This window comes from Cololabis saira, chromosome 2, assembly GCF_033807715.1.
Source record: "Cololabis saira isolate AMF1-May2022 chromosome 2, fColSai1.1, whole genome shotgun sequence".
NCBI lineage: Eukaryota > Metazoa > Chordata > Actinopteri > Beloniformes > Belonidae > Cololabis > Cololabis saira.
In genome coordinates, this window is record NC_084588.1 from 6428150 (window position 1) to 6500068 (window position 71919).

A 71919-nucleotide genomic window follows, 5' to 3' on the forward strand; every position below is an offset into this window, starting at 1 on the left:
TTTAAGTATTTCATTATTGTCTCTACTGTATGTTATAGCTTTGAACTATCTTGTAAATGCTCCTGATGAATTAAATTGGTGAGAAGTACGGTCTGCTGACTGGCCTATTAGAAATCAGCTTTCTTTAACTCTCTCTTTATGTCAAGGTTTGACATTTCCCCCAGCTTTGAGTTTCTGTTTTGCCCCGCCTGTGTCCCATCTGCCCTGATTGTGTCTGCACCTGTGTCTCGTCATGTCTCGTTATCCCCTGTGTATATCTGGTCTTGTCATTCCCTTGTTCCCTGTCGGACCGTACTGTTTTGCTCCTCATGTTTCCTGCCACGTTTTGCCTTCCCAAGTTTTTTGATCCTTGTTTAGTTTGTTTTTATCCTGCCATGCAGCGCTTTTAGTTTGGTCTTTTTGGTTTCATTGAACTCCTGCCTCCTGCTCTCCCTGCGTTTGGGTCCACACCTTACCCCCAGACGTGACAGAACGGTCCGACCAAATATGGAACCAGCGAGAGAGTGGGTGTCCCTCTGGATTTCCCTCTGTGACAACAGGAGGATGCTGGAGGAGAAGTCCCCCTTCTGGGGAACACACCTGGCTCGGGGTGGGCCCCGGAGCATCCAGGCTCTGGAGCGACGGCGTCGACGTCAGCCCCCGCTAGCCGCTGTTCCGGCGGTGGTCTCGGGCACGTCGTCGGTGGTGGTCCCGGACGCATCGGCCCCTGCTCCGGTGATGGTCCCAGACCCCCCGCAGCCAGCGGACCTGGGCTTCCCCGCAGCCAGCGCCTCGGACCCGGGTACCCCCTCAGCCAAGCCAAGTCCCCGAGCCAAGCCAAGTCCCCGAGACACTTTATTAAAGAATGATACATTCATAATGATAATATTACTATTATTATTATTATTATTATTATTATTATTATTAATATATAATAATAATATTGTATCGGTAGGAATTATTATTATTTTTCTGACGAAAGGAGGGCCTTTTTGCCCCCCTAAACGTGCCCCAAAAGTCACCAAATTTTGCACGCAAGCCAGGCCTGGCAAAAAATTTGATATTTAAAGGTATAGTCTGTGATCCTATTCAAAAACATTTATTGTTATACTGGGTGAAATGGTCCTTCCATCCTGAGAGTAGCCAGTGAATAATTTGTTCAGAAAAAGGAAAGAAAAAAATCCAACCTCTCTGGTCCCCCCGCCGTGACCGTCTCCCGAAGTGGCTGGATGTCGCGGCTCCGATCGACTGTAGCGGCTCGGTGCCCGCTGTGTGGGTGAGAGCAGGGGTCTGCGGGATTTGCGGGGTCTGGACACGTGCAGCCGCACTGAAGCGCCGCAGCAGTTCCGGCTCGGAACCAGTATGGGGGTCCGTGGGGATGGAGGCGTCTCCATCCCGGCGAGGGCGGAGAGCGCCGGTGGCGGTGCGTTGCGGTGCTGTGCAGGCTCTGTTGCCAAGGCTACGGCGTAGCCTACGGCGTAGCCTACTGCGTAGCCCTACGGCGTAGGGTACGCGGCGACGCACACCATTCTGCGTTGGTGTAACGCGGAACCATAAATCAGCCTTCAGTGTGTGCTCTGTGTGCTGTTCTGAACTTCTCTGCTGTGCTCATTTTGCTGGGACGTCGGATCCCTCCACCGAGACACAACTTTTGCGCTATGCGTTCATTGTTGTGTCTAAACATGATGCGCAGTGCCCACCCAATCAGAAACGGTATAAATATTCTGTGATATTTGTGTATATTTATAAAAAAATGTAATTATAAAAAAATAAAGGACATAACTTTGATTGGGTGGGCAGGACGCACGTTTGGGTGGGCACAGCCCACCCCTGCCCCCCTAAAACCAGCCTCGCTTACAGGTGAATGAGACATGGGATAGTTTCGTTGAAAATGTGCCGTCCAAAATGTCCTGGAAAAAACGACTCCTGCAAATGCGCGTTCCCCAAAGTTTGTGGGGGTGTGGCTTTGGACGGAGCGGTGACGGGAGGGGCAGGAGGGGGTGGGGCTTAGAGGAGGCGCCACTTTCAAATCTTGCTAGCTCTCAAACATCAGGGATTATACCTTTAATGGTTTGCATTAATGGGCGTGGTAAAATGGCTCCACAGCGCCCCCTAGAAAACTTTGTGCCTCAAGCCCCACAATACGGTTTGACGTACATGCACGAAAATCGGTAAACACCTGTGTCATGGCGCAACTTAAGGAAAAGTCTCTTAGCGCCATGGCCGAAACTGAACAGGAAGTCGGCCATTCTGAATTAATCGTATCGAAATTTATGCCATTCCTTCGGCAGTTAACACGGCCCGAACCGTAACGTGCCCCCAGGTGTGTTATACATCAAAATGTGCGTCTCCATCCTGCGACAACACGCATTACTTTTCTCTTTCAAAAGCGCTACCATGGCAACGCTAGACGCCAAAAAGCGCGCCCACCCTTCATCTGATTGGTTCAGACAGAAAAAACTTTGTGCCTCAGGCCCCACAATACAGTTTGACGTACATGAACGAAAATCGGTACACACCTGTATCGTGTCGCAACTTAAAGAAAAGTCTCTTGGCGCCATGGCCGAAACCGAACAGGAAGTCGGCCATTTTGAACATTTTGAATTAATTGCGTAATCCTTCGGCAGTTAATAGTTAATAGTCAGCAGCGGCGGGGCGTTAATCCCGACCGTCGCCCCCCCCGGGACGTCCAGAGCCCGGGGGAGACGCCGCTAGGGCCACGGGCCGGTCGTCGGCTGCTTTTCCCGGCAGCAGCTCAGTTACTGGGCTGCCTGCTCATCGGGCCCCGGGTGATTTCCACCCTAACCCAGGGGTACGTATTTCAGTTCCGACACTGGCCTCCTACCTCTGGCCGGGTTGAGATGACCATCATCAGAGACCCGGCGAGCATTCTGGCTCTGGCTCAGGAGTTGCCCGTCCTACTGGCCAAGAGCGCCATCGTGCCGGTGGACCCCCTGCTGCAGCCTGGGGGTTCTACTCGAGCTACTTTCTCGTCAGCAAGAGAGACGGCGGACGTCGTCCCATCTTGGACCTGAGGGGCCTCAACGGATACGTGAAGGTCCTGCCCTTCCGGAGGCTGACCACAGCGGATGCTCTGCGTATGGTCAGGGGGAAGTGGTTTACAACTGTGGACCTACAGGATGCTTGTTTCACGTGCAGGTCGCGGCACGTCGCCGGTGATTCCGGAGGTTCGCCTACCGGGGCCGCCGTTGTCGGTTCAGGGTGCTTCTGTACGGGCTATCCCTGTCACCGAGGGTTTTTCACCAGGTGCGTGGCGGCAACCCTTGCCTCTCTTGTACCTTTGGGCCTGCTGTCGCTACGCCCCCTGCAAATGTGGCTGGACAGCCCTTGCCTGGATACCGAGAGGCATAGGCGCAGACTGGTCAGGGTTTCGCGGGTGTGTGTCTATACCCTTGCACCCTGGAAGGACGGGGCATTCCTGCTGAGGGGTGTGCCCTTAGGCGCTGTTCCCCCCCTGCCGGGAGACTATCATCAGTGGTCCACCCGGGTCTGCACGCGCCACATCAACGTGCTGGAGCTCTGGGCTCTGCACTTCACACTCAAACACGTTTTGCAACACCTGTGGGGGAGGCATGTGCTGGTTCGGTCAGACAGTGTGTCCACTGTCCCTTGATTGACCACCACGGGGGCACCAGCTCTGCACAGCTGCTGCTAGTGCCCCTCCTAGCATGGACCGCTCCTCGCCTGCCTGGCCTTCGGGCGATGTACCTGCCTGGAGACAGGAACCACGCAACGCAACATGATGCCCCCCCAACCGGAGGGACCTTCTGTCCCAGCTGGGGGGTCAGGTTTGGCAACCCGACCCCGTCCTCTTCAACTCTGGGTCTGGCCACTGCAGGGCCCGACCCGTTGTTGTCAAGCTGTCCTGAACCCGTCAGGACTACCATCTCGAATGCCCATGCGCCTTCCACCCGCCTCTGGTATGAGTGCGAGTGGAAGAGATTCTCTGCCTGGTGTGCAGACGGGGCAGAGGACCCTATGCTTTGCCCTGTGGCCACGATCCTGGAGTTCCTTCAGTCCCTCCTGGATGGTGGCCGTGCTCAGTCCACTTTAAGGGTGTACGTGGCGGCCATTTCATCGCGACATGCCCTGGTCGAGAATGCCACCATGGGGTGCCACCGGCTGGTTTCTCTCTTTCTCAGGGGGGCTCTGAGGCTGCGCCCCCCGAGGACCCCAAGGGCCCCAGTGTGGGACCTGTCCATGGTGCTAGGTGCCCTCTCTTCTCCACCTTTTGAGCCCTTGGCCCAGGTGGACCTGAGGTGGCTCTCTATGGAGACAGCTTTTCTCCTCGCTATTGTTGTGCCACACAGGTAGCTAAGCTGATCAGTTATCGAAGGCTAATGATAATTCTATTAAAGAATTATTAATAATTAATAAAGTCGACTATTTATCAAATTGAATTATCAAAATGATAATAATTCTCGTAGGGGCACCACCCCAGGGCCTTACTCCGGGGACAAATGATAACTAAACAGCAGAAAATCAGTCTCATATAATTAGGATTATCCTGCAGAACAGCAAATCTTATTATCACTTACAGAATAACAGTTGAAGGAGTGATATCCGAGCACTGGTTCTGCTTAAACAAATCAATTTGTGACCAAATCTTGTATGAAATAACAACAACCACTCATTAAAAATCAATCAGGATTTATTTACATACAGGTGTCAAAAGATGATAAACGCAACACCCCAAATAAACCTGATGGCAGAACTTAAGTATTATAAAACCATTAATTAAGAAAAACAACAATCAATAAAAATGAAATGAAAGTTAAATGCATGGAATGGAAAAAAGAAATCAAAGCAATAATAAAAATGATACAGAACATCTACAGTTCAAACGTGGCTGCAGTGTTTAAAGAAGCCGGGGCTCCTGTGGTATTTTAAGGATGGTGGAACCCTCTTTAAGCCACGTGCAAATCTAGACCGGATGGTGATCCCGGGGTTTAAACCGTGATCAACTGGCGAAACGGCGCTTTAAAGCATGAATGACTAGCAGGAAGTAGTGACTACAAATTAATGACAACAGTCATGATAATGATGCTGATGTAATCTCAGCTCTGAACACAGATTTAGCTCTGTAACACTCCCAGTTAAACTCATACACCCAGGTCTCAAAACCTCACGCCTCCTCGGGTCTCCGGGTGCCGATCAGGGGTTCCTGCCGGGTCTTTGGTCGGAGTCCGATCCAAGAGTCCTCCCGCCTCTCCCGCTCCTCCTCCTGACTCTGGAATCACGAGAGGACGGGGGTACAGCGTGAAGCAGCCGGCGCTCCCCCCCCGGTCCGGAGGCTATCATGTCGTCTCGGGTGCGCGCAGGGCCGGTCCACTTCTTCAGAGTGCGGGTGCCCGTCGGTTGGTGAGCGCGTGGCCCCGGGACGGGGCGGCGGGATGCGTCTCGGTTCTGCGCGGGGCAGGCTGGCCACAGGTCCTTTCAGGTGAAGCTCAAGAGCAGAGAGAGAGGTTAGAACAGAGGAACAGGTCTCACCCTGGGCCGGGGCCGAGCTTCGAAGCGGCTTCCCCCCCCTTTCCAGCTCCCAGGGACCGGGGACACGTGAAGCAGGAGTCGGAGCTCCGGATGAAAAGTTGAGACCGAGAGTTGATGGGAGCGGCTCCGTGCACCGTGGCTTCAACGGGCTGCAGGTCCAACGGAGCGGCCCGATGGGGGCCTTACACCTCCCCCCAGCCGGGGGAGAAAGGAAGATGGGACCTTGGCCCGGAGCCAAAGGTCCTGCTGCTCAGGAAGAGAGGTTGATCGGAAGAGAGAGGATAAAGGAGAGAGAGGGATGCAGCGCCGCTGTCTGCGCCGCGGGTCCTCGCTGATCCTCCGGCCAGACCACGCTGCAGACCTCTCCTCTTATCCCCCCCTTTGGGGGGGGGGGAGGTCGTGGTCCCTTTGGCCCGGAGCCAGAAAGACGTGCTGACCCGTGCTGACGTGAAGGAAAAAGAGAAAGATGAACGAGCAGCGCGGCGTTTTGATCCTACGCGCGCTGCGGTGACGTCATCGGTGCCTCATTGCGATTGGATGCGCGCCGCTTGTAGGCGCCACCCCCCCCCACGCAAGGCATGCTGGGGGTTGTAGTTCATGGCGAGGCGGCCATTTTTGGAGGCACATTACAGCCGATTTTCAGCTGAGCAGTTTCAAAGTTGAATATACACATTCACAAAATGTTCATACATTTATAAGTTCAGAGTTCACATGAGCATATGGGTGGCGCACAACACTATGACATCGGCAAGGCGAGTCGGTGAGTTACATGCCCTGTCAGTCAGCGGGTCCTGCCTGAGGTGGAACCCAGATGGCTCAGGGGCTACATTGTGGCCTAACGTGGCGTTCCTGCCCAAGGTCCTGCCACACACTCATACTAATCGGCCTATCCAGCTTGCCCGGTTCAACCCCGAGCCTGCGGAGTGTGGGCCGAGCCCTTTGTGCCCTGTACGGGCCCTTGCTGCTTATGTTGACGCTACCGCGCCTGTGCGACGGTCGGAGCAGGTTTTTATCTGCCATGGTGGCCCCAACAAGGGGCGTGCTGTTTCTAGACAACGCCTGTCCCACTGGGTGGTGGACACCGTCGAGCACGCCTACAGGGCCAGTGGCCGCCCCTTACCAGTGAGGGTGAGGTGCCACTCGACCAGAAGCGTTTTGGCTTCTTTGGCTGCCCTGAAGGGGGTGCCTCTGGAGGACATCTGCACGTGTCCGGCTTCGTGGACGTCGCCGGACACGTTCTCCAGATTCTACAGAATCAACGTCGCCACTCCCCAACCGTTGGCGTGGTTCTACTCCCAGGTTCTTCTGCCCCTGGTCAGTTAGGTAGGTGACCAGGCTTCTGCGTGACATTGTTGGTATTTGTCATCCAGTGCTTACAGCACCGCCTGGCGGTCAGTAGGGACGGAATAGAACGAAAGTTACGCCTGTAACTACGGTTCTATGAGTCCCGGATGACCGCCAGGCCTGCCGGTCACTCCGAATCCTCGTGCTCTCACGAGAAGATTCTAGGAGTCGATCCCATGCTGACACCGGAAGTTATACCCCTTCCGGGGGTCATGCAGGGGTCGCGGGTGACGTGACATTGTTGTTATTTGTACTCGACATGCGCATGCGCGAGGGGAGATATCCAGTGCTTACAGCACCGCCTGGCGGTCATCCGGGACTCATAGAACCGTAGTTACAGTCGTAACTTTCGATTTATCCTGTTGGTTATTCACCATCTTCTCTGTGTGTGTTACTTTATTTTCAGTAGCATCAAAGTTTACCAACACATTTACTTTGGCATTATGATCATGATCACATAGATTATTTAGGCTATACTTATGAAGCTGATAGACTTTCTAAAGGCTGATATTTCCTTTTATCAAAGATGCCGTATGTTTTTCTTCAGTGTTATGCAAATATGAGTACAATAAACCCAGAGTTTATTATGTACTCCATATAAAGGTCCTATCATGTACGTTTCTTTCAATGTCGTGTTGATTTTGTGAAAAGTGAAAGTGAAACATCAGCATCTTTGACTTATCACTCCTATTGGTAGATGAAAATGACTACAATTACTTCCAAAAAATAGAAAACTGCTAAAAACGACCAAACATGGAAGTAATTTGAATGTTGTAAATAAGCTAAACAGCATGATTTGATAAAGCACTATTTGTAGAGGTTTCATACCACAAGCTGCAATAACTAACTTTCTCAACAGTTTGTAGGTCTAACCAAGAGCAACCATTTGGTTGCAAGGTTGTAGGAAATCCTTGTTCATAACATCGCTTTGTCTGTTTACCTTTTCAATTCACCATGGACGCTCTCCAATGTCACCGTTTACCTGTTGCAACAAGGCAGCAAAGGGCCTGGACCAAAATAAAGTATACCAAATATAAACCCCGGAGGTTTGCAGGCCTGCTTCCACACAGACTTACAGCTATAAACATCTATAATGACTTGTTAAGAACTATAAAAAGCTCAATTTCCCTTTGAGATAAAAGTATTTTTGAACTGAAATGAACCAAAATGTACTATCATAACATAATACATTCCAGATGTTCATTTTGAGTGAACGTTGGTAAAAAACATCCTCAGTAGACGGTCCCATTCTGTCCTTTTAAATAATCTTTTGGTGTGTCTCATTTAAATGTTTTGGTTAAATGTGCCTGTGCTGACGGACTGAATCCGTGTCATAAGGGAGCACTAGGTTAGGAAGTTATAAAGTATTAGCATGTGTTTTATTTTTTCAGAAGCCATAAGAAATTTGCATCTATCCATGTCACAGTTGGTCTGCTGCTGAAATGCCATGTCCCTTTTGTGACACATCAGTCTGCAACAGTGGAGTGCTAAAAATGAAAATTAAAGAATACAATAATAAGGATAAAAAACAACATCTGTCACTGACACGCAATATATTCTTGCTTAAATGGAGCTGGTGAATCCTGCTCTGGTGTGATCCAGGTGTATTGGAAACGGATGACCCCAGTGACCTGAGTAATCAGAAGGATGAAGGAACTTTCTTCACTTAAAAAGTGAGAAAAGGCAGGACCAACATGTATACTTTTAAAAAAGTACATCTATTTTTTGTATTTATTTGTTTGACAGGGACAATGCAGTCAAACATAGATACAAGCTTGCAGCTGATGTGACGCATGTAGAGTTTATAGCTAGTGCTAATTCTCAACTCCAGTCCCGAGTTGGGCTCTTCCACAACATTGCAGTACAATATAAAATTAATATACATCAATTAAAAAGCATTAATTAAAAAGTTGTCCTGTTGGCTTCATCAGACCGGGACCTCCAGCATGTGCTGGGGCGGTTTGCGGCCGAGTGCGATGCGGCAGGGATGAGAATCAGCACCTCCAAGACCGAGGCCATGGTTCTCGACCGGAAAAGGGTGGCATGCCTTCTCCAGGTGGGTGGAGAAGTCCTGCCTCAGGTGGAGGAGTTCAAGTATCTCGGGATCTTGTTCACGAGTGAGGGAACAATGGAGCGTGAGATTGACAGACGGATCGGTGCAGCGTCCGCAGTAATGCGGTCGATGTACTGGACCGTCGTGGTGAAGAGGTCTGAGTCGAAAGGCGAAGCTCTCGATTTACCGGTCAATCTACGCCCCTACCCTCACCTATGGTCATGAACTTTGGGTAGTGACCGAAAGGACAAGATCGCGGATACAAGCGGCCGAGATGAGTTTCCTCTGCAGGGTGGCTGGACGCTCCCTTAGAGATAGGGTGAGGAGTTCGGTCACCCGGGAGGAGCTCGGAGTCGAGCCGCTGCTCCTCCACATTGAGAGGAGTCAGCTGAGGTGGCTTGGGCATCTGTACCGGATGCCTCCTGGACGCCTCCCTAGGGAGGTGTTCCAGGCATGTCCCACCGGGAGGAGACCCCGGGGAAGACCCAGGACACGCTGGAGAGACTATGTCTCTCGGCTGGCCTGGGAACGCCTCGGACTCCCCCCGGAAGAGCTGGAGGAAGTGTCTGGGGTGAGGGAAGTCTGGGCATCCCTGCTGAGGCTGCTGCCCCCGCGACCCGGGAACGGATAAAGCGGGAGAAGATGACCTGATGATGACCTGACCCAATTAAAAAGCAGATGATTTTTTGCGGATGATGTTGTCCTGTTGGCTTCATCGGACCGAGACCTTCAGCATGTGCTGGGGTGGTTTGCGGCCGAGTGCGACGCGGCAGGGATGAGAATCAGCACCTCCAAGACCGAGGCCATGGTTCTCCACCGGGAAAGGGTGGCATGCCTTCTCCGGGTGGGTGGAGAAGTCCTGCCTCAGGTGGAGGAGTTCAAGTATCTCGGGGTCTTGTTCACGAGTGAGGGAACGATAGAGCGTGAGATTGACAGATGGATCGGTGCAGCGTCCGCAGTTATGCGGTCGGTGTACTAGACCGTCGTGGTGAAGAGGGAGCTGAGTCGAAAGGTGAAGTTCTCGATTTACCGGTCAATCTACGCCCCTACTCTCACCTATGGTCATGAACTTTGGGTAGTGACCGAAAGGACAAGATCGCGGATACAAGCGGCCGAGATGAGTTTCCTCCGCAGGGTGGCTGGACGCTCCCTTAGAGATGAGTTTCCTCCGCAGGGTGGCTGGACGCTCCCTTAGAGATAGGGTGAGGAGTTCGGTCACCCGGGAGGAGCTCGGAGTCGAGCCGCTGCTCCTTCACATTGAGAGGAGTCAGCTGAGGGGGTTTGGGCATCTGTATCGGATCCTCCCTAGGGAGGTATTCCAGGCATGTCCCTCCTCCCTAGGGAGGTGTTCCAGGCATGTCCCACCGGGAGGAGACCCCGGGGAAGACCCAGGACACGCTGGAGAGACTATGTCTCTCGGCTGCTCTGGGAACGCCTCAGACTCCCCCCGGAGGAGCTGGAGGAAGTGTCTGGGGTGAAGGAAGTCTGGGCATCCCTGCTGAGGCTGCTGCCCCCGTGGCCCGAGCACGGATAAGCGGAAGAAGATGAGTGAGTGAGTGAGTGAGTCAATTAAAAAGACCATACAATTCAATAATACAATAATGCAATATTGCATTTACACGATATAAAACCTTCCCTCACTCACTCTCCCACACAAATATACACAATATTTACAGATGAGTTACAGTTTAGATTTTTCTTTAACCAGGTTTTAGTTTTGGTGATGAACATGTTAAACTCTGAGCTGGATTTAGTTTCTGATGCCAGTGAGTTCCAGTGTTTACAGCTCTTATAGGAGAAGGCTGACTGTCCCAAAGTTGTCTTGCAGAACGGGATTTTGCAATTGTGGTTTGAGGAGGGGCTGTTGCTCTGTTGCTGTTTTGTCTCTCAACAAATTGACAAAGTGGCTCAGGTGCTAAGTTATTTATACTCTTAAAAATTAATTTAAGAAAACATAAATCACTAAAGCTTTCAAAGCTTAGTAAGTTATATTTTTTGAGGATGTGGCAGTGGAGGTACCACTCAATCAAAGAGCCAAAGCTGAGGGAATGCAGTCCATTTCAAGAAGAGCAGCTTTTCCAGTGAAATTAAGATCAATAAAATGAGGTTCCTTAAATTTAGGGGGAGAAAAGTGCTGTCCATTACAGTAGCTGTTGAAATGATGGCAGGCTTTATTTGGTCCCTCACAACAACTGTGGTCACAATCATTCTGGGGTGTCTGTATTTAAAGAAAACAAATCTAAAATGATGGTTGATCACACCTTTCTGTGGGGTTTTGGATGGACTCTAGAGTTGCCAACTCCCTGTAAAATAAATAAGGGATACCTTATCAACCCGGTTGCTTTCACCTTTCCTGGCATGGTGAATCTTTTTTGCCCCTTTTTTTGTGAGTGAAATGATTTTTTATCTATTTTACTCGAACCTGAATTGAATTAGATGCATATTTTTAGAATGCCATGAACACATGGAAAACAAATTATTATCCAGCAATTCCCTTTAATACAAAATAACCAAATGAACTGAACAAAATAAGTGTCTTTCTTAAACAGAAACTTGTCCTGCTTAACTTAAAATTGTATAAATTAATATAAAACAATAGAAAGAAAGCAGAACATCGATTATGTAATAGAGCACATTTTTAGTGCAATAACAAAAGTGCAAACAGAAAGTCTGTAGAAAACTTGTAAACATATTTGTTCCTCAAAGGCCATGACTGTAGACTGCAGTTGTACAGGGTTCCTACATTTTTCAAGGTCAAATTCAAGCACTTTTCAAGCACTTTCATGGGTCTTTTTTTTTTTAATCTTCAAGCACCTTATCGCTGGGGTAAAAAATATACAGGAATACATATACTCAATTATTTTTTCTGCTTTTTATCACAATTATGTACATTGTATCGTGCTGTAAACATCTAGTTATGTTTCATCTTACTGATTTTATTTCTCCTTGTGATAACTAAACTGTACAGTCTGATCCCAATTTTGTGAAAGACACAAGAGTTATAATTTTAAGCATTTTCAAGCACGTAAACTAAAATTCAAGCACTTTTCAGGGCTTGAAAACACAACATTGAAATTCAAGCACTTTCAAGGATTTCAAGCAGAAAAACATAACTTATGAACTCAACAGCTCAATGTCATTTTCCATTGGCATTTTATGACTATTTTTTGACTCTCACAGTAATACGGGACAAAGTGCACCGTTTTCAGCTCAATACGGGACGTACTTTAGTTTATAAATACAGGAAGATTGCGTTTTTCATGGGACGGAGGGCGACCCTAGATATGACTCTGCAGCGCTGCTTGTCCCAACAACTTCATGGACTCTAGCCTGAATTATGGTTCTGCGTTAAATCGACGGCGTAGGATACGCGGCGACGCGCCCGGACGGTGCGCGTCGCCGTGTATCCTACGCCGTAATCTGCGTCGGTGTAACGCGGAAGCATAAATCAGCCGCCGGTGCGGCGCCGGTCTTCCGCATTACTTCCGTGTTCTGCTGCGGAAGGCGAGCACCGGCGAGCACGGACGTCCCGGTTCTGGTTCTGGTTGAGAAGGTTTCCTGGACGAGCCGGGCTGAGTGTGGTTGGGTCAGCAGCTTGAACCCCAGTCCTCGCCCTTGAGGAGTTTGGCCGAGCCATGGCGGACGGCCGCGGGGCGGAGCGGGAACCGGAGGAGCCGGAGGAGGAGCGGGGGCCGCCGGGGCCACGACCCGGGGAGCGGGGCGCTGCGGGCGGGGAAGGTACGTGAGCCGCCCGGGCAGGGAAACACTCACGGAGCTGACGCAGTGTTTAAATCAATCCTGACAGCACTCTGTCTGTTTACCCTCATAAGACAACGTTGAAAAGACAACAGAAACAATGTACTTTTGGTTTTGTTTCCCGGGGAATCTGTGGATACGAGTTTAGTTTAATCCATGTTTGTCATCATCACCTCCTTCACACACTTCTGCTGTCTATCCACCCCGAACCCGGTTAGTTTTATAATGTGTGTGTGTGTGTGTGTGTGTGTGTGTGTGTGTGTGTGTGTGTGTGTGTGTGTGTGTGTGTGTGTGTGTGTGTGTGTGTGTGTGTGTGTGTGTGTGTGTGTGTGTGTGTGTGTGTGTGTGTGTGTGTGCGCCCCAGATGCACGTCCCGTCCTGCAGAGCTACAATTTTACTGTGTTTTACTCCCTAAACCACTTCCTTTCCCTCCAAGTGGTCATTGTCTCTTGCCAGGCCGTCATTGTAAATAAGAATGTTCTTAATGACCTGCCTGGTTAAATAAAGGCCAATGACTGAATGAATATCAAATAAAGCCATAGAATTGCCCCCCCCCCCCCCCCCCCCTTTATCGTATAATATTCACAAAGTGTAATAGTAATACAATTCATGTCATGGGTAGTGTATTTTGAAGGATCAAATACTCAACATCCCATATTATCAATTTTACATCGTGCAAGAAATCATGGACGTAGCAATCAAACTTTGAAATCGACTGCGCGCATGCGCAGAACCACAAAGTAGCATTTCTCAGCAGGTAGTAAGGATTGGCAGAACACCGGTGTTCTGCCCATTTCTGCTGCTTCGCCAAAAAATGCTCCCTAATGGTTTTCTACCTTTGCAGAGCTGCAATTTTACTGTGTTTTATTTACTCCATAAACCACTTCCTTTTCCCCCAAGTGGTCCTTGTCTCTTGCCAGGCCGTCATTGTAAATAAGAATGTTCTTAATGACCTGCCTGGTTAAATAAAGGCCAATCAAATAAAGCGATAGAATAGCTTTTTTTCTCTCTCTTTATCGTATAATGTTCACAAAGTGTAATGCGATTCAATGTCATGGGTAGTGTATTTTTGAAGGATCAAATATTCAACATCCCATATTATCAATTTAGTGTGGCAATCAAACTTTGAAAATCGACTGTGCGTATGCGCAGAACCACAAAGTAGCATTTTTCGGCAGGTAGCAATGATTGTCAGAACACCGGCTGCTGGGACTTTACAAGCTGAGGGCAGGGGGGGACTGGGACAGAAATTCAGCCCTGGCATTTTCTGTCCAGACCAGCCCACTACATTATCAGCGGACACCACATAGAAGTCCACAAATTTCACGGCGTCTTCTCTCATGCATACTACAAAGGAAGTCATTTTTCTTGATAGTGGTGATCAAATAAAGCACATAGCTATGAACTCAAGGACTAAAGTTGACAGCAATAGCAATCAATCAATCTTTATTCATTATAGTGTCAAATCACAACAGAAGTTATGTCATGACTAGGGTGAGACGAGACTAATGGGAAGAACCCTTAAGCCTGAATTAAGGTTCTGCGTCAAACCAACGCAGAGCACACGCCGTCACCGTGACGCCGTTGTGAACCTTCGGACTTCTCCATCACTCCATTTCTCCGCGGTGCAGTACCCCCCGTGACTGCTAATTCGCGCTCTTTTCCTGAATGGCTTATCCGACTTTTTCCGGTCACAATGAATCAAAGAGATAAGGACAACTATTGTGCAAAAAACCAAACCAAAAAAAATCACACATACACGAAGAAAAGAGCGCTGAAAGTTCACGACTGCTTCAAACCGGAAACCGGAAATGCGTTGCTACCAAGCGAACCAATCACAGCCCTCTCGGTCTGCGTCGCCTCGATGCATAGTTACAATTTTTGGGAGGTGCACGTCAATGACCGCGTCACGACGGCGTCGTTTTGACGCAGAACCATAACTCAAGCTTTAGTTAAAGCTAGGATCTACGATCTTGAGTTTAAAAAAAAAAAAAAAAGACACCTACTCCCCACACCAACTCCCTCCCCCCTGTGCTCTGCCTCACATGAAGCTCCCGCCTCCGACACCCCCCCTCTGGTACGGGAGCCAGCAGGACCAAGAACAAGCGGCGCCTTTGCCGAAGCGCCGATTCGACAAATACTCTCGCTCAATGTGTCCTTGGTGTTGCCGTACTTTGGGAGGCGGGGAGTAGGTGAGGACTGTCACATCACTGACATTCAAGCAGATTGACCAATAGGGGCCGTTCGGGCGGAATGGCGACTATTGGTCGACTTCTTTGCAGGATTACAGCAGATAGAAGAAATATTTTCTTTTGGTTCTTTTTGCTGATCATATTTCATAGGTAACACTATTGGGCCATAACAACCTTTATAAATTATTTTGATAAAAATGTACAATATGTAAAATCGTAGACCCTAGCTTTAAAACCAGACTCGGGGTGGGCGCTACCTCTACTGGTTGGGTGGAGGGGGAGAGAAAGCGAGACAGACAAAGAGACAGAGACAGGGAGATAAGGACAAATAGGGACAATAATAACAAAATATCCTGTCAAATAATCTAAATAGAAACATATTACAGACAGCAGCAGTATTAGAGCTGGAGCTAATTTGTATTAGCGGGGACTCAGTCATTATGAAACCATAAATAGTAGAGAATTGAAAAAAAAAATGATTATCTATAGCTATGTGAAAATGACATGAATTACAGGTCTGAATAGATATGCATTGTCATATATGTGTATGTGCACATTCTGCACAATTATGTATTGCCCTACTTCCTCGTCTGCAGCCAGCCAGCTCCACTCCTCACCAAATTCATGACCTGCAAGAAACAGCAAACAGAACTTGTATTCAGTATCTGTGTACTGACAAGTATATGTAGCCAAGTAGCCTTTTTGTCACGTTGTGACACCTATGAACAAATTAATCTGTCATGAAGGATGACTTAAAAGTCTCAAAAGAGCCCTAAAGCCTTCCTGCATAACTGCTTATTCACTTAAAAGATATGCAGATGTTTGAAATTAAAATAATCAATTTGAAAATCTTCAACCAGGAAATAATCAAGATAAAACCTTTTGTTTCAATCTGAGACTAAAACAAGCTGCATAATAAACTCACAAAGTCAAGACGGAAGTCTCAGATATGATGGATGACTCAAGCACCATGGAAGAACTTCCAGCAGGTCAGGAAAACCTGTTTGACAGGAGATGATGGTATTAGAGAATATAAAGATACATTTATGAATTACCAATTGTCATTTTATCACACAGATAGTATGTTTCATCACATAAACCTTTAAACATACACATACTGCATTGCTCTCACCACATGAAATAAGCTCAGGAACCCAAAAGTGGCCCAGTGAATGATGGAGGAGAGAAAGCAGGTCCTCAAAAGGGGACAGAGGGAAAACAACTCCTTAGGGTGGTCAACCTTAAAGAGACACAGAAACATTATTAAGTCTCTCATCATCACAAATCAAGTATGAATTCATACAACATTATAAGACACGTGACATACTCAACAAATCAAAGACGTCTCAGTAGCCAAAAAGTGGTGAAGTGGAGGCATTAAGAGAGCAAATCCTCAAAAATGGACGGAGGGGGAACAATTCCTCAGGCTCTCACATGTCTAGTGGTCAACTTGAGAAGGACATGGATACATTATTAAGTCTGAAAAATGTCTCTGTCCTGCACCTAGAATTCCTTTTTTTTTTTACTTTTTAGATGTGCGTTTCTTTTAAAACTTTTTCAAATTATTAATTATTATAATTATGAAGTATGAATTCATACAACATTAACAAATACATGATAAACTTGATAATGATAAACATGATAAACCCCAGGCTAAAGTTACTTACCATGTCTGCCTCCACTCGCTCCTCATGGTCGGGTCTAACTCCGGGACTCCTCACTGTCTCCTGGTGCTGCGGTGCTGACACCGGCCCCAAATAGGTCCGTCAATTTAGCACATTTACCAGCCTCCACCTCTAGATATTTGCGCTTTTTCAAATGCTGTTTCTTCTTTCTGTTCATTTTTTTCCACAAGTTAGCGAACAGTTTCAAGCTGCTCTACTCCTTAAGCCTGAATTATGGTTCCGCGTTAAATCAACGCAGAACCTACGCCGTAGGGTACGCCTTTGGCTCTGCGTTGGTGTAACATGGAACCATAAATCAGGCTTTAAGTGGCCCAGCAGCAGGCCATCCCCCACGAGGTCCCGCCCACCCTGCCTCGTGTAGTGATTGACAGAACTGTCAGGGCTGTCTGAGCCTGTCAGCCCAGGATTGATTGACAACGACAAACAATAGACCAATAATATATGTCGATGCTGGCAACACACTGCTAGCCCTCTGTAGCCAATCGGCCGGCCCAATTGGAGGGAATTTAGAAAAAAAAAAAAAAAAACGTAGCGGACCGGACCAGCCCACGTTGGGTCAACGGCCCACCGGGACGATGCCCGGTGTGTCAAATGGCCAGTCCGCCCCTGGCTGAGGGGGGTCTGGTCCAGTCAGTGTTGGGCAAGTTCCTACTACTCATAAACTAATTCAAAGTTCAGTTCACATAGTTTAAAAATGAACAGTTCACGTTCATAGTACACCATTTTCATTTTGAACTAGTTCAAATTCAGTTCATTTCAATATTTTTAGGTGAGAAGTATGAATGAAAAGCCACATTATCCTAAAACTGTTCACTGTATACCAGTGGTCTTCAACGCTGTCCTGCATGTTTGAGATGTTTCCTGCTTCAGCACCCTGATAAAGAATTACTGTGTCATTAACAGACTTGTGCAGACCTGGATGACAAGCTGATGACAACCATTAGAATCAGGTGTGATGATGCAAGGAAACATCTGAAACATGCAGGTGAACAGGCCTGTGTGCGTGCGTGCGTGCGTGCGTGCGTGCGTGCGTGCGTGCGTGCGTGCGTGCGTGCAAAGTGTAATAGTCACAATAGTCTAATCAATGCTCCACCTGAACTGTATCTATAGTGGAGGAGGGGGGGGGGGGCAGCGCGGGGGACTGGAGACGGGCCCGGAGAGAAGGAACCCCCCCAACAAGGAGACACCCGCACGGGCCCGACAACGGAGGGCCCCAGACCCAGGCATCCCATTCATCCATCCATTCACCCATCCGATTCCTATAATAATAATATAGTATAATAATAGAGGCAGACGCTCAGATTTGTTTTTCTCAGCGCAGGTGGACATAATTTACACAGAAAGGTTAGATTTTTACCTTTGGACTCTTTGGGAGACGATGTGTAAAATTCCCGCAAATAATGATAAGCGGAGGCATCATCTGACGTCTCGCTGACGCTGCGTCCACGACGTCTCTCTCTTCACTGGTCATGTAAAGACTGCGCCGGGCTCGGGCCGCCGTTGCCATGGAGCTGGTGCCCGTTGTTATGCTGGTGTGTGCACTGCATTGTGGGTAATGTAGTGTGAAGTCGTCGTCTCGTTGAATATTTTAAATGGGACCTATTATGAAAAACAGGTTTTTTCTTGCTTTAACATATATAAAGTGGTCTCCCCTCAGCCTGCCAACTCAGAGAAGGAGGAAAGCAACCAAATTCTGCAGTGTCTGTACAGCCGCCCGGATGAGCCGTCCAGTGTGATGTGGATCTACGAGCCAATAAGATTCTGCTCCCGTCGTTACGTAACCAAAATGCGATTTACATCGGTTGGCCTCTGATGCGTGAAACCACACCCACAACTAACTCCGCCGGCCGGAGCTTCCGCCATTTTTTCGTAGCGGTGTATCGCGTCATTCAGGCAGCCAATCAGCACAGTGCCTCATTATCATAGCTCCGCCCACTCAGAATCCTGCATAGATAATGAGGTTAGAGAATGGGATGCTGAAGACATGGCTCAGAGGCTGAAATTCTAATTTATTTAGCAAAATACATCTTTAAGACATTCAAGGCTTGTTTAAAATAGGTATAAAGCCTGGATTAAGGTTCTGCGTTACAGCAACGCAGAGCACACGCCGTCACCGTGACGCCGTCGTGAACCCTCCAGACTTCTCCGTCACTCCATTTGCCGCAGTGCAGTACCCCCCGCGAGCGCTAGAGGGGGTTTGTTCTTTTCCTGAATGGTTTATCCGACTTTTCCAGTCACAGTGAATCAAAGAGATAAAGAGAACTATTGTGCAAAAAAACAAAACAAAAAAAGCCACACACACACGAAGAAAAGAGCGCTGAAAGTTCACGACTGCTTCACGAACCGCAACCGGAAATGCGTTGTTACCAAGCGAACCAATCACAGCCCTCTCGGTCTGCGTTGGGTCTGCAACCTCTTGACGCGTAGTTACAATTTTTGGGAGGTGTGCGTCAGGCACGTCGTGGCGTGCGCTGTGGGGAGCTCATTGCGGCGCAACCTGCGGCGCATGCTCGGCATGGATTTAATGCAGAACCATAATCTAGCCTTTAGATGCCATAATAGCTCCCCTCTAAATGTGCGCCCCACCCGCTGGTGAAATGAGAAGGAGGATTATTCTGTAATAATTGGACCTAAACGGTGAAGCTGAAACTCACATAATGTGAACAGTTCAAATTCCAGTTAGTGATCTGCAGAATGAACAACAAGTTCTTTATTTGTAAATATGTTGCGTTCAGTTCAACATTCTCACAGAAATGAACGCGTTCATGCACAACACTGGGTCCGGTTCTGGTCCGGTGGGGAGTCTGATGCAGTTTCACGACACTCACAAACACGGGATCCATGATCCAAAACTGAAAGTGAGCAACAAGGTGTTAGGTTACTCTAAGCTTATCTATCTTAAAATAACTCGATAGAGAGAGTGACTTGCGGTTAACCGTTTACTTCAACGTCCATAGCAACAGTAGCCAACGACACATCCGGGTCCCTACATACTAACCACCAGCCCTCTGATTGGCTGAGACATAACCAGGCTTATAATGTACTGTAAGGGTTGGATTAATTTTACACAACACAAGGCCGGGCCTGAGTGGGAGGGGTTCTGTCCCGGGTTTCCCTGCTCTACACAGCCTGGTACAAAGACCTGCCATTAACGGACTTGTTCAGACCTGGAGGACAACCTGGGAGGACTGCTGATTTAAACCAGGTGTGTAGAAGCAGAGGGCCATCCAACCCGTGCATGGCAGTGGACCCGGGCCCGGAGCCGACCCTGGTCTGGTGTGAACCGGGCCGTGGGCAGTATAGTGCAGGGCCGTGACTGAAGGACCTGAAGCAGCTCTGAGGCCTTGTATCCACGTAGCAAAAACGGTGGTGTTTTCATGCGTTTTGACCGTTCATTTACACGAAAACGAAGCTCAAAGTCACCAAAAACAATAATTTCTGAAAACTCCGGCCAAAGTGGAGATTTGCAAAAACTCAGTTTTCACTTTTGCTTGTAATCAGAGGGAAACGGACATTTAGGCTTCAGAACGTCACATTATGCGAAAGAAGCATCATGTGTGCGACCTGTGTTTACAATTTGTTTGGCCACTGTAGTTACTCGTGTCATTTGTTGATGTTTTTTTCCAGGATTGTGATTGGCTAACATGGCTCTATGCTTCTCGTTACACTGCCCCCTGTAGGTTTGGCTGCTCATAGCACCTTAACAGGGTATTTATGCAGGTTTGTGTAAATGATGGTATTTTCAAAACGTAGAGGGGGAAATATCCGTTTTTGAAAACTATGTGTAAACGTGGCCTGAGACTACAGGCAGTGCAGAGGAAGACGTGAGGCCGTTTCCACCAGGTGTTCCTGAGCATCGCCTGGTTGGTTGTCATTACACTTCATGTGAAATCAAAGGCACGGACACACTGATACAGAGGATAAGCAACCAATCAACTAAAGGTTACGGTTGTACTTTCTATTTGTTCATATTTTGACAGAGGAACGGAAAGAGGAGGTGGGACATTCAGACAGACATTTAAATGTAGTCAGTGTTTAGACTTATTTGTACTAAACAAGATATTTAGGCAGGTTGGCCTGTTATTCCTCCTAAATCGGACTGGCTGCTCCTTTCTCCCGTCTCTTCATTCCTACCAGTATTTCCACATTCCCCACGGAGTTCCAGGACTGAACCACATCAAAGCATGTCCAGCCTTCGGATCAAGGATCCCTTTCCCGGACGGATCACCAGCAGCGTTAACGCCCCCCCCCACGGTGCTTGTCCTGGGACTTAGCAGCTCTGTCTCGTCGTACCTGAGACTCTAGCCCACTGCTTCTTTACCCAGAATGCTCAGCGGTGTCACCTGAGCGGTGCAGGTCTGATGTTTTCTAACAGACGACTGTCACTGATCTGCAAATACTTTTCTTCTTTCTCACGAGGAGCCAACTTTCATTGTTGTGACAGTTACCCGTCATCTTTTTTAAAACATTCTTGTATGTATATTGAGATTCAACAGCAAGTATTGGCAGCTAATGATGCTGTAAGGACCAATCATTTCCCAGAATGCTGATAGAACTGCTTTCAGAAACATCATGTGGGTCAGAATTACCAAACAGATCCAGGGAGGAAACAGAGGCGTAAGAAATCGGTTTCATTTTTTCCCATTTATGAGAATTTGGTTTTTAGCATTTTATGTAAATGTCTGGGAGGTGATTGGTCCTTACAGCATCATTAGCTGCCAATACTTGCTGTTGAATCTCAATATAATACTAATATTAAAATGTTGCATACCTACACAGTCATGTTATTCATGCAACAGCTGAAAAAACAGTTTTATTAACACTAACCCAAATCAATATCGGAATCCAATTGGATAGAATCAAAGCGTGATAATCTATTCTGAATCTTAAGAATTGGAATCAAATTGATTCTTGACATTTGAATCGATCCCCAGCCCTAGTCATACTTTTAACATTTGTTCCAAATTATAGAGATAAGAATTACTTACTGTTACGATGAGCAGTTTCTGCATCAGAAAATCCTAACGACAGCCATCTTTACTGGCGATGCAACCCTGATACTCCTAGAAGGGACTGAAGAGATTATTTCTTGTGGGTCCCGCAGTCTTTGCAGCTTAATGTTGATCTATGATATTGAGCCTACAAATATTGATGTTTCTTATCTTATACAGTATTGAGCCTATAAATATTGATGTTTCTTATCTTTTACAGTATTGAGCTTGTAAATATTGATGTTTCTTATCTTTTACAGTATTGAGCCTGTAAATATTGATGTTTCTTATCTTTTACAGTATTGAGCCTATTCTAAGGGCCAATCCCAATACACCCCCTACTTTCTACCACTAGCCCTAAAAATGAAGCCACAAAACCGTAGGGCCCTTGTAATCCTCCCTAGGGATTGGGACACCACTTGCTACGTCACTGCGTGGTTTACGTTCGGGTACGTAAGCGACTGCGTAGTTACGTTTGCACAAACGTCACACCATATCAGGAAGCCCAGAGCTAGAAGCTGTTTTAATTTCCGCTGTAGCGCTGTTAATATGCCACTTTATTACGTTTTAATATTTTAATATTTTTTCAGGCGTAAAAGTAACCGTTAAGATCCCCAACCTGGGTTCAGTTTATCCAAATAACGCCTGTTAAGAAATTTGCTCCGATGTTTTCGGGGATGAGAAGAGCCGCCGGCTCGAGAGCTGATTTATGGTTCCGTGTTAAATCGACGCAGAGCCTACGGTGTAGGGTACGGCGTACGGTGCGCGTCGCCGCGTAACCTACGCCGTAGGCTCTGCGTTGGTGTAATACGGAACCATAAGTCAGCCTTTATTCTGGCAACATCTTTGCAACAACAGGCAAGCGAGTGATTATGTACATTCACTGAGTGAATATTATGAAAGTAAAATATATATTTCTCGCTAGAAAACGCATTTTTATGCAGAAACTAACTCAAAATATTGATTTTATTCACTAAAGAATAAGAAATGTCCGCCATGTTTTTTTTTTTGTGATTCAGTCTGTAAGTCAGCATCTGAAATACCTCGCTTTTAAGGGCTAGATTCATACACACTACCCCTCGATATGGCCATTACCACTACATGAAAAGAGGAATTGGGACACCACTACCCTCACGGGAATGCGCAAAATTTAGGGGTAGGACTGAAAAGTAGGACTGGGGGGGGATTGGAACTGGGCCTAATATAGTCCTGTATTAACATCAACCATGTGAAACTTCCAGATGTCATCGATGATCCCATCTTGGAGACGGGAGCTGTTGTCCTCAGAGGGTAAGTGTGAGGAAACTAAATATGTGGCTGTATACACAGATTGCAGGAATACCAGCCATAAACGGCATGTGAATTCACCTTTGTTTTTAAGCTGTTTTGGGTAATCACGGTGTATTTCTCTATATGTTTGGTTTTTTTTTTTAAACATAGTGACGATCATGTGCCCGTCACCCTCAGTATTCATTTATCAAAAATGAAGGAAATACTAAGTACCTCAACTGTTTCAGTTACATTAGGAGGCTAAAGGCTCTTTTCCAGTAGCACCAGCTCAGCTCGACTCAACTCAGCCTGGTTTCTTTTCCACTACAATTCAGCACCTGGTGCAGAAGTAAGAGGTTGGAGTGAAGCTGCTGTGACGTATTTGATTGTGTATCTAAACAAAGTAGACAACAACACTAAAGATGTAAAACCTGGAGGAGATGATAGATGTGCTGCTGGGTCTGTGGCTTGTGTTCGATACCAAGTTAAAAAAAGAGAGTGAGAAAAGCTTCAAGTGGCGATGCTTTTTAATTTTGTTAGTTTGTCTCTGCCCTGCTGAAAAGTCAGCTGGAGCCGTGAGCAGCTATGAAGAGACAGAGCTCCTGGTAGATCTGGTCGTTCCTTATCTCCGTCTAGATCCCTTTTTAATTCTCTCCTCAGCACCAGGTTTATGAACATATGCACCTCAGAGTTGGATCAGAAACAGACTTTTGCTGCCGTTGCTGGTTGAATAAAATGAACAAGAATCCATCAGAGTCTCTTTCTCTGATTTCCTCCTCCTGACTCAGACGTCTGACTCCAACCCCCCGACCAATCGGTGGCCTGTAGTGTGATGATGTCAGATACAGCCGACTCAGCAGCTTAGAACCTCGGCAGAATAGTTACAGAAAAGTATCTACTCGGCACGTTAGACCCCTAGTGGGAAAGAACCAAACCGAGTGGAGGCGAGCCGAGCTGAGTAGGTACTAGTGGAAAAGCAGTAAAGGTCTGGAGGCTGATGCACACCTAAAAAAGACTTGGTAAAACAGGTGCGTTGGAGTAGGTAGGAGTGAACCAAGGAAAAAAAGGGGTCTCCCGCACACTGTTAAGTCAAATGCAAAAAACTTTAATAAGGTAAACAAACAAACAACGTTTCGGTCCACAGGACCTTTCTCAAGCAGAGATTTTTTTAAAAAGAACATTTCAGGTACATACAGTATATGGCCTACTGTAGCTGGGACAGCCAATCACCGGCTGGGTCAGTGGGGGGTCGCCAGAGGACCTGCAGCTGTAGTCAACTAGTGGTGATTTTTTTTGCAGCTCCGCCCAGGGTTTTTTTTTTTTTTTTTTTTCCTTTTTTTCCTTGGTTCACTAGTGGAAAAGCGCCATAAGTTGCAGTCGGTCATCAGCCGGGGATGGGGTGGGGTGGGGGTTCACAGCTCTGTAAACGTACACGCTTTGGCACTCTGCCGCTGTGAAGCATTCTGGTGAGTGTTAACACCATCAAAACAGTTGAGACTTTTCCCAGGAGGCGCATCCAGCAGATGGACCCCAAGGCCAGACACGCCAAGATTTAAGAGAGAACAAAAAGAGCTGCACCTCAGACCATAGAGGTGTCCCAGAGCATGCTGACGGTTAAACTCCATGTAGGCGCAATTAGAAGATTAAACGACTATGGTTTGTTTTGGAGGGTCATTAAGAAGAAGCCTCGTCCGTCTAATAAGTCGAGTTGATCATCTCAAGATATGCACTGTTGAGTGCAGTGGAGGACGGTTGGGGCTCAGCACGTGGCACCTTTCAGTCAGTCGGTCAACCACCAACTCCTCTGAGGACGCCAGTGTTCTCAGGGTGAATGTGACGCCATCTGTCCTCTAGAGATGCACCGATCAGGATTTTTGAGGGCCGATCACCAAAATCAGTATCTGCCGATCACCGGTCACAGCGTGAAATCCATACATTCGTCAATAGTGTTGTCTCATGTACACGACACTGACATTGTATTATTAGGTATCAAAATGAGGAGATGAGAAAGTATCATGAATTGACTGTTTTATTTCAGGCTGAGGCAATGTGCAATATTTCACCCTCTAGAGACTCTTAGAGACGACTTAGACTCATGTAGCTTATTAACTTAAGCTTTCTTGTGGTAATAAATGTGTACAACACAACGTGTGCACCAACACACAACAGTAGACATGTCAAAGTCTAGAGTTGATACAAGTTTCAAACTATAAACCTTAGTTTTTCTGTGGAAAAAGGAATTAAATCTTAAAATAAAAAATGAATTATGAATTATTAAGGTTTGCTAAAGCTTTAGCGGTAGCATCCGCCACGTGTGGGGAAACTCTTGTGAGTGAAGCAAAACTCTTCACACTAGAGCTGCTAATGTCCCTCATGAAGCGACTGACACGACTGTCCTGCATGAGGCTTTTGGACTGTATATATTCTGGTAAAACTCTGGCGGACATTCATCAGTGAAATAATTACGACACAGCAGCGCATACCGGGTTCCAAGCTGCTAAAGACGCGCCTAAACCCGACGTCTTCTACAACGACAAACGGCTAATGATCAAGGCTTATGAATCCATTACCTTACGATGTAGTTCTTTATTTTTCTTGCTGTTGCTGCTGTCGTTTATAGGTTTCTGTTACAGGTGAGTTAGCGGCATTGCTGCACGCTCCTGTTATTTATATAATCCTTAATGTGAGAAACTTTCAAATGTCCTATCAGCTTTGTTGTGTTCCTTCTCGGGGTATTTCCTTTGCACACACCTTGCAAACTGCAATTTTTTTGTCGTTTTCGGACACTGTGAAACTCCCATACCGGCGAGTCCATTTTCAGTGTTGTTGCTCTGTAGAGGTGGCCACGCCCCCTTAGGAGACCGGTCATGAGATCGGCCTGCTTTGAACTATTATTTTCAGAACGCCGATCAAAACCGCATTATCAGCTGATACCGATCGGTTGCTGATCGATCGGTGCATCTCTACTGTCCTCCAGTTAAAACTGCGTTGAAATAACAATGAGCTGAAGCTCACCAAGTCCGTAGGAAAAGGTCTCCACAAGTAAAAGCTTCGGGAGACCCAGACCTGGATAAGAATCTACACCAGCGTCTCAATATTCTTTCACTTTTTTCCCCATCAGTACTGCTGATCAGACATTTTCAGATCCTACATGTTATATTTATGCCAATAGGTGTCACTGTAATCCCACCGTAGTTTAGCATGAGGTCCATGCAGCTGCAGCCTCTTTTCCTGCAGCAGCTGCTGGACGTTTTTTTTGGTGTGAGCTCCAAGGGCCTACACAGAAAAGTGTGTTGTGTATGCATGATTATACATGATGTGTGCATGTGCACAGTACTCTGTTGGCTAACTGCTGCCACTGTCCCAGGTTCGTGATTGAGCGTATAAACACGGAGGACCCAGGTTTGCAGGTCTCGTCTGAGGACCTGGGAGGAAGGTCGGAAGAACAGCAGGATCCAAACATCAAAGGAGTGGTGGAACAGATGCTCAAGATCGCGGATGACTTGAACAGAAACGCCGAGCTCCAGCAGTAAGCACTTCACCACACAACCAAACGACTCAAACACTTACTGCAAACGTATCCACCTTATGTGACTGAGCAAAGGCAGTAATTACAGTTTTTTGAAACACAACTCTTCATCATTTATCTTGGAGACGGTTTACAGTTAGCAGTGTTGTGCTTTATTTCACTTCCCTCTGGAATCAGTTACTTCTAGTGTTATAAAAGATGTAATAAACAGGTAGCTTTTTACTATATAATTTGATTAAAAAAAAAACTCACACTATTGTGTAATTTGGATGTCTCTACTTCTTCTTGTCAGACTGATCAGCCAGGTTAGGAGTGATTGTGCTCAGGACGTGTTCATGACGGTGGCCAGGAGCATCTTTGTGGACGGCATCAACTGGGGTCGAGTGGTGGCGCTGTTCCACCTAGCCTCCAGACTCATCTACAGGGTAAGAGAGCCGCTGTGAGCCGCGTTTCACACACGTACAGGCGTCTGCATGAATGGATGTGTGTATATATATATATATATATATATATATATATATATATATATATATATAGATATATGTATATATATATATATATATATATATATATATATATATATATATATATATATATATATATATATATATATGTGTGTATATGTACATTCCTCTGACGTACCAGTCCATCCTGTCCATCCCATCCATCCATCCATCCATCCATCCATCCATCCATCGTCCACCGCTTATCTGTTCCCGGGCCGTGGGGTCAGCAGTCTCAACAGTGATGCCCAAACTTCACCTTCACCCCAGACACTTCCTCCAGCTCTTCCTCCATCTCTTCCTCCAGCTCTTCCGAGGGGAGTCCGAGGCGTTCCCAGGCCAGCTGAGAGACATAGTCTCTCCAGCGTGTCCTGGGTCTTCCCCGGGGTCTCCTCCCGGTGGGACATGCCTGGAACACCTCCCTAGGGAGGAGGGACATGCCTGGAACACCTCTCTAGGGAGGAGGGACATGCCTGGAACACCTCCCTAGGGAGGAGGGACATGCCTGGAACACCTCCCTAGGGAGGAGGGACATGCCTGGAACACCTCCCTAGGGAGGAGGGACATGCCTGGAACACCTCTCTAGGGAGGAGGGACATGCCTGGAACACCTCCCTAGGGAGGCGTCCAGGAGGATCCGGTACAGATGCCCAAGTCACCTCAGCTGACTCCTCTCAATGTGAAGGAGCAGCGGCTCGACTCCGAGCTCCTTCCGGGTGACCGAACTCCTCACCCTATCTCTAAGGGAGCGTCCAGCCACCCTGTGGAGGAAACTCATCTCGGCCGCTTGTATTCGCGATCTCGTCCTTTCGGTCACTACCCAAAGCTCATGACCATAGGTGAGGGTAGGGGCGTAGATTGACCGGTAAATCGAGAGCTTCGCCTTTCGACTCAGCTCCTTCTTCACCACGACGGTCCGGTACATCGACCGCATAACTGTGGACGCTGCACCGATCCGTCTGTCAATCTCCCGCTCCATCGTTCCCTCACTCGTGAACAAGACCCCGAGATACTTGAACTCCTCCACCTGAGACAGGACTTCTCCACCCACCCGGAGAAGGCACGCCACCCTTTCCCGATGGAGAACCATGGCCTCGGTTTTGGAGGTGCTGATTCTCATCCCTGCCGCGTTGCACTCGGCCTCAAACCGCCCCGGTACATGCTGAAGGTCCCGGTCCGATGAAGCCAACAGGACAACATCATCTGCAAAAAGCAGAGATGAAATCATGAGGTTCCCAAACCGGATCCCCTCTGGCCCCTGGCTGCGCCTAGAAATCCTGTCCATAAAAATTATGAACAGGACCGGTGACAAAGGGCAGCCCTGCCGGAGTCCAACATGCACCAGGAACAAGTCTGACTTACTGCCGGCAATGCGAACCAAACTCCTGCTCCGATCATACAGAGACCGGACAGCCCTTAATAGAGGGCCCCGGACTCCATACTCACCGAGCACCCCCCACAGAATAGAACGAGGGACACGGTCAAAGCCTTCTCCAGATCCACAAAGCACATGTAGACTGGTTGGGCAAATTCCCATGAACCCTCGAGCACCCTGCAGAGGGTGTAGAGCTGGTCCAGTGTTCCACGACCGGGACGAAAACCGCATTGTTCCTCCTGAATCCGAGGTTCAACTATCGGCCGTAATCTCCTATCCATTACCCTGGCGTAGACTTTCCCGGGGAGGCTGAGAAGTGTGATCCCCCTGTAGTTGGAACACACTCTCCGGTCCCCCTTTTTAAAAAGAGGGACCACCACCCCGCTTTGCCACCCCAACGGTACTGTCCCCTTCCTCCATGCGATGTCGCAGAGGTGTGTCAACCAAGACAGCCCTACGACATCCAGAGACTTGAGGTACTCAGGGCGAATCTCATCCACCCCCGGTGCCACTGAGGAGCTTACGAACCACCTCGGTGACCTCGGCTTGGGTGATGGATGAGCACGCCCGAGAGTCCCCACTCTTTGCTTCCTCAGTGGAAGGCATGTTAGTCGGGTTGAGGAGATCCTCGAAGTATTCCTTCCACCGTCCGACGATGTCCCCAGTCGAGGTCAACAGCTCCCCACCCGCACCATAAATGCCGGAAGAGTACTGCTTCCCCCTTCTGAGGCGCTGAACGGTCCGCCAGAATTTCCTCGAGGCCGACCGAAAGTCTTCCTCCATGGCCTCCCCGAACCCGGGTTTTTGCCTCCAGGACCGCCCGAGCCGCGGCTCGCTTGGCCTGCCGGTACCTATCTACTGCGTCAGGAGTCCCACCGGCCAACATAGCCCGGTAGGACTCCTTCTTCAGTCTGACAGCATCCTGTACTTCCGGTGTCCACCACCGGGTTCTAGGATTGCTGCCACGACAGGCACCGGAGACCTTGCGTCCACAGCTTCGAGCCGCTGTGTCGACAATGGAGGCAGAGAACATGGTCCACTCGGACTCAATGTCCCCCGCCTCCCCCGGGATCTGAGAGAAGCTCTCCCGGAGGTGAGAGTTGAAGATGTCCCTGACAGAGGGCTCGGCCAGACGTTCCCAACAGACCCTCACCATCCGTTTGGGCCTGCCCTGTCTGTCCTACCTCCTCCTCCACCAGCGCATCCAACTCACCACCAGGTGGTGATCAGTTGACAGCTCAGCCCCTCTCTTCCCCCGAGTGTCCAAGACATGCGGCCGAAGGTCAGATGAAACAACAACAAAGTCGATCATTGACCTCCGGCCTAGGGTGTCCTGGTGCCACGTGCACTGATGGACACCCTTCTGCTTGAACATGGTGTTCGTTATGGACAAACTGTGACTAGCACAGAAGTCCAACAACAAAACACCGCTCGGGTTCAGATCGGGGAGGCCGTTCCTCCCAATCACGCCTCTCCAGGTATCACTGTCATTGCCCACGTGAGCGTTGAAGTCCCCCAGTAGAACAATGGAGTCCCCAGTTGGAGCACTATCAAGTACTCCTCCCAGGGACTCCAAGAAGGCCGGGTACTCCGCACTGCTGTTCGGCCCGTAGGCACAAACAACAGTGAGAGACCTTTTCCCGACCCGAAGGCGCACCGGGGTGAACTCCAACACATGGCGGCTGAGCTGGGGGGCTATAAAAGCCCACACCAGCCCGCCGCCTCTCACCCTGGGCAACTCCAGAGTAGTGGAGGGTCCAGCCCCTTTCAAAGAGCTGGTTCCAGAGCCCAAGCTATGTGTGGAGGTGAGCCCGACTATCTCTAGCCGGTATCTCTCAACCTCACGCACAAGCTCCGGCTCCTTCCCCCCCAGCGAGGTGACATTCATGTCCCCACGGCGAGTGTTTTGGTCCAGGGATTGGGTCGTCGAGGCCCCGCCACGACTGCTACCCAGCCCACATTGCACCGGCCTCTCACAGTCCTTCCTGCGGTGGTGGGCCTACGGGAAGGTGGGCCCATGTCGCCATTTTGGGCTGAGCCTGGCCGGGTCCCACGGGCAAAGACCCGGCCACCAGTCAAGTGGTCAGGTTGTTCTTCAATGGGGCACTTTAATGGAGTTTCAAACTTGTGTGTGTTGTGTGTCCGCAGGCTCTGACCACCAACCACCTGGAGAACATCCGGATGGTCATCAGCTGGGTTCTGCAGGTCATCAGGGAGCGGCTTTCCCCCTGGATCTTGCAGCAGGGCGGCTGGGTGAGTGATCAGTGTGTTGCGATGCTCCAGTGCTCAGGTGTTTGCTCGGCTCCTAACCCTGCTCTCTCTGCTCCAGGAGGGGGTGATCCAGAGCTTCTCCCGCTGGAGGACAGCAACCATTGTAGCGTCAGTCGTTCTTGTAGCAGCCTTCGTCTACTACAGGAAGACGCGCTGAGACACCAGAGACCACCTCAACACCCGAGCTGCCGTCTCACATCTCGAGCACACGCAGCCCAATGACTAGACCCTCTTTGGGAAGTTAATTACAGTAATTCCTCAGCCTCTATCTCGTTAACAATCGGAGGTCAAGCGCTCCACTTTGAGGAGCTCCCCTCCTCTCTTCTCAGGTTTCCAAGAATGGAAAAGTGAAACCAGCTTTACATCCATCTGCATCCTCGTCTTCCTCCACCAGCGGTTCACCAGGGCCTCCCGGTTGTTGAGTAAAAGTGTTTAACAGTGACTGTCACCACGTTCCCTACGGACCTGATCACCCCTGAACCAGAGCTGTGGCTCACTTCTGGATGGGACGTCTGATCTCAGCAACAACAGGACGTGGGAGGACCTAACAACGTGCCAAAAGGCTTCACCAGCATCATTTATCTCTAGTCAAACTCTCAAAATTCAGTAAAATGAACCGACTTTGATGTCATTTAGCTTCATTGAAGCTAAAGTGGCAGGAATTTCCTCAAATCCAGCCACATTCGTCTTTCAGTTTACGTGGCTCACGGGCTTTTACAGCATCACGTCACACGGTCACACAGCTTTTACAACCAAGCCGTGTTACTCATTTCTTCTTTTTCTTCTCAGTCCTGGCCGAAGGCTGACGCTCCACACCAGCCCAGCAGGACAGATAGCTGTGAGAAACTACTCCGTTGTGCTCAGAATCGGAAGTTTTTTCATTTTTAATGGACTCAATCTATCTCAGGTTCAGACTGCTCATCACTCACTGATTCTTCACGCACACACAGTTGTTTACGACCACTACTGACACATAAAGGCCAAACTTTTTAAAGGAACCTGTAGCAACACATTATAGATAGCATGTTGTGAGCATGACGAGTTGCTTCAGCCTGGAACAGAATTACAGCTCCAACATGAAATGTTTCATACAGCTTCTTCTGATCATTATTTGATCTACTCCGAGCTGCAGCTTATGACTTCCTATTGGGTGAAAAGAGGTAAATGTTTTAGTTTTTCTTTGCGTTGGAGAGCTCCATATAATTCACCGGAGAGTCAAACGTCGTCATTGTAGTAACCGTTTTCCCACTTTTATTGAGCTGGAGTTGTTTTCCAGGCTGAGGTATTTAATTCCTGGTGTTGGTTTGTCCTGCTTTGATGCAGTTGTGTTCTTGTGCCTGTAAGGAGCAGGTTCATCATCCATGATACAGTCCAACTATTTAAAAATAGCTGATGACACTTCCCATAATTGTCCACAACTGCCTTCAAAAGCATTTGGTTGTGTGATACATGAAGGAAAATATAGCAAAGGTGTACCCCCCCCCCCCCTTTAAAACCATGTTTGATCCTCCTTTGGGGTTAAGAAAGCACATGGCATGAAGCTAAATCAGAATTTTGTCCAATTTTATCCAAAGCTGCCTCTTTTACCTGCCCACCAATGTCATATGTATCTCTAACTCTGTAAACTGTATTCCAGCTTTAATTTTACACAAGTGATTCTTGGCCACTTTAAAAAACGAAAGAATGGTTATAGATTTCTTTAAATATGTCATTTCTAGCTGTTTTTATTTGTCTTCTAGTTTTAAAAATACAATAAAAAATGTTATTCTAAAGTAAACACAAGCAAATACTTGACAAAGAAAAGATGCTGAATGGGTGTCCTGCATTGTACAACCCTCAATCAGGAAATATGAAAACTGATGGGAACGAAAGGGACAGATTCATACATTTACTGAGACTATTATTTGATTGAAAGATAAACCTAAAATACTACATGGTGTTTTTTATAACTCTCTTCAGCATCATTTTTTTTAAATACATATAAGGTCTATAAAAGGGGGGTATCTGGGATGAACCAATGCAAAGTTTCTCCACGGATGAAACAGTATTTCGTATCCTTTAGTGGAAGAAATGGACTTTGTGTTGTCAAAGTCCAGAGGTGAGTGGCTGCGACCGCAGAGGGAACACACTTCTCTGACGGGGAAGAAGCAGCAGCATTTAATGCAGAAAAGTGAGATTTTAGAGCCACACAGATATTAAAGATGAAATCTTTTCCAGAAATGTCCACATGTTTTATTTAGGACGATGCAAAACCACGTTCCCTACACATTGCTCAGTTTGAAGTCCTGTGGTGTCCTGTGAATTTAAGGCTTATTTTTAAGACCAAACGATCAGACGCAACTTGAAACGTGTTGCGTTTATATGATCGGTAATGAAATAAAAGCAAACGTGTGAATTATTTTAATCTTCATTGCCTTTACCAAAGCTTTTTCTATATGGGGTTGGGAATAAAAAGGAAATAATGTAAATAGTGCTGTGCGTAGCGCGTGTGAGGGTCATCCAGGAGATTGATGGTGGATTCATGCTTGTCGTCGGGGGCTCGGCCCACCTGACGTACATCTGTTATCTGGTTCACTGTGAGCGTTTGCATGTTTTGCAACCACGTTGACTGCACTTTGAAAGAGGGATTACCCTATTTTTTTTTTTAGCTGTTATGTGGTGGGGTTTTAAAAAAATAAAATGTGAGCTAATTTGTGTTTTGTCAGGAATAAATGATTTGATTGGGTGAATAAATACAACATGTATTAACCCGATGGCTGCTGTGAGTTTGTGAATCATTGGAGCCTTCTCTGTTCATTAAACTAAGCACTGCGTTCTTGTATTTAGCGTATTCAGGCTTTTATTTTGGAGTCTCTTGTGAATTAAAGCAATTGGAAACATTGCAACGGTGCGTTAAGCATTCCTCCGGTCTCTGGAGCGGAAGGGCCTTGTCAGTTTCATTTTGGATGATACTCAAAAAACATAGTTTAGCCATTAAATGGCAGTTTAAGTGTTTTCTCAGAGGGATATGTGACCTCAGGCCTCTGATCAGCCTCAACTTCACACAGTAATCACGTAAAGGCCTCGTCTCAACATTTCTGTCACACTAGACTTCTTTTCTTTCTCTTTAACTGTTTGCATTTGGTATTGGATGGGTTAAGTACAGAAGCAAAGTGCTGCCACCCCAGAAAAATAACAGAAAAAAATGTCAGTATCACGATATAACGTGATACTGATATTTTTTTATTTTTCTGGGGTGGCATCATTTCGCTTCCGTAGTTAAGCGTCATTTAACAGCTAAAGATTTAAGCAGTAGATGATGCTTTTTATATAATCTGCCCTCTTGACTGTGACACCATTTTAGCTTTGCAACAAAAGATGATGGTTTTGATTTTTTTTATGTAGATTAAAATGCCCAAACATACATACAGTATTCTATGTTACACTTTAGCATAATAATATAGAGGTCAGGAACTGTAAAGTCATATACATAACTAATTGTTGTGTTTCAGACAAAAGCATGTACAGTATTTTGGCTGTAGCCACTGGAGTAATTATTAATAAGCTGCTGTTTATCCCTATCTGGATCTTTGATCAAACACTCTTTAAAACTCATTCAAGCAAGTGAGCTACATTTACTCAAGAGGCCTGTAATATATTCTGAGAATGGTCTAAAATGATCCCAGATGATATGCAGGACTGATTAATAGTTTCCAGAAATGTTATTTTTTCCCCTACATAATACTGGGAAATGGGAATTCTGATATTTTTGTCACTTTTGTTTAAATTGATGAGTTGTGTCACAATCTGTTGATGTTTTAGACCATGCAGGAACGCAGGGTTCACAAGCCTTTAAGCACATAAACCAAAGCTGTCCAGAAACTTGACAATCAGATAATATTGATCTGAATATGATAGGAGGGTAAAAACACAAACACCCAGAATGCTTTACAGTGAGAACTTTTTTCCAAACAATTTCAAATTGTGCTTCAAACAAAGAGAGCTTTGCCACTTACATTTAATTGGAAACACAAAACCATCCAGTAAATGTACAGGTAAAAACAGGTAAAAACATTTAAATAAACAAATAAATACAGAAAGTACAGCTAGGCTTTTATAATATCTACCAGACTTATATTACATCCTTCTGTTTTTATTGTGAAGGTTTCCTGATGAATGGTCTTCTTCCTCTTCTGTTCAGAAAAAAGCAGCATGTTGTGAGACCCATCGAACATTTCACTGTTTCTTTAATGTCCTAGCATTTTTGTTCTCAATCATGTTGCAACTCATCTCCGAGAGTCAGATGAATTTGGTGCCGTCTCTTTCCTCGTCCTTGCCTCTGTCCACGCTGCTCAGCGTCCCTGCACACTGGCCTTCTCTTGGCTTGAAGTAAACGCTCCTGCCAGTACGGGTGAAGGCTGGACGGACACCCCACGTCTGTTCCGCCTCAACAAACATGAACATTTTCACTAATGGCGCTTTTCCACTAGAACCTACTCAGCCCGACTCCACTCGGTTTGGTTCTTTTCCACTAGGGGTCTAAACGTGCCGAGTAGATACTTTTCTGTATCTATTCTACCGAGGTTCTAAGCGGCTGAGTCGGCTGTATCTGACATCATCACACTACAGGCCACTGATTGGTCGGGGGGTTGGAGTCAGACGTCTGAGTCAGGAGGAGGAAATCAGAGAAAGAGACTCTGACGGATTCTTGTTCATTTTCAGCAAAAGTCTGTTTCATGATCCAACTCTGAGGTGCAGATGTTCATAAACCTGGTGCTGAGGAGAGAATTAAAAAGGGATCTAGACGGCGATAAGGAACGACCAGATCTACCAGGAGCTCTGTCTCTTCATAGCTGCTCACGGCTCCAGCTGACTTTTCAGCAGGGACAAGACAAACTAAAATTAAAAAGCGTTGCCGCTTTACCACACTTCATGAAGTAAGAAATTTAACAATCATCAAACAAACGCAGGGGAAAAAGTTCAGAAATGTGAAGAAGTATTTGGCTCAACGAACTCCTGCACTAAAGTGTCCAGGTACTAAACGCTCTACCAGTGAACAATTGATCTATCAAGAAACAACCAACAACTGCACAACAACCAGCGTGTTTCTAACCGCCGTTGGTGGTTTAACCACGTCTCTCTGACACATTTCCATATTTTCAACAGTTTGTCATGACTTCCACCAGAGAAAACTAAACGTTGGATTAGTTTTACCTGCTCTAGTCTCTCTCCTCCACCTACAAATCCACCATCCAGAGACAACCTGGGACCAGAAGAAGCTGAAGAAACTCTGCAGGGATGATTGGAGGCTGTAGACTTTTCAGCAGCGCCAAGACAAACTAACAACAAAAAAAAGCGTCGCCACTTGAAGCTTCTCTTACTCTCATTTTTTAACTTGATATTGAACACAAGTCACAGACCCAGCAGCACATCTATCATCTCCTCCAGGTTCTACATCTTTAGTGTTGTTGTCTTCTTCGTTTAGATACACAATCAAATACGTCACAGCAGCTTCACTCCAACCTCCTACTTCTGATCTGGGTATTCGAGGGCAAGGCGAGTGGAGTCGGGCTGAGTAGGTACTAGTGGAAACGTGCCACAAGAAAGGCAAGATGGAGCATTTCAATCTCCTCTCTGCTCCAGGCTTCACTTGCTTCCTGTCCAGCCAGGCCTGAGTGGACCGTCCCGGTGACGACCTTTTCCCGGCGAGTCAACGGCCTCCAGTCACTCCCTGGTTCTGTACCTGAGGGGAGGAGTGAACAAACACTCCAGGACACTCCAACCTGCAACAGCTGCAACAGCTGCCTCAGGGCGGCCGCCTCATCGCTTGTGGAAGCTGGGACTGTGCATGATCTGAGAGAGCTTTCCGAAGGAATCCATCACATCCACGGTGTCCTGGGCCTGCGCCGCACTCGGCTGCTCGGGCTCAGCGAGTCCCGGGGGAAAGCTGAGCTGCCCAGGGCCGCTGGCTCTGGGGAGGAACCGGGCCAGAGCCGGAACGCTGCGGTCCAGGCCCTGCAGCCTCTGCTGCTGGTTCCCCAGGCTGAGCAGGGAGCCGTAGCTGTCGGACACGTAGATGTTGTATCCGTCCGCCAGGATCTGCTCCCTGAAGGTGCAGTCGTCTCTGCTGTACGCGTGCTGAAAAACACCAGGGACAAACACATGTGAAGATGGCTGGGCTTGCCTGACGAGATGCACCGTATCGTATCATATCGTATCACACTTCATACTACTGCAGTCTATCTGAGTACGGAAGAGTGTTAGGGCCAGGCAGGAGGAAAATACAAATAATATTTATTTTCATTATGCACTTCGAGAAAAAAGTCAAAATGTCGAGATTAATGTTGAAGTACAATTTCAAGTCTAAAATCTTCCGCTTATCCGTTGCCGGGTCGCGGGGGCAGCAGCCTCAACAGGGATGCCCAGACTTCCTTCACCCCAGACACTTCCTCCAGCTCTTCCGAGGGGAGTCCGAGGCGTTCCCAGGCCAGCCGAGAGACATAGTCTCTCCAGCGTGTCCTGGGTCTTCCCCGGGGTCTCCTCCCGGTGGGACATGCCTGGAACACCTCCCTAGGGAGGAGGGACATGCCTGGAACACCTCCCTAGGGAGGAGGGACATGCCTGGAACTCCTCCCTAGGGAGGAGGGACATGCCTAGAACACCTCCCTAGGGAGGAGGGACATGCCTGGAACACCTCCCTAGGGAGGAGGGACATGCCTGGAACACCTCCCTAGGGAGGCGTCCAGGAGGATCCGGTACAGATGCCCAAGCCACCTCAGCTGACTCCTCTCAACGTGAAGGAGTAGCGGCTCGACTCCGAGCTCCTCCCGGGTGACCGAACTCCTCACCCTATCTCTAAGGGAGCGTCCAGCCACCCTGCGGAGGAAACTCATCTCGGCCGCTTGTATCCGCGATCTTGTCCTTTCGGTCACTACCCAAAGTTCATGACCATAGGTGAGGGTAGGGGCGTAGATTGACCGATAAATCGAGAGCTTCGCCTTTCGACTCAGCTCCCTCTTCACCATGACGGTCCGGTACACCGACCACATAACTGCGGGCGCTGCACCGATCCCTCTCAATCTCCCGCTCCATCGTTCCCTCACTCGTGAACAAGACCCAGAGATACTTGAACTCCTCCACCTGAGGCAGGACTTCTCCACCCACCCGGAGAAGGAACACCACCCTTTCCCGGTGGAGAACCATGGCCTCGGTTTTGGAGGTGCTGATTCTCATCCCTGCCGCGTCGCACTCGGCCGCAAACCACCCCAGCACATTCTGAAGGTCCCGGTCCGATGAAGCCAACAGGACAAAAGCCAATTTTTTCTCAACATTTCAACATTAGTTCACGGCATTTCGAGAAAAAAGTTGAAATGTCAAGATTAATGTTGAAGTACAATTTCGCGAAAAAAGTCGAAATGTTGAGAAAAAAGTCAAAATTTCGTGAATAAAGTTAAAATTTTGAGAAAAAGTGTGAAATTTCGACATTTTTCGCGAAATTGTATTTTTAACATTAATCTCAAAATTTCGACTTTTTTCTCGAGTGAATAATAAAAAAAAATCCCTTCTCAAATAGAAAAAAACCCCCTCAAATATTTTTTCTCGTGCATGGCCCTAATACTCTTCCGTAATCTCAGGGATTAGACTGTAATGTTTTATTGCATATTATTTTTTTATAAAATGAAATGGCAAAAAAACCCCATGTAAATAAGGGCTGAAAGTTCTTGGATGGTTGTTTACTTTGCAGAAACATCAGCGAGAGGCCAAGGTTGTTGTTTCTGCTGCTGTTCCTTTTCATTCAGGTTTTGTGCTTTGCAAACACATCCTAACCTGCACCTCACTGGACAAAGGTTGATGAACCGTGGACTGACTGACTTGCAGTGTTTTCTGATCAACATCGTGACGGACGAGCCCTCGGGTTGTGAGATAGTGTTCTGACACAATCCTTCCTGAAAACCCTTCCAATCAATCTATACTTTACTCATTTATTTCTTTATTTATTGAAACTTTTTTGAGCGTTTTGAAAGATGAAGCCTATTCAAGGCTTTATTTACGAGGCAACACTAGTTATTGTTCAGGTTTCTCTGGGATACTGAGTGCTGAGCAACTGTTGACTGAAGGCTTCATGGTTGAATTGTCAGTCATTTAAATTGACGCTCATCACACAACCACTGAGCTGATCAAGGTGATTCTGGGGATTGTTGGAAAAGCTTCAGGCAATAAATACAATCATTTTGAAATCAATGACATAACAATTGTTGAAGATTCTCACAAGCAAAACTGCCAACCAAAGCTGAAACTGATTGATTCTGCAGTTAAACGTCGAGCTTCTGCAACGTCAACACCAGAGTAATTATGAATCACCCAATAAGCTGCTGGGGAGTCTCAGAGAAGCTGAACATGCTGTACTGTATATATATATATATATATATATATATATATATATAGGAATATGGAAAACATCACTATCTTATGAAGGCATAATCATATGCAAATGAAAATCCTAACAAGTGATCTCAGATAACCCATGATGGTATTGATTCAGTGAGAGCGTAGCTGCCTAAACTCAGCCCATAATCCAGCAGACGAGGGCCAGGACGTCGTCTCCCTGGCCCTGGGCCAACATCGGACCCTCACAGCACTGTCTGTAACCCCTCGCTGATTTATGCTGATTTATGCCTCTGTTCCAGACTGTACTAGCCGTAACCCACTAGTAATGACCGCCCACTCAGCCTCTGGGCCACATCTGGCCCGCAGCAGCAGAATACGGGCCAGAAGTGGCTCCTTTAACTGACGCACCAACGCTACCAATGTCAGTCACATAGATGAGGTACAATGTATAATAATTAACTGGTCTCATTTTCAACTGTCATATAGAAGTTTTTCATTCATGAGGAGGAGGGTCCCCCCTTATGATCCAGGTCTTGGTCCAGGTTTCTACCCCCCTTATGATCCAGGTCCTGGTCCAGGTTTCTCCTTATGATCCAGGTCCTGGTCCAGGTTTCTACCCCCCTTATGATCCAGGTCCTGGTCCAGGTTTCTCCTTATGATCCAGGTCCTGGTCCAGGTTTCTCCTTATGATCCAGGTCCTGGTCCAGGTTTCTACCCCCCTTATGATCCAGGTCCTGGTCCAGGTTTCTCCTTATGATCCAGGTCCTGGTCCAGGTTTCTCCTTATGATCCAGGTCCTGGTCCAGGTTTCTCCTTATGATCCAGGTCCTGGTCCAGGTTTCTACCCCCCTTATGATCCAGGTCCTGGTCCAGGTTTCTCCTTATGATCCAGGTCCTGGTCCAGGTTTCTACCCCCTTATGATCCAGGTCCTGGTCCAGGTTTCTACCCCCTTATGATCCAGGTCCTGGTCCAGGTTTCTACCCCCTTATGATCCAGGTCCTGGTCCAGGTTTCTTCCTCCTAAAGGGGAGTTTTTCTTGCCACTGTTTGGCTTAAGGTTTTTCTCCCACTATGGGAGTTTTTACCTGCCATTGTTTATACTGTATAATAATTTATATTCTGGGTCTCTGGAAAGATCTTAGAGACAACATCTGTAGTAATAGACGCCATATCAATAAAATTGTATTGAATTTAAAAAGAAATTAGCATCTATTTGATTTATTTTGTTGAAGCTGAAACGTTGGTCTTGTGTGGATTTGTCTTTCTTCTTTTTTATTTTGGTATTTATGATGCACATATAAATAAATGCATCAATACATAGATAAATGGATAGATAGATAGATAGATAGATAGATAGATAGATAGATAGATAGATAGATAGATAGATAGATAGATAGATAGATAGATAGATAGATAGATAGATAGATAGATAGATAGATAGATAGATAGATAGATAGATAGATAGATAGATAGATAGATAGATAGATAGATAGATAGATAGATAGATAGATAGATAGATAGATAGATACACCTACCGTTGAGTAGAGTGTGCCATCTCTCTCTATGCAGAGGAAGCGTGAGGTTTTCACTCCCTTGATGACGACCCGGCCCGGACCCACCGGACTGATCTCCAGCAGGCCTGCAGTGCAAACATGTCATGAGTGATCAAGTCCCCAGTGCAGGAGTGATAAAATCCCCAGTGCCGGCTCCTCCGGCTGCTCCCGAGCATCCCGGGTTTTTCCTGCACTTACTGTAGAGGCTCTGGTCTGCAGAGCCGTGGACGTGGCCCTGCTCGGAGATGTGCAGGTGCAGCCCGGGCCGGGCGGCGTACAGGTGTCGCAGCCGCACCACCTGGCCCCAGCCGTGGGCCAGGTGGGGCCCCTGGTCCGACAGGGGCATGCAGGACACTCCAGCAGCAGAGAGAGCCATGGCCAGGGAGACGGCGAGCAGCAGCATGGTCTCTGCACACTAGTCCTCCCTCCCTCAGATACTGGGACTCCACTCCTGCAGCTGGCAGAGAGCAGCAACAGCTTTAACGTGGCCCTTATCAGCTGCAGATAAGCCTCTTCTCAGAAGCTCACAGCCACAATACACCCCTGCGCGTCATCCAACTGAATCCCTGCTCCCTGTTGGCCCCCGAGGAGCCTGCAGGGAGCAAAGTTACCCACCCACCCGGCATCAACAGTACTGTTGGAGATATTTGTCACTTTTGCATTATTTCATCATTTATGATTTAGTTCGTTTTTGTGGTTTAGTTTTGGGAACACACTTTTAGATTGTTTTTGATATTCAGTACTGGAGTTGAGGGGGGATGAGGGGGGATGAGGGGGGATGGCATCCCCCCTGAAATAAAAACTGCTATTTCAACATTTAGAGTCATCACCAGAAAAATAACACCAGAATTTGACAATTTTCACCTGTTTCAAGTAAATTTTCACTTGAAATAAGTAGAAAAATCTGCCAGTGGGACAAGATTTATCTTCTCATTACAAGCAAAAAAATCTTACTTAATTTAGGTGAAAATCTACTTGAAACAGGTGAAAATAGTTTTTTCAGTGATGAGTCTTGTTTTAAGTGTAATGAGATTTTTTTTACTAAATTGAGACATTTTAACTAGAAATAAGACAAATATTCTTGTTAAGATTTGAGTTTTTGCAGTGATCCATGTTACTTATCCTGTGAAGGACAGAGTCATATTGATAAGTTCAGAAAAGTGTTTTTTATTGTTGTGTTTTGATGTATTTGATGTAAGCCCAGTGGATATTTAAAGCTTACAGAAGGCTGCATTTAACTGCTGCTATGTCATTCCTGCAGTATTTCTGCAGGTGTTTTGGTCAGTGCTATCATTTGTAACAAATTATCTGTCCCCATATGATAAAATCCACCATCCCCCCTGATTTTTTTTTACAACTCGAGTACTGATGATGTTTAGTATTGATTCAGTTTATTTTGGTACTTAACCGTGCTTTTATTTTGAAGGTACTGGCTAGCTGAGTTTACATAGGGGTTTGCAGACACAGGTGAGGCAGACACCTGGGAGGGCAGGTGGTTGTTTACCAGGGCAAGAGAGGGGCCAAAGGCCATTGTTCTTTGTTTGATTTTTTGCCAATGGAAAAAACCTCAAGAAACCTTATTTTTTGCCTGGACAATGGACTCTGTTTATCCTGCGTAAATTCACTCCCTAGGTGTCTCAGTGGCCGTTTGATTTGATTCAGTTTATTATAGTTTGATACTTTTTTTTAATAATTCACCTGGAGGATAAATAGCCACTACAAATACCATGCTAGTGTCCAAGGGACTGCCTTTCAAGACATCTTTAGAGGAGCATGAGGCTCCTTTTAAGAAATGAGACTCTCTAGCGCCACCCTTCACCACGACGGCCGTCGGGGGTACTGCAGCCAACAGTGAAGCCGGCACGGGAGAACGGGGAGAACGTGCATGTAGCGTCATGTGACGTCACATCCACAGGACAGCGCGGGAAATTCGGGCCCAGAATTGCAGCACATTTTGCAGCAACAGCCTGTTCAAGGCAACGGAGAGATACACTAGAGGAATCATTCTTTTATATACATATAATATATATACAGACAACAGAAGTATACAGACAACAGAAGTTGTCTCTAGGATATTTCCAATCCCAGAGCAATAATTACATAAACAATGGGAGGTAATGACTCCCCTAGTGGGAGAAAAAAGAACTTTAACCACGGGGAGTGTCTAGATCAGGGGTCGGCAACCCGCGGCTCTAGAGCTGCATGCGGCTTTTTAGCGCCGCCCTATTGGCTCCTGGAGCTTTTTAAAAAATGTTTGACCTTTTTTTTCCTTTTTTTTCTTCTTTTTTTCTTCCTTTTTCCTTTCCTTTTTAATCTCGACATTTCGACTTTTTTCTTGAAATTTCAAATTTTTTCTCGAGTGCATAATGGAAAAAAAATCTTCCCCCAGTTCTAATAATATAGAAACATGCAGCATGTGTTGTCTTCATTCTAAGGCTTATACAAGACTTTTCATTTTTTGCGGCTCCAGACATATTTGTTGTTTGTGTTTTTGATCCAATATGGCTCTTTCAACATTTTGGGTTGTCGACCCCTGGTCTAGTGGCTACAGAGCTGGGCTCGGGTCTAGAGGACCCAGGTTCAGGTTCAAGCCCCGGAATGGCAACCAATGGTGTGTTTTTCTGTCAGATGTAAGTCACTTTGGAAAAGGGCGTCTGATAAAAGTGTCTCCTAAACGGCAGTAGTAGTAGCAAAACAGTGGCAAGAAAACTCCCCTTTAGGAGGAGGACCTGGAAAGAACAGCCAGGTAGAGCAGGAACAGAGAGAGGAGAAACACGATATGTTACCAAAGGTGCAAAAGACAAGATATATTATGGCGCTTTTCCACTAGTACCGACTCAGCGCGACTCGCTTCGCCCCGGTTTTGCGCTTCTCCACCAGGGGTCTAACGTGCCGAGTAGATACTTTTTCTGTAACTATTCTGCCGAGGTTCTCAATTAGTCGGCTGCATCTGGCGTCATCACACTACAGGCCACCGATTGGTCAGGGGGTTGGAGTCAGACATCTGAGTCAGGAGGAGGAAATCAGAGAAAGAGAATCTGACGGATTCTTGTTCATTTTATTCAACCAGCAATGGCAGCAAAGGTCTGTTTCATGATCCAACTCTGAGGTGCAGATGTTCATAAACCTGGTGCTGAGGAGAGAATTAAAAAGGGATCTAGACGGTGATAAGGAACGACCAGATCTACCAGGAACTCTGTCTCTTCATAGCTGCTCACGGCTCCAGCTGACTTTTCAGCAGCACTGGGACGAACTAAAAAAAAAAAGCGTTGCTGCTTGAAGATTCTCTCTCTCTCATTTTTTAACTTGATATCAAACACAAGCCACAGACCCAGCAGCACATCTATCATCTCCTCCAGGTTCTACATCTTTAGTGTTGTTGTCTTCTCCGTTTAGATCACACAATCAAATACGTCACAGCAGCTTCACTCCAACCTCTTACTTCTCATCTGGATGTCTATAGAGAAACAAGGGCAAGGTGAGTCGAGTCGTGCTGAGTAGGTACCAGTGGCGTTTTTAGCTATGGGCTTCCGAGGCTGGAGCCCCGAATGTATTTCCTCTAGCCCCGAACCTAAAACACACCCAAAAAAAAAAAAAAAAAAAAAAAAATTTTTTTTTTTTTTTTTTAGGACTTAGGCGCTCGGGATTTTTTTTTAGGACTTAGGCGCTCGGGATTTATCATAGGCGGCGGGAAGATCGGCCTAGACGGCCGCCCAAATTTTCTCTATGGAGGAAAAAGGACTATACTATACTCTAGCTATAAACGCCTGATGGACTAAAACATGAATGCGTCTGTCTTCACTGGGGTAGTTGTAACTTAATATCAACAGTGCTTTTGACATCGGGTGATTCGAGTCACTGCTACGTGCCAACGAGCTACAGCAGAATGACCCTATTTTTCAGATATAAAGGTGTTATTTTTCATAAACTTTGCGGAATATATTGTGGCGATTTGCACTTAGCCACAATTGATGCCAAGTGGAGAGAGAGCAGGAAAGATGCAGAAAGAGAGAAAGAAGACACAACAACCAATTGAGGACAGAGAACAACAGAGAATGTGAGTGGAGACAGGAGAAAAGAGATGAGGACAGATGGACAAGTCACAGAGACAAGATAGATAACAACAACAACAATTGAGGAGGACTGAGGCCGGTTCTAGGGGGGGCAGGGGTGGGCTGTGCCCACCCAAACGTGCGTCCTGCCCACCCAATCAAAGTTATGGGGATCCTTTATTTTTTTATAATTTTATTTTTTTATAAATATAAAAAAATATCACAGAATATCTGTACCGTTTCTGATTGGGTGGGCACTGCGCATCATTTTTAGACACAACAATGAACGCATACCGCAAAAGTTGTGTCTCGGCGGAGGGACCCAGTGTTCAGAACAGCACACATTGAAGGCTGGTTCCGCGTTAACCACCGCAGAATGGTGTGCGTAGCCTACGGCGTAGCCGTGGCTCCAGAGCCTGCACGGCACCGCAGCGCACTGCCAGCCGCACCGGCGCTCTCCGCCCTCGCCGGGATGGAGACGCCTCTCTCTATCCCGGTCCATGCCGTGCTGGCTCTGGAGCCACCAGCCTGCCGCGGGACCTTTTAAATCAACGCAGAGCCTACGCCGTAGGGTACGATTGATTGATAAAAAAAAAAAGCAAACAAAAAAAAAAGCAAAAAACTAAATAAATGCAGCCTCAACAGGGCACATCCTATTTGTGCCGGTGTTCTGCCATTTTTTTCTGCTTTGCCAAAAATGCTCCCTAATGGTTTTCTACCTTTGCAAAGCTACAATTTTTTGTGTTTTGTTTTTTTCTGTATTTTACTCCCTAGCCCACTTCCTTGTCTCTTGCCAGGTCGTTATTGTAAATAAGAATGTTCTTAATGACCTGCCTGGTTAAATAAAGGCCAATGACTGAATGAATATCAAATAAAGCGATAGAATTTTTTTTTCTCTTTATCGTATAATGTTCACAATGTGCAATGCAGTTCATGTCATGGGTAGTGTATTTTGATGGATCAAATACTCAACATCGCATATTATCCATTTTACATAGTGCAAGAAATGATGGTCGTTGCAATCAAACTTTGAAAATCGACTGTGCGCGTGCGCAGAACCACAAGTAGCATTTCTCGGCAGGTAGCAAGGATTGGCAGAACACCGGTCCCAAGCCCGGGTAAATGCAGAGGGCAGTGTCAGGAAGGGCAATTGGGTTAGCATACTGTGGAGAAGATAGATGAACTGATATGATGACAGCATAGTTTTCTATGCATTTCGGGGGTTTGACCCCCCAAATTTTTTCGCCCGTGCCGCATTGCGGCACGGGCATCGCCCACCCTACATTTCAGTCTGCCCACCTTAGTGGGCCTCGCTAAATCCGGGCCTGACTGAGAACAACAGAGAAATGTGACTGGAGACAGGAGGAAAGAGATGAGGACAGATGGACAAGTCACAGAGACAAGATAACAACCTTTGAGGAGTACAGTTTAAAGCATTATTTATGTGGTTTTTTTTCTTCTTTTTTCCCTTTTTTTCTTCCTTTTTTAATTTCGATATTTCAATTTTTTTCTCGAAAATTTTAATTTTTTCTCGAAATTTTAACTTTTTCTCGACATTTCGACTTTTGTCTCAAGATTGTACTTCAACATTAATCTTGACATTTCGACTTTTTTCTCGAAATTTCGACTTTTTTCTCGACATTTCGACTTTTTTCTCGACATTTTGACTTTTTCTCGAAGTGTATAATGAAAAAAAAAATCTTCCAGACATATTTGTTTTTTGTGTTTTTGGTCCAATATGGCTCTTTCAACATTTTGGGTTTGCCGACCCCTGGTACAAAGTATCTGTGAGCAGGAGAACTAGGAGTTCTATGTACATATGAGTGATACATGTCAGTTGGACAGATACTACTATATAAACAGGTGTGGACAGCGGACACTGAGCAGGTCAGGGCGGGGGTGTATTGGTCTGGTTTGGTTGAAACACCGTGCTCTTGTTTTTGTTGCTGCACCATGTCGTCTGGCAGAGTTTCCATCAAAGTAAACACTGGCTGCTCTCCGTAGCCTCCCTGTGTCCGTCACGTCTTGCATTGAGAATCTAATTGCATAATTAAGTTGCACAAACTACTTTCAAACTCGAAAATTGCACATTTTTTATTTGTGGATAGGGTAAAGTCTACAGATTTAGAATTCAGACTGCAGCTCCGGGTCATCCCACACTCAAATAACAGGCTTCTTTCCGCTCTTATCACGTTATGGCCTGAGCTTCCGCTGCGCTGCTTGGCATTTACATACAAGTTAAACTTTAATCAAAGCAAACATCACAATCACCAAAATGCTCCCGGAGGCCTGGTTTTCATAGCTTATCTCTCAATAAATTTTATGTGTGTGGACCGATCCTCTACGAGGAAGATGATGTGTCTTCTTCTCGGTGTTTTGGCTTTTTAACAGCTTTGACCCCTCTTAATACCTTTATATATCTTTATACCAAAAACATTTGGTATAAAGATATTTCAAAAAAAGTCAATTGATGTCTTCAAGCCTGCAGGGAAAGAATAAAGCGGCTCCTGCTTTATTCCTACATTCCCCCCCCAGTTGTCTGGATCAGTATTAACTGACTCCGGCTTGACTGACAGCACAGCCTGCACTTTATTGCGGTTGCATATTCTTGCCCTGATTCCGTTTTCTGTTGCAGATCTGAAGCCCGTGGATGCAGACCTACTTACACAATCCAGAAAGGTTCAGGGAGAGGCAGCTGTGCTAAAAAAGAAACAAAAAGAAGAAATGATTTGTATTTCTGCAAGGAATCGACTGTGAATATCGGGTTTTGATTGAATCCGGCCGAAGACTTTTCACTTTCACATTGTTGACAATCTGCAGGGCATTTGCTCGACAGGATGATGATATTTTCTTTAGTGTTTTGTGTACCACTCAGGTTCATGGTGATCCCAACGCTGCCCCATGTTGTTATTTTATTCAGCTGCGTTTCCCTCCATTTTTTGTCCTGATGTTTGTGGCCAAAGAGTCCCTTTGGACTTTTATCACAGTGTAAGAAATCTACATCGTTTTCTTTCCTCAAGGGCTCCATACATGTGGACTTTTATACTCAGCAAACATAAGTGCTTTGATAGGTTTTTACTGCTAAGGAGGAGCATTTAATCATTTCATTTTCAGCTTCTTTTTGAGTTGTTTGCATGTGACTGTGGTGGTTTGATTTTTTTGTACATGTAAAAGACAACAATTAAAAGAGAAGATAAAAAAACTATAATTTCATCCTTTAACATTTAATATCTTAATTTACATGTGCAAAAAGGAGTAGGAAGAAGTGTCAACTTATTTAATCCTACCCCCATTCACTAATAATGTATTAACAAGTACAGTATTTATAATAACTAACTATACTATAATTATACTCACACACTAACCTATACATACATACACATAGTTGAATATTTCTATATATTTGTACACACATGCCCATATACATATTTATATAAATATACTTATTTACACCATACTATCTCTATATTAACTCCATCTGCTCTATATCTATATATATATATATATACACAGTAAATACACAAATATACACATACATATTCACACACATATACACACATATATACATATATACATAGTTACTGAATAAGTTTGAAAAATGAGCACATTAACATGAACAGCCGTCAGCTGATCATTGCTGTATTCTTGGCATGACTGATAGAACTAGTCATTTATGTGTAAAAGGCTACACAAATGTTGGTCATGTCACAGTTTTGTGTGTTTTTTCTATTCTTTTCTTCCCATCTTTTTATTTTAATACATTTTGAGAGAGGTTCATTTGATCTCAGTCGATTTAAAGTAAATAAAGCAAAATATATCTTCATCATGTAATTTTGTTACTGAACCCTATAATGCCAGACGTATCATATTTATTCCGTACATTTCTGAGACCTTTGTAATATCCTCTTAATCAAAAAAGGGGAAAAAAGTGTTATACAAACCAAAAAGTTGTCAAAATAAAAAAACTAAACATGTAAATGAACCTAATGTATTCCTAAAGATGAGGAAAATGATGATTTAGAAATTGTTTTAATACAACATTTGTAGTGTTTTTTATTCCAATATATAATTAACACTTCAAATACAAATGAATTGTAGATTTTTTTGGTGTTATTTCATGTCAGGCTTTAAAGGGTTAAGATATCTGATCAACTTCAGTCAGTAGATGGCAGTCAAGATCAGGAATTTATCTTTTATACATAATGACATCCATCTATCCATCTATAGTCACCCAAGAAGTTGGAATCATTTTGTTTTCAGAAACATTTCTTTTTTATTCCTCTTTTAATTTACAATCATTTCATGTTGGAAAGTAAAACATATTCTATTAACTTTTTCCCATGTTACCATTAATACCCTGTTAACTTAAGTTATGTTTAACGCCACTATTTTATTTTCACATGAAATTAATTCATGCATGTACCAGGACCCCTGACCCTCCACCCGACCTGTTACTAGAGAAACCAGTAGACGCTTTAAACCCCAGAAGGCTGTAAAACACAAGGCACGAAGCGTTGGTGACGTGAGCCGTTGGTTTTCTGAAGCCTCTTTTCCTGCAGACTGTCAGGCCCAGACTCAAAGCAGGACTCACATGCAGAGATATTAGATAAAGGCTTTTATTGAATTCAATAACAAATGGCTATAAACAAAACTAGACACTATACTATTACTATAGAGAGAATAATAAACACTCCAAGAGGAGGGAAAAATAACTAATAAAAAGAAACAAATAAACAGAAAATGCTCCGTATGGAGGAAAAAGCTGCCTATGTAAAATAATTTGGCTACAAACACAAATCACTCTTAAAGAGGAATAAACAAAGGGCTATGAATCTAAGCTAAGGTAGAACATTTACAAACAAAATAAAATAATAATTCGTCACGAGGAACAAACAGCTCACTACGGTGGTTACTACGGCTGTGGACATGGACCGAGGCTCTGGTGCAGGACTATGGAGGTAGATTTGTGTCTTAATTATTCAATCAAAAAAAATTGCTTCAAACAAAAAAAATATTTTCAATTTAAAAAAAATTCACTTAAATCAAAAAAAATTATTTCAATCAATAAAAAAAGTGTTTGATGCAAAAGAAATATATGAGGCTCAAAAAAATGCATTTGAACACTTTTTCTTTGATTGGAAATGTTTCAGCAGCACGGTGGCTTGGTGGTTAGCACTGTTGCCTCACAGCAACAAGGTTCCCGGTTCAACTCCCAGGCCCAGCAGGGTCTTTCTGTGTGGAGTTTGCATGTTCTCCCCGTGCTTGCGTGGGTTTTCTCCCACAGTCCAAAAACATGCATGCTAGGTAAATTGATCATTCTAAATTGCCCGTGAGTGTGAGTGTGTCTGGTTGTCTGTATATATGTGGCCCTGCGATGGACTGGTGACCTGTCCAGGGTGTAACCCCTGCCTCTCACCTGAAATGAGCTGGTATAGCAGACCCCCGTGACCCTGCAAAGGATAAAGCGGGTATAGATAATGGATGGATGGAAATGTTTTCTTTGATAGAAGTAATGTTTTTTGTGTTTGGGCCATATTATGGGTAGGACATTTGTGTCTTTATCATTTAATCAAAAAAGAAGTTGCTTCAAAAAGAAAAAAAATATTTTCAATGGAAAAAAAATCACTTCAATAAAAAGAAACGTTTTCAATCAAAAAAAAAGTGTTTGAAAGAAAAAACATATTTGAGACCCAAAAAATTGCAATTGAACACTTTTTTTATTGAAAATATTTTTTTCGATTTGAAGTGATTTTTTTTTTGGATTGAAGTGAAAAAAGTTTTGAAGCCTTTTTTTTTGATTGAATCATTTTGACACAAACATCCCAAGTGGGTGGAGCTTCCCCATTGGTCAGACATGTTTGAGTGACAAGTGTCTACACCAGGGCTATTCAATTGGCGGCCCGCGGGCCACATGCGCCCCCGCCAGGAGCTTTGATGTGGCCCCTGGTCATATTTCAAAAAAGGGGGTGTTTGTTGAAATATTGTTATTTTATTGTATATATTGGGGTTTTTTTAATAATATTTTTATAACTGGCTACTATAGACTAAAATGCTTGTGCTCAATGCTTAATATAATATTCAAATAAGGAAATCTTGGTGGAAAGTGGTGCTTTGTCATTATGGCGTGTTTTATTAAAAGTAGGTCAATATCAATTTCATTAAGTTTGCTCAATGCATGGTTTCAAAATGAAGTTGCATTCAAAATAATATTTCTTTATCTGAATATTATATTTAACATTCACAATTACTAAATCTGGAGACAATTAATACATAATTCATATGTAAACTAGATATATTCAAATGTATAATACAAATGTATTATATTTACATAAGTCTTCGTCTTTGAGTGCAAAATACATTTTGAAAACCCCCACATTTTCATATTGTGCGGCCCTCTCCATACAGTCCTTTTGCAGATGTGGCCCCCGGCCGAATCTAGTTGAATACCCCTGGTCTACACCAACCACGTCTTTCTGACAAGCAAGTTATGGTTGCCAGCAAGACCTGCGTGAATATTTTTTTATTTTTGAAGCAACTTCTTTTTTGATTAAGTGATAAAGACACAAATGTCCTACCCATAATATGGCCCAAACACAAAAAACATTACTTCAATCAAAAAAGTCGCTTTAAACAAAAACAACTTCACTTCTATCAAAGAAAACATTTCCAATCAAAGAAAAACATTGTTCCAATGCATTTTTTTGAGTCTCAAATATTTTTTTGCATTCAAACACTTTTTTTCTCTGATTGAAATGTTTTTTTGATTTAAGTGAAAACATTTTTTATTGAAAATATATTTTTTGATTGAAGGAATCTTTTTTTTTGATTGAATAATTAAGACACAAATCTACCTCCATACAGGACAAGGACGAAGACACTCTGGCACAAGACAAGGAGAACACAGACTATTTAAACACAAGGAGGGAAATAGGGGACAGGTGTAAACACTTAAGGCTGAATTATGCTTCTGCGTCACACCAACGCAGAGCACACGCCGCAGCCGTAACGCCGTGCTGAACCCTTCTGACTTCTCCGTCACTCCATTTGGTCGCGGTGCAGTACCCCCCGCGGCCACTAGTTAGCGATCTTTTTCTGAATGGTTTATCCGACTTTTTCCGGTCACAGTAAATCAAGGAAATAAGGACAACTATTGTGCATAAAACCAAAACAAAAAAAATCACATATAAATGAAGAAAAGAGCCCTGGAAGTTCACTACTGATTCAAACCGGAAACCGGAAATGCTTCGCTTTCAAACGAACCAAACGAACTGCGTCTCCTCGACGCGTAGTTACAATTTTCGGAAGGTGCGCGTCACTGACACCGCAGGTGACGGCGTGTCGTCTGCGTCGATCCAAACCACACGCCGTAGGCACGGCGTCATTTTGACGCAGAAGCATAATTCAGCCTTTAGGACAATCAGACTGAGACACATGAGGAAGAGCAAGGGACCTGAAACCAGAGGACAATTACTTACCAAAATAAAACAGGAAATGACAGGACAAAACAAACCCAAGACAAGACAAACTCACCACGGTGTAACATAGACTGTATAATACAAACAAGATTATTCTCTTGTATGCGCCGCCACGGTGCCCTGGAAGCCGAGAAGGACGCAACCACTCAATGAATGAATGAATGCCAATCAAAGTTGGCTGTGACCGCCAGCTCCCTCTGATGACCCACGTTGCAGGAGCTGCAGAGCTGCCGGCAGGTTGTGTAGGCTTCACATGTTGTTTTTGGGGGGCCAGATCAGCCTCTGGGTTATTATCACAGACTTTACATTATAAACTGCTGAATACTTCCTTAGCTTTGGGTCATGAGATGACTGTTGAGGAAGTAACAGTGACTAGCCATCCGCTGGGCAGACTCAGCCAAAAGGATGTACCTCATATAAGAAAAATATGGCTTCATTATAAATTTAGCTGATGTACAAAGAAAAATGACCCTCCCTCAGAGTTGTCGTGGATGTGAGATCCAACTATACAAACTAAAGCTGTTCATTTGAGGATGTTTCAGTGGACATCATTTTTATTGGAATTACTCAGATCATCATCAGCTGTTATTGGTTGTTGGGACAAAGTTCAACCTCTGTAGGCGTTAAGGTTTGGTTTTTGACATATTATAATAGGTGAGGCAAGTTTATTTTTATAGCACAATTCAACACAAGGTAATTAAAAGTGCTTTACATCAACATTAAAAGCGGCAAGACACAATTAAACAGTAAATAAACCATACAATTAAATAAAATGATAAGAAAAGAGGTAAAAGCTGCGTTCTGGCCTGTGTTCCCGGCCCTCCCCCCCCTCTGGTCATCCCATTGCTTCTTCCACCTGCCTACGTGGATGTCTGCTGTTGCTGCTTCCACCTGCCTGCACCCCCCCCCCCTCTGGTCATCCCGCTACTCCTTCCACATGACTGTTGTGTGCTGCTGACGCCCCCCCCCCCACCTCTGGTCATCCCGCTGCTGCTTCCACCTGCCTGTGTGCTGTCGACGTCCCTGACTCCCCCAGTCTGGCCTTCGGCAGGAGGGTCCCCCCTTATGAGCCTGGTCCTGCTCAAGGTTTCTTCCCTCCTAAAGGGGAGTTTTTCCTTGCCACTGTTTGGCTTAAGGCTTTTCTCCCACTAAGGGAGTTTTTACCTGCCATTGTTTATATAATAATTGCTCGGGGGTTTATGTTTATGTTTATGTTTATGTTCATGTTCTGGATCTCTGGAAAGCGTCTAGAGACAACATCTGTTGTATTAGACGCTATATAAATAAAATTGAATTTGAATTTGAATTAAAATAATAAAAAGCACAAGTTGTTAAAACGTAAGGGCAGTAGATCCAGCAGGTACATCTCATTCTTACAATAGCAAGAATTACGTTTCTATACAGTCAAAATGTACAAAGACCGGGTCAAATACAGTATTACAAAAGTAATCTGTAACAATTCATACGGTGAATTAAACCAATTTGACAATTCTATGCCACAATGCCTGTTTCCAGGTCTTATTTCACACAACTGACGAGAATTACGTTTCTATACGTTCAAAACGTAAAAGACCGGGGTCAAATACAGTATTACAATACAATAATAATACAACAACAAAAATTAGTTTAACCCAAGAATTATCTCTGCGCCTGTACTAGTGCAATTTGGAAAATATATTTTTTAAGGTAAGCAGAACTTTCAAAAAAATATTTGTGTAGTTAATTGTGAGTTAACTATGAAAATCTGTTGATTAATCGTTATTAAAAGTACAAGGACTTATGGTTTAAACCATATGTCAATCAGGTTTGTAAAATAGCCTTTTTCCATCTCCGTAATATTGCAAAGATTAGGAAAATCCTCTCGCAGAGTGATGCAGAAAAACTAGTTCATGCGTTTGTATCTTCTAGACTAGATTACTGTAATGTGTTGTTAGCAGGATGTCCAAGTAATTTGCTGAATAGGCTCCAGCTGATCCAGAATGCAGCAGCACGAGTGCTGACAGGAATCAGCAGGAGAGACCACGTCTCTCCAGTGTTAGCGTCGCTCCATTGGTTACCCGTAAAATTCAGAATCCAATTTAAAATTTTATTACTTGCGTATAAAGCCCAAAACGGCTTAGCTCCGCATTATTTGCAAGACCTGATAGTGCCTTATGTTCCTGTCAGAGCTCTCCGTTCTCAGAGTGCAGGTTTACTCGTAGTTCCTAGAGTATCTAAATGTAGATTTGGAGGGCGGGCGTTCTGCTATCAGGCACCACTACTATGGAACCAACTTCCAATCTGGGTTAAGGGGGCTGACACCACCTCCACCTTTAAAACTAAACTTAAAACATTTCTGTTTAGTAAAGCCTATAGTTAGTGTTTAGTAAACCTCTAGCTGGTGTTGGTAAATCTCTAGGTAGTGTAAACTTTAGTGTGTCAGAGTCGCTCCTGTAGTTTCTTGTGCTGGCCCCCCCTTCTCCTCCCTTTTCTCTCTTTTGTCCATGTTGCAGTATCCTTTGCCGGACACCGGAACCTGCAGGTGGTTGTGGGTGGCTTGTAGCTTGCATTACGGAGCACAAGTCTTTCCCCGACCCTGCACCCCAACCTGGGACTTGCTGATTGGGCCGGAGCTTCGGGAGCTGCGTGCTGGCCTGCGGTCCCCACCCCTGGTCATCCCGTTGCTGGCACCCCCTTCTCCTCCCTTTTCTCTCTTTTGTCCTGCAGGTGGTCGTGGGTGGCTGTAGCTTGCATTACGGAGCACAAGTCTTTTCCTGACCCTGCACCCCAACCTGGGACTTGCTGATTGGGCCGGAGCTTCGGGAGCTGCGTGCTGGCCTGCGGTCCCCACCCCCGGTCATCCCGTTGCTGCTTCCACCTGCCTGCTGTGCTGTTGCCGTCCCTGACCCACCAGTCTGGCCCTCGGCAGGAGGGTCCCCCCTGATGAGCCTGGTCCTGCTCAAGGTTTCTTCCCTCCTAAAGGGGAGTTTTTCCTTGCCACTGTTTGGCTTAAGGTTTTTCTCCCACCAGGGGAGTTTTTACCTGCCATTGTTTATGTAATAACTGCTCGGGGGTCATGTTCTGGGTATGGGTCTCTGTAAAGCGTCTAGAGACAACTCTGTTGTATTAGACGCTATATAAATAAAATTGAATTGAATTGAATTGAAGGACGCACTAAAGTAAGGAACAAAAAGAAAATCTCTAGGGTACTGTAGGTCCTCATGGAGCCACTGGAGGACGGTGTTTGTTGGGGAGGCTGAATATCCGTATGAAAGGATGCAGGAAGAAAGACAGCCTTGAGACGTACATGAGAGATTTCTTTAGGGTTCTAAGAACTAAAGAAAAGGTCTGAGAAGAGAACTGCTGCTCCATATTCACAGCTATGCAGTGTTTGGAGTCGGGCAGACAACAGAGCAAATAGCTTAGAGACATTTAAGGATCTACACGCAGTGCAAGCACATTCAGATATTAGTGCTCACTTCAACATACTGTAACAACAAGTAATTAATCACCCCATGGACACAGCCTGTACTCTTCATCAAAATCATCTCCAGACACTAGAATTACATATTAATGAGGTGAGTTTGGAGATCAAAATAAAAAAAGAACAGAACTGGACAGTGATATCATTTGAATCTCTGAGTGCATGAAACACTTGTACTTTGTGAAATGTTAGAGCTGTTTGTGAAGTTTTGTTTACTTGGTTACAGGCTCGGCACTCCAGACGGTGAAATGCGCTTTGCACAGCAGGCTGGTGCAGTGGGGTTGACCTGCTGACATCTGAGAAGCATGGCTTCCTTGTAATGTTGATGATGTGGTCTGAGCTGCTCGGTGCATGAAAAGCAACCAAGGACTGGGCTTGATGATGTCAGGTCACAATACCGGGCCTCTGTGAACATGATTGTTGCAGAGCCTGAACCAACTGACACATACACACATTCAACAGGGTTTCTCCAGCAGATAGCAGGGGCGACGCACTAATGGTGCATAAGCAGAGAGTTGGGGGTGGATAACATGCAACTATGTCAAAGTAACTGTATAATAATATGTTTGGCTTTTTAGGGCCCAAGCACTGACAGTGCGAAGGCCCTATTGTATCTGTAGGAATTTTTCTCGTTTTTCTCGTTATCCTCGTTTTTATTCAGACGAAATGAGGGCCTTTTTTCCCCCTAAACGTGCCCCAAAAGTCACCAAATTTTGCACGCATGCCAGGCCTGGAAGAAAATTTAATATTTAATTGTTTGCATTAAGGGGCGTGGCCTAATGGCTCAACAGCGCCCCCTAGAAAACTTCTTGCCTCAAGCCCCACAATACGGTTTGACGTACATGCACGAAAATCGGTACACACCTGCATCATGTCGCAACTTAAAGAAAAGTCTCTTGGCGCCATGGCCGAAACCGAACAGGAAGTCGGCCATTTTGAATTAATCGTGTAATTTTGGCGCAATTTATGCCATTTCTTCGGCCACTTCTTCGCCTGAACCTGTAACGTGCACCCAGGTGTGTTATACATCAAAATGTGCGTCTTGATCCTGTAACGATGTGCATTACTTTTCTCAGTCAAAAGCGTTACCTTGGCGAAGATAGACGCCAAATAGCGCTCCCCCCCTTCTTCTGATTGGTCCATATTTGATAGTTCCTACCTTCTGCCATAACTTTTGAATGATTTGAAATAAAAACTCGTGGGTGGCGTTATCGGACTCGGTTTTGAGTCCTTCAACATAATTGGTGCAAATTTGCCCCGCCTCATCTTCTGATTAGTCGATATCTGATTGTTCCTACTTTCTTCCATAACTTTTGAATTGTTTGATATAGAGAGTCGTGGGTTGTGTCATCCGCTAAATGTCCAGGCCTGAAGAATCTACATGCAAGTCATACAAGCTTCCACTGCAGCCTGAACGTGCACAAGGGTGCGAGGGCCCATTGCAGTTTTAATTATTTTTGTTATGTATTATCTAGGACTTTAGGATTGTGAAAATGGAGGAGACATAAGTTGGTTAAAAAACAATACATGACATATGACATTATTTAATTCAATTCAATTCAATTTAATTTATATAGCGTCTATAGTTGTCTCTAGGATCTTTCCAGAGACCAGAACATGACCCCTGAGCAATTATTACATCAACATAACATAAATAATGGCAGGTAAAAACTCCCCAGTGGGAGAAAAATAGTGGAACAGAACAGAACAGTGGGGGCACTTTGGTTTACCCTGATGTACAACTGACTGTCATCGGCATAACAGTGAAATTGAATTCCAAACGATTGATAATACGATTGACGGGGAGCATGTACAGTATATGATGAACAGCAGGGGGCCAAGGACAGACACTTGTGGGACACCACAGGTGGCGGGGAGTGTTTGAGACCTTGCAGTTTCCATGGTGACACAGTGGTTCCTCCCAGAGATGTAGGATGTAAACCAGTCCAGATCAGTGTTTGAAAGTAAGGGAGAAAAACTTTAAGCCAAACATTGGCAAGGAAAAACTCCCCTTTAGGAGGGAAGAAACCTGGACGAGGACCTGGATCATAAGGGAGGAAAGAAACCTGGACCAGGATCTGGATCATAAGGGGGTAGAAACCTGGACCAGGTCCTGGATCATAAGGGGGTAGAAACCTGGACCAGGACCTGGATCATAAGGGGGGGACCTGGACCAGGACCTGGATCATAAGGGGGGACCCTCCTGCCGGAGGCCAGCTGGGCAGAGCAGGAAAAGAGAGAACAGACAGAGAGAATGAAGAACAAGAACACAAAACTCATCCCATTATTCAACATTTTGTAGAACCACATATCAACAATAACTTCAAGTAATGGTTTGTTAGAGGAGAAAAAATAGAGATAAAATAAAATGAAAAGGACCAGCAAACAAAACGGTGTAGGAGGGTCTCCATGAAGGTGGGCACCCTGGCATGGGCTGGGAGTGGGACACACAGATGAGACTCCACTCAGGCAGACACCAGCAGATTCTATAATAAGGACCAGTGGGACGCAGCAAGTTCAGAGGCAGAGACTTCTACTGACTCTTGGACTGGGATAACGGGGTCAGGTGAGACATCAACTGACCCCAGCACGGTACTCTGATCCGTTAACTCCCGGATGAGGACTTGGAGCACCTCTCCAGGTCCACAGAGCTGGAGTACCGGCGCATCTGAAGATCAGAGCAGCAACACTATTTACTCTGGCATAGCCTGTTCATGATAAGTAGATTTTTTTTTGCTTGCTTGCTTTTGATAAGATGGTGCTTTTTTGTCAGCACTTCTACAAACAGAGATTACAAAAAAGGAACTGCAGATATTTACATTGGCATTTATTGTTTTTCTTTATTCTTTTATTTATTTACAGGACAGTATGACTCTAATGGCGCTTTTACCCTAGTACCTATTCAGCCTGACTCGACTCGCCTTGCCCTCGTTTCTTTTCAATACCCAGAACAGAAGTAGGCGGGGTTGGAGCGAAGCTGCTGTGACGTACTCGATTGTGCGATTGGGCCAAACCCCCGACCAATCGGTGGCCTGTATTGTGATGACGTCAGATACAGCCGACTCAGCCGCTTAGAACCTCGGCAGAATAGTTACAGAAAAGTATCTACTCGACACGTTAGACCCCTGATGGAAAGGCGCCAAAGAGGCGAGTCGAGTAGGTACTAGTGTAAAAGCCACATAAGAAGTCCAATAACAGATCGGATCGGGGAGGCCGTTCCTCCCAATCATGCCCCTTCAGGTATCACTGTCGTTCCCCACGTGAGCGTTGAATTACCCCGGTAGAACAATGGGGTCCCCAGTTGGAGCACTATCAGGTACCATAGGTATATCCTCAGGTATTTGCAAGACCTGATAGTGCCTTATGTTCCTGGCAGAGCTCTCCATTCTCAGAGTGCAGGTTTACTCGTAGTTCCTAGAGGATCCAAATGTAGATTTGGAGGGCGGGCATTCTGCTATCAGGAACCGTTACTATGGAACCAACTTCCAATCTGGGTTAAGGAGGCTGACACCACCTCCACCTTTAAAACTAAACTTAAAACCTTTCTGTTTAGTAAAACCTATAGTTAGTGTTAGTAAAGATCTAGTTAGTGTTCAGTAAACTTCTAGTTAGTGTTAGTAAACCTCTAGTTAGTGTTAGTAAACCTCTAGTTAGTGTTTAGTAAACTTCCAGTTGGTGCTATTAAACCTCTAGTTAGTGTTTAGTAAACCTCTAGTTGGTGTTAGTAAACCTCTAGTTAGTGTTTAGTAAATCTCTAGTTAGTGTTTAGTAAACTTCCAGTTAGTGTTAGTAAACATCTAGTTAGTGTTAGTAAACATCTAGTTAGTGTTAGTAAACCTCTAGTTAGTGTTTAGTAAACCTCTAGTTAGTGTTTAGTAAACCTCTAGTTAATGTTAGTAAACCTCTAGTTAGTGTTTAGTAAACCTCTAGTTAGTGTTAGTAAACATCTAGTTAATGTTAGTAAACCTCTAGTTAGTGTTAGTAAACCTTTAGTTATGTAAACTTTAGTGTGTTAGAGCCAGTAGTCGTAGTTGCAGCTACAGGACAAGACAACAAGCTCAGTCCACCGCTTCAGGAATTAATAAAGTATTTTGAATTGAATTGAATTAATTAGAAGTATCCCATCACCATCATTGTTCTCCATCGTTCTTGTAGTTTGTTGTGCTGGTCTGCTCCCCCTCCTTTTCTCTTCTGTGCATGTTTGCAGGCCAGAGCTTCAGGAGCTGCATGTTGACCTGGAGTGCCCTCCTCTGATCATCCCACTGCTGCTTCCACCTGTCTGTGTGGATGTCTCCTAGATGCCTGCTGACATCCTGGCCTGCAGTCCCCAGTTTTTATAGTATTATATAATAATTTCTTGGGGGTCATGTTCTGGGTTTCTGGAAAGATCCTACACACAACTTCTGTTGTAATAGACGCTATATAAATAAAATGGATTGAATTGAATTGAATTACTCCGTCAAGGGACTCCAAGAAGGCTGGGTGCTCCGCACTGCTGTTCGGCCTGTAGGCACAAACAACAGTGAGAGACCTTTCCTCGACCCGAAGGCGCAGGGAAGCGACCCTCTCGTGAACTCCAACACATGGCGACTGAGCTGGGGAGCTATAAACAAGCCCACACCAGCCCGCCGCCTCTCACCCTGGGTAACTCCAGAGTAGTGGAGGGTCCAGCCCCTTTCAAGGAGCTGGGTTCCAGAGCCCAAGCTATGTGTGGAGGTGAGCCCGATTATCTGTAGCCGGTATCTCTCAACCTCACGCACAAGCTCCGGCTCCTTCAGTAGGGACATTCCATGTCCCTAGTTTTATTTATATAGTGTCTATTACAACAGAAGTTGTCTGTAGGATCTTTCCAGAGACCCAGAACATGACCCCCGAGCAATTATTATATAATAATATAAAAACTGGGGACTGCAGGTCAGGATGTCAGCAGGCATGTACCAGAGATCCACACAGACAGGTGGAAGCAGCAGTGGGATGATCAGAGGGGGGACTGCAGGTCAACATGCAGCTCCTGAATCTCTGGCCTGCAAACATGCACAGATGAGAATAGGAGGGGGGGCAGACCAGCACAACAAACTACAAGAACGATGGACAACAATGATGGTGATGGGATAGTTGGAATTAATTCAATTCAATTCAAAATACTTTATTAATTCCTGAAGCGGTGGACTGAGCTTGTTGTCTTGTCCTGTAGCTGCAACTACAACTACTGGCTCTAACACACTAAAGTTTACACTAACTACAGGTTTACTAAACACTAACTAGAGGTTTACTAACACTAACTAGAGGTTTATTAAACACTAACTAGAGGTTCACTAACATTAACTAGAGGGTTTACAAAACACCAACTGGAGGTTTACTAAAAACTAACTAGAGGTTTACTGACACTAACTAAAGGTTTATTAACAACCAAAACCCTCTCAGTAGGGACATGGAATGTCCCTACTGAGATGGTTTTGGTCCAGGGATTGGGTCGTCAAGGCAATCCGCCACGACTGCTAACCAGACCATATTGCACCAGTCTGTCATGATCCTTCCTAAGGGTGGTGAGGCGTTCCCCTTCGAGCCCCAACCCCAGGCCTGGCTCCAGGGAGGGGCCCGGTGACGCCGATCCGGGCGATATAGCGGTCCCCGACAACATAGCTCCTAGGATCGTTCTGGCAACACAAATCCCCCCACCACAACAAGGTGACGTTTCAAGGAGGAGGGGGAAAAGAAACTCCAGTTAATCAAAATATGCGTCAGAAAATCCTTGAAAAATGTAAAAAAAAAAAACAATGTTCTTTAAAGAAACCAAGAGGAATGTCAATGTGCAAAGGGGAAGAAGGAGTCTAAGCCCAATACCTGTGATGTCCAATCCCTCCGACAGCTAACGCTAGCATCCATGCCTTTCTCAAACTCACATAGCCCAAGTTGCAACAACTCTGTAGGTATAATAGACGCTATTATAGTAATTATTATTTATTTTTTTTTTCGGAATCGCACGAGCATTACAGCAGCATAACATAAGTATACCAACATTATATCTCTACTACGATCCATTTTTCTTTTTTTTTCTTTTTCTTGCAAACAGAAAAAAACCCAAAAAACATACACATGGGGTGTTAGCATTAAGATAAAGAGAAAAAAAAACTTTATATAAAGACAAATGGGTAAATGAAATACATCTCAAACAAAATTCCATTCAATTCAATTCAATTTTATTTATATAGCCTCTATTACAACGGAAGTTGTCTCTAGCGCTTTCCAGAGACCCAGAACATGACCCCCAAAAAGCACGGCGTCTCAGGGGAAATATGACTTTTCCAATCTTCCCAGATTGCTTCAAATTTGGATTGTTGCAGCCTCATAGAGAACATCATCCTCTCCATTACAAAGATATCGTAAATTCAGAGGTGTCAAGTAACGAAGTACAAATACTTCGTTACCTTACTTAAGTAGACATTTTGGTTATCTATACTTCACTGGAGTCATTATTTTTCAGACGACTTTTTACTTTTACTCCTTACATTTTCACGCAATTATCTGTACTTTTTACTCCTTACATTTTAAAAACAGCCTCGTTACTCTATTTCTATTTCTTTAAAAAAAAAACTATCCAGTTAAATTGCTCCATCCGGATAGAGTGAATTTGGTTGTGGTTGTTTCAGATGTTCTTGTCCAGTTTTGTTCTTACATCCGTTCCCTCAGATTCCTGCAACTAAACTTGGATGTACATTCCAATAAAGGTTAGGATAAATGATAACATGCCTCTGAAGTTTGACTTTTTGCACCATTACAATACTTATAGGCAACTAGTCATCATATCTGCTGCTCTCTGAAACACATGTTAATGCTCAATAGTACACATATATGCTTCTTTAATATATTTGCATTCATTTTCAATGGCTTTTGTCCTTAATTGCTTTTTTCCTCCTTACAGTACATTACTTTTACTTTTATACTTTAAGTAGTTTTGAAACCAGTACTTTTATACTTTTACTTGAGTAAAAAACTTGAATTGATACTTCAACTTCTACAGGAGTACTAGAGTAAACTCTAGTATCTATACTTCTACCTGAGTAATGAATGTGAATACTTTTGACACCTCTGCGTAAATTATGTCGTACCAATCATCTAATGAAGGAGCGTCTGGCTTAAGCCACCTCTTGGTAATAGTTCGTCCCAGTTAAAAGTAACATCTGACCCAAAAATCATCACTAACTCTGATTAGACTTTATGCCAGAAAGCATTTACTTTTGGACAGGCCCAAAACAAGTGGTAGTGGTTGTTCCTCCTGGAACACGTAACCTCCAGCAGCTGGAGGAGCCTGAATGGTGACAGCTCTGAGCAGGAGGAATAAAATATCTGATAAGAGACTTCCAGCCAAATTACTATTACTATTACAGTAACTATATTTACGTGTTGCCTATACAGATGAGTTTGAAGGAATGCAAGGTTATGGCCATGAATGCAAATGGTGTTTCAGGCATGATGGATAAATATTATTCATATATCTAATAATGTCATATACAACCAAATATAACATTTGGTCATAAATAAGATATACTTCTGATACTGAGGTATGGTTCAGCTCAATTCAGTTAAACTCTATTCAATTCAGTTACACTCCTGTCACATTTGCAAAATAATATAATTGAACAAACTGTCATTATAATGAGTCATGGTGTCAGGTCATGGTGTCAGGCCACAGGAGTAGTCAGGAATGATCTCCTGCAGCGCTGCACACTGGAGACACTGCTGTTTCATCAATGTGTTGAGAAACGTATGTGCACCGTCGCTTTGAATGTTTTATGTATTTTATGCAACGTTATGCACCACTTTGCACAGTCAGCTCCAGGGATTGTGGAACTTCTTTAACACGTCGTCATGTTCCTTAATACACAGACTGCTGCTACCGCCCAACAGACAACTGCAGATAAAACTACAGATTTATAGAAGATATACATCATTTTACATTCTAAAAAACACTGAGTTTGCTCTGTATCTCCGTGTAGACGGCCTCCGTGTGTTGTATTTTCTGTCCAGTTTATTATCAAGGTGAACACTCTATTATCTGCAGTTATTATCCTCTGCCACCACCACCTCTTCTACTAGGATAATAGTAAATACAATGTACAAAAGTTGTATTATTTTCTTCTGCATCTTTTAATGTTACCTTTGCTGGTTTCATATTGTATTGTTAGTGAGATTGTTTGACATTAATATATGTGTGGCTGCAAGATAATGCCTTTGTTTTTATGTTCAAGGGCCCACTATACAAAACTGCCCCCAAAGTGATGATAAATTAAAAAAAATAAAATAAAAAAAAATACAGTTAATTGTTGAAATAGTTCAAATAAAAACACTGCTCAAAGTAGTAAGGTGTCAGAGTTGGGCTCCGCTGTGGAAAGGTCAACTTTAGAGTCGTGTCAATAAGGAGACACCATTAGCAACATGAACACAAAGCAAGAGCTGGCACGTCATTTCCTAAAGTCACACATATACATGACAAGCAAGAACACAGGAAGCAAACCTAAGTGATGGCTCTGGGGGATGAGGGGAGTCCTTAGAAGTATCTTCACTTTACAACCTAACATCTGGAACATCTCAGACAGACAAATGACAAGTGCCCTTTCCCCACTGCACGTCCTTTTTTTGTCATTTTTGTTGGCAATTCCTCCAAAATCATGTCTTTATTCAAGTCTCTTGAACTAACACATGAAATAATGCCGAAAATATTTGTGTAAAGCAGTCATTAAAAAGTCATGCTTGTGTCCCAGTGTTTTAATTAATGTGTAAAAACAAACCCTTTCCATCCTCCATAGAAACACTGAGCACTTTATTTTCTAGAGTATCAGAAGTTTTGACCTGGTTTGCTTTAATAAGTGGTGGTTCCAGTCAATCAACTGAATTATAAAATAATCCTCTTTCACCATTAAAACACTGACATTCTCACACATGTCTATTTTCTGTAAAGCCTTCTGTCGTTTACTTTAAACTTGAAAGCACGTAACAAGTGTGCATGCATGTGCTTGTGAGGAGGTCAGGTATTTGATCTGAAATCAACACCTCTTCATGTGTCCACACAGACACCAGTAAATGGCTGTTAAATCATTATTCTCCACTGCCGCAGACATCGTTGTCAGCTTCTCTTTTTTTGCCTCAAATGTTGTTCAGCTTGAAAGGGTTTGGTGTTTCCCACCAACCAACGGTGTGTGTGTGTGTCTAAGTTTGGTGTGCTGTGTGCAACCGTGGGTTGCTTGCAGAGAGAAGAAGATGCAGGAGGATGGACTCTAACTTTAGGCTGGTTTACAGCCTTTCACCGGCCGGCCTTGGTTTTGGCAAGCAGAAAGCTGTCATTCTGTCATTCTTTCAGGCTGTGATGAGGCCTGTTTTAGCCCAGGCTGCAGCGAGGACAGAAATACATACGTAAAGGAACTATGTGGACACCTGTCCTGGTCTGGACAAGGACACGGCAGCACATTCGACAACAATGTGCCTGGCAGCCCAAGACAATGGAGGAATACAATACATAGTAAATGTCAAATTGATGTTGTAAATTACATACAATTACATTAAATGCTTCACGCTGCACCCCTGCCAACATTCAGTATCTAAATTAAGAATATGCAGAGTATGAGTTTGTAATGACTGCTTTATAGCTCGGTGGTTCTGATTAACTATGACAGTATCTGGGAATAGCAATAACTATGACATAACAAGTCACCATGGAAATACTTAAAAGAGATACTTAAAATTATAAGAAGTGTTGGAATTTGAACGATGAGGGTTTGTGAAAGGCTTAGTGGGGTAAAAATAAAAAAACTTGCATTACCTCTCAAAGTAGGAGCTACTTTCACAAAAATGTATATATTCCTTTATACTTTTGGAAATTCTGTAAGCCTATAGTCTGAGAACAAAGTAGTCTGTAAGGATAATGTGGAGATCTGAGGTCTTTATGGTGCAATGGAGTTTGGTTCTTAGGGGCTTTTTATGAGAGAAGAGTTTTCAATTGGAGAATTTCTCATCAGAACTCTTGTTACAGGATTCTGGAAGTCGGCCACTTATCCTGAATGGCAGGAACAAAGTCTGGGCGATCAACACACATGTCATGTCAGTAATCAGGCACCTGGATTCTAGCATGGTAAATATAAACACATTAAACAAAGTGCATTCCAAATTTATTAAATGGCCTATTTTGCCTAAAGTTAAAGAAGTACATTTTAAAATTTTGAATAAGGTCTATTATCCTGTGTCAGAATTTCTTAAAAAAAGATTTAAATTTGAGGTAGATCAATGTTCCTTCTGCAAAAAGGATGAAGAAAAACTGGATCATTTGTTTTATGAATGTCCTTTGTCTCATTGTTTCTGGACAGACATACACAATTGGATATCTCTTAAAATGAATAATGTTCCACCTTTTGAATTAAGCCATATTATTTTTCTTCATGGATGTTTTGGAATTTTCAGTTTCTGATATTATTCATATAATTTTGTAACTGGGTAAGTACCATATTCATTGTGCCAAATGGAGAAATTGTAAACCCTCCTTCCGGGGTTTTATTAACGATTTTAAGATTTTTTTCACGTCTCAAAAGAATAGAAAACAAAAATGCAAGTAAAATAAGTTTAGACATTGCTCGTTATTTGTTATTCTAATTTAATAATTCCCCTCCCTTTCTATGCTCCATTATATGAATTAAATTGATATTTGTCCATTATCCTCTTTGAGAGTTTGTATATTTTCAATAAAGTTTTGTTTAAAAAAATAATAAAAATCAGGCACCTGGCCTACTAGTGGCTGGAAAATGCATTTATCATATTAGCACAAGCACAGGTCGTGAACACAAGAGCGATGAGGGCAAGGCTCTACCACACCAACACCTGACCAGACCTCAGCTGCAGACCGTGCAAACAACTCCCCAATAATGTAAGACATTAGGTGCAGGCTGGAAGACATACATGGACATAACTGGAATAGTGTTCAGCAACATCTGTACTGAGTATGAATTGAAAGTCCCAAAGTCAAGATAGTAATAATACTAATAATAATAAATTGTATTTCTAATGTACTTGTCATTAAAAGAAATCTCAAAGTGCCACAGAAAATAAGACTAAAAAGAGATAATACACAATATACACACTTAAAATCATAAAAAGAAAACTTTAAAGGACCCATGGGAATTTAAGAAAGATTAAAAGCCTCTTTAAAAAGAAAAGTCTTGAAGGGCTTTTGAAAAGAGGCCACTGTCTGAGGGGTCCTGAAGTAGCTGGGAAGGGAATTCCACAGACGTGGGGCAGCAGCACACAATGCCCAAGCTCCCATGGTGCGGAGCTTGGTTTTGGGGGGGGGGGGGGGGGAATGAAGGAGGTTCTGGTGTGAAGAATGAGTGGGCCGAGTTGACGTCTGCTGACTGAGGAGTTTGGTTAAGTATGGTGGGGCAGTTCCATGGATGCATTGATATGTGATGAGTGGACCTTGTAAGTTATTCTTGAAGTGATGGGAAGCCAGTGTGAGGTACAGTGTGATTATTGGGGTGATGTGTTCATGCTTTTCTGTCTTGACCTCAGAATGATGAGGCCATTACAGTAATCCAGCCCGGAGGAGACAAAGGTATGGATGAGCTTCTCTGCATCAGTTGCAGTGAGGGTGGGACAATGTTCTTGAGGTGGAAAAAGCAGGATCTTGACAGATGTTTAATGTGGTTTTTGAAGGTTAGTTGAGAGTCCCAAGAGTACAGATGACAGGGGGATATTCTGTCCGGAAATAGTGAAAGTGGTTATGGAAGATGACAGGACCTGGTGAGAGGTGGCCACATTAGTATGGCTTTGGATTTAGAGCAGTTTAGCTGAAGAAAATTGTGACTCATCCACGCCTTTATCTCCTCGAGGCAGTGAGGCAGCATAGTGAGTATTGATGGAGGTGATGATGATGAAGATGATGCTGTACAAATAAAATTGACTTACTCACTTACTTACTTACTTACTTACTTACTTACTTACTTACTTACTTACTTACTTACTTACTTACTTACTTACTTACTTACTTACTTACTTACTTACTTACTTGGTGATAACGATGACAGAACAAATTGATTCAATTCAATTCAATTTTATTTATATAGCGTCTATTACAACAGAAGTTGTCTCGAGAAGCTTTCCAGCTGGGCCTCCTTCAGCTGCAGGTCGGTCCGAGGGCGTTCACGTCGAGGCATGCAAGGGTCCCTCTTTAGGCTCATCTGGGGCTCGGAACATTTGCAGGTCACTTGTTTCAATCCAATTCAAGTCAATTTTATTTATATAGCGTCCATTACAACAGAAGTTGTCTCTAGGCGCTTTCCAGAGACCCAGAACATGACCCCCGAGCAATTATTACATAAACATAACGTAAACAATGGCAGGTACAAAACAGTGGAGCAGAACAGAACAGTGGAGGCTTTTTGGTTTGCCCTGATGTACAGCTGACTGTCATCGGCATAACAGTGAAATTGAATTCCAAACCGATGGATAATACAACTGACGGGGAGCATGTATATGATGAACAGCAAGGGGGCCAAGGACAGACACTTGTGGGACACCACAGGTGGCAGGGAGTGTTTGAGACCTTGCAGTTACCATGGTGACACAGTGGTTCCTCCCAGAGAGGTAGGATGTAAAGCAGTCCAGATCAGTGTTTGAAAGTACAGGCGTTTGAGGAGCATGACATGGTCAACAGTATCAAAAGCAGCTGTAAGGTTGAGGAGAATAAGAAGCGATGGAGTGCCGGCATCAGCAGCCATAAGCAGGTCGTTACTGACATGAACCAGAACTGTTTCAGTGCTGTGTGAAGAGCGAAACCTGAAACTTCATATATGCCATGTAAATGAAGAGGATCCTGAAGCTGAGCAGCAACAACCTTTTCAAGTACTTTAGAAATAAAAAGGAGGTTAGAGATTGGCCTATAGTTGGTTTGGATTTCCGGGTCAAGGGAGGGCTTTTTTAAAAGGGGTTTGATAGCAGGTACTTCCTAGAGTGGTGGAGGGTAGAAGAGGAAAGATCCTTTGGGACTTCCAAATCCAGACTGCAAAACAGATGGGGGCCAACCAACTGGACCAAGAAGAAAGCAGTAGCGATAGACAGACATAACAATCCCAACTGACAGCAACATAAAATGGAAGATCATGAGAATCTGGAAAAATACCAAGAGTAGAGGAAAAAACAGAAAAGATGTCAAAGTAGAAGGCAATAGTGGTGCTAGAGCTGATCAGAGCCACATGAAACTAGGAATGTGGGTCCAGTCGTCCCCAGAAACAACATCAGAGGTCTCTTTTTGAAAGAGCGTATCGTTAGGAATGGCAGAAATACTGCATAGAACCCTCAAGCTATGTATATATATATATATACATACATATATATATATATATATATATATATATATATATATATATATATATATATATATATATATATAGCAGGGTCTTTCTGTGTGGAGTTTGCATGTTCTCCCTGTGCTTGCATGGGTTTCCTCCGGGTACTCCGGTTTCCTCCTGCAGTCCAAAAACATGCATGCTAGGTTAATTGGTGATTCTAAATTATAGAATAGAATAGAATAGAATAGAATAGAATAGAATAGAATATATATATATATATATATATATATATATATATATATATATATATATATGTGTGTATGTGTGTGTGTGTGTGTGTGTGTGTGTGTGTATGTGTGTGTGGGCACATTTATCAAAGACTACCCTATGAAAATGACACATATTCTTTTCAGAGCATTATATTTTTATTGTCAACTTCCCTTAAGTTGGACTTTAGTCATGTGCACAGCACATTACATTTTAAGACCTGTATAAAACTACAGGACAACTGAAAGGCAGTAGATACAAAATTGTAATAAGACCACAGGACTTAGAGTCAAACATAGTACATTATAGTATAGCATAGTATATCAGTATAGTAGTATAGTACATCATATCATCACGTTCCCTGAATGCAGAGTTCAAAAGGCATACAGTATATAAACAGTTCACAGATACAGAGTAATACAGCTGAAGCAACGGAAGAATGATTCATTCACTAACACACAACTGATGCTGGACCACTAAAAAGGTTCATGTAGAACATTTCACCATCAACCATTTATTAATACAATATTTTGAATGAATCTTACTTTTTCACATTTACATCTGAACTGAATCAAGCCACACAGTTAGTGATTTGTTTTAACGACAAGGTTCAAGAATATGGGCTTGAGAGTTGCTCTTCCCCACAACTTTTAGTGTGTTTTTTTTTCTTCTTTTCAAAAAAAATGGCATTGAAGTAATTTCACAGCAGCACTTAGAGAGTGTTTCTCTCAGCCCTGGCAACATCCTGCTACCAGTGTTTACAGTGACAACATTCAGCAGATTGTGCTTTTAATTTAAAACTGTAAAATATTATCAATGACTTTTCTTTATATCATATTTCATCTTTTACTAATGACATGTCAGATTTGTGTGACTAGAGACCTCAGGGAGGGGGTTACTCGAGTAGTTTTGATGGAGATGAATTGATCCTGTAACAAATTTGGGAGCTTAATATACCGTGAATCCAAGCTCTAACATCCGACCTGAAACCAGTGTGCTTGACAATACGCTTGACGATCTGTGGACACAAGCCACACGTCGTCTACGACAGCAGCCTGCTGGGAACCAGAAACATGGGAAGTTTAATTCCTCTTTAATTCAGAATTAAAATTAAATCCGGTTTAAAATGAGTAAAAATGACCATGTAACCACCTAATTCCGAATGAAAATGGCCATTTCGAATTATACTTAATTCTGAAGTAAGTGGCTGGTTTATTCCGATTTTAAATCTGAATAGAATAATTCTGCGATCATGTAAACACTCATTCCACTTTAAATTAATTCCGGTCTTTTTGTGCTGCTCATTCCCTTGCCCGTCTGTCTCCATGACGCTTATTTTCCACACTGGGCTTGTTTTCATAAACAAAGTTTCAAGATGCAGCACGCAGTAAACGCTGGTCAAGAGCAGAGACCATTTATTTAATAAATAGCTTGGAGGACCTGGAAATAATTAAAAGAACAGATGGCAAGAAACATAAAAATTGAGCTTTTCAAAGTTGTAGCGGCTAAGCGGCTAAGCAGCTAAGTTTGGTTTTCTTCCAAATTTAGTTACGTAGTAACTTCCGATAAAGCCGATCAAACGCCGATCAAACGTGTTTTCCATGTAAACCTCAATTCGGAATTTCTATTTCCATGTAAACTCGAAGGAAATTAGTTTAATTCTGAATTATTTAATTCGGAATAATTAATCCCAAATTAAAAAACATCCTGTAACCGTGGCCAGTGTGATTCTCCATTTGCAGGCTGCTGATTTGGGAACTGCTCTCTCTGCTTTTTTTCGTTGTCCTCAGCTGAATAACCAAATGAGCAGGTGAAGTAGAGGCTGGCTCTGGGTCCGCCGAGAGCAGAGAAAGGGATTGTACTGTAAACACGATGCACTTCATGCAAAGCAGTGAGACTGCGGAACCGTGAGCCCAGCTGTGAGCGCCGGACACGTCAGTGTACCTGCATACACGTACAACACCAGCGTCAGGCTGAGATGCTCGGGTGGAAGTTTGAACGAGCAGAAATGTAACAGGAGATGTTTTAAGAGCAGCAGACAGCATCTTTGGCACTCATTTTGACAGCTTAACATGTATCTCACAGGGAACCTGCAGAGCTCGGGCCAGCGTTGATATCCATGCTGGTTTGAAGGAATCAAGGCCTAAAGCCACAACAGAAAGAGTTTGCATAATATTTGCTTGAGCTATTTGCAACTGAATAGCTAGCGTGTGCACAAAGCATGGCCGACCTTTGTGCTAATGTATTGTTACTCCTGCTGAAAGCACTTTGGTTCAAAAAAGAAAACACTAAAACCCCCATGTAGCTGACAATATATGTCATCTTAAGTGGAATGTTCAAATGGAGATTCCCAACCTTTTACCTGATATGCTAACTGAGAAAAATGGAAGGTGAAGAAAAACAGAAGCAGTTGACTATCTGGCTCAGTTTCCTGCTTCAAACCTGGGTTGTTGTTTTTCTGCTGGTTTTTATTTATTCCTTACACCAAAGCGAATAAAATCACGGTGGCTTAGGCCCCGTTTACACGGAGCAAAAACTGAGGCGTTTTCATGCATTTTGGCCGTTCGTTTACACGAAAACGCAGCTCAAAGCCCCCACAAACGATCATTTCTGAAAACTCCGGCCAAAGTGGAGATTTCCAAAAACTCTGTTTTCACGTTTGCTTGTAAATGGAGGGAAACGGAGGGAAACGGAGGAAAACGGAGGAAAACAGAGGAAAACGGAGATTTAAGCTTCAGAACGTCACATTATGCACCAGAAACTCACCAGCGTCATTTGTGCGACCTGTGTTTACAATTAGTTTGGCCACCGTCAATATTTTCTTGTATTTTACCTGTTTTATATTAAAGTCACACTTAAAAGTAACTCCACTTCTCTGTCACTCCAAACGAAAGACTCTCGTTCCGTCTTGGAAGTAAAGCCTGATTTATGGTCCCGCGTTAAATCGACGCAGAG

General features: G+C 44.5%; 2 protein-coding genes across 2 annotated transcripts; one reads left to right on the forward strand and one right to left on the reverse strand.

Annotated features, from left to right (window-relative positions):
* Positions 1–12384: 12384 nt before the first annotated feature.
* LOC133457660 (apoptosis regulator BAX-like) lies at positions 12385–33205 on the forward strand. Its single transcript, XM_061736962.1, has 6 exons — positions 12385–12625; positions 22753–22801; positions 26148–26309; positions 26602–26734; positions 30335–30439; positions 30516–33205. Exons 1-6 carry the CDS (start codon positions 12523–12525, stop codon positions 30612–30614), a joined length of 651 nt encoding a protein of 216 aa, XP_061592946.1. The 5' UTR covers positions 12385–12522; the 3' UTR covers positions 30615–33205.
* Positions 33206–34497: 1292 nt separating this feature from the next.
* On the reverse strand, positions 34498–40779 carry fgf19 (fibroblast growth factor 19). The gene is made up of 3 exons (XM_061708491.1): positions 40575–40779; positions 40359–40462; positions 34498–36574 (listed from the first exon to the last, which is right to left on the reverse strand). Exons 1-3 carry the CDS (start codon positions 40777–40779, stop codon positions 36257–36259), a joined length of 627 nt encoding a protein of 208 aa, XP_061564475.1. The 3' UTR covers positions 34498–36256.
* Between the last annotated feature and the right edge of the window lie 31140 nt (positions 40780–71919).

Bases quoted from the DNA above. Each gene is read 5' to 3' on its own strand.
- LOC133457660 (XM_061736962.1), top strand. From the start codon at position 12,523: ATGGCGGACGGCCGCGGGGCGGAGCGGGAACCGGAGGAGCCGGAGGAG. The intron at 22,802-26,147 runs GTAAGTGTGAGG...CCACTGTCCCAG, and splicing joins GGAGCTGTTGTCCTCAGAGG to GTTCGTGATTGAGCGTATAA. The intron at 26,735-30,334 runs GTAAGAGAGCCG...GTGTGTCCGCAG, and splicing joins CCTCCAGACTCATCTACAGG to GCTCTGACCACCAACCACCT.
- fgf19 (XM_061708491.1), bottom strand. From the start codon at position 40,779: ATGCTGCTGCTCGCCGTCTCCCTGGCCATGGCTCTCTCTGCTGCTGGA. The intron at 40,463-40,574 runs GTAAGTGCAGGA...TTTGCACTGCAG, and splicing joins TGCAGACCAGAGCCTCTACA to GCCTGCTGGAGATCAGTCCG. The intron at 36,575-40,358 runs GTAGGTGTATCT...GGTGTTTTTCAG, and splicing joins ATGGCACACTCTACTCAACG to CACGCGTACAGCAGAGACGA.